This window comes from Rhipicephalus sanguineus, chromosome 9, assembly GCF_013339695.2.
Source record: "Rhipicephalus sanguineus isolate Rsan-2018 chromosome 9, BIME_Rsan_1.4, whole genome shotgun sequence".
Lineage (NCBI taxonomy): Eukaryota > Metazoa > Arthropoda > Arachnida > Ixodida > Ixodidae > Rhipicephalus > Rhipicephalus sanguineus.
In genome coordinates, this window is record NC_051184.2 from 123,629,267 (window position 1) to 123,701,355 (window position 72,089).

The 72,089-nt window shown below is 49.2% G+C and overlaps 1 protein-coding gene across 1 annotated transcript; it reads left to right on the forward strand.

The window, feature by feature from the left end:
- Nucleotides 1-16,671: 16,671 nt before the first annotated feature.
- On the forward strand, nucleotides 16,672-17,694 carry LOC119405834 (uncharacterized). Its single transcript, XM_037672665.1, has one exon. It carries the CDS (start codon nucleotides 16,672-16,674, stop codon nucleotides 17,692-17,694), a length of 1,023 nt encoding a protein of 340 aa, XP_037528593.1.
- Nucleotides 17,695-72,089: the final 54,395 nt, after the last annotated feature.

Here is a 72,089-nt window from a genome sequence, read left to right on the forward strand (position 1 = left end):
CTTATTGAAATGCGCAGATGTAAATACACTGCAAACGCAAACAAGCCGCATTGGGCGTTTTAAGGGCTACAATCCTCTTGAATACTACCTTCCTCTGGACAATACTCCCTTAGGGTGTAATGAGATGAGTGAAACAAACTTCTGCGTCCACAATTTTACTTCGTTAAGAAGTTATGTGGAAGAAAGGAGGTAAATTCACTATATGACGCCATTCATCGAATGGAGTTCCAAGAACAAAAAACTCCCATCTCATTTCCTCTGACATGTTTTCTCTATTTTTCCCGAAAATTTCCATAATGCCTTCAGTGCTGGCGGGCATATATGCAGCTGTGCGGGCGAGAGAAGTAAAAGAAAGAGGCTGCATGCTTCAGCGCACTAAAAATCCCTTCCACAGATAGCCCAGAGAAAGAGATATACGCGACACTCTGAACGGCTGCTGCATATGTTCGAGAGGAAGCGAGGGAGCACCTTTGACCTTGGCGGCTGCGGCCTACTGCGGCCCGCCCCCGCCAGCTCAAAAGCAAGCCAGACGAGGCGCTACCGAATTAAAATGGAACAAAGCTTCGCGAAGCATGCGCGCAATGCGCGCGCGAAGAAAAAAAAACACAGAAAAAAAAGAAAGAAAAGCGAGGAGAGAGTCGTTCCCGCGGCGGCGCGATCGTCGTAGCTTGGCCTTGTGAACGCCACTTCTCAAGTGATCAGCCGTGTTGGTCGTGTGTGCGCGTTTTGTCCCTCCCGCCTCACTGTCTTCTCGCCGCTGGATGTGAAATGCGTGGTTTGACGACATTGCAACATGCTGCGCTGCGAGTGCGATAATCGCGACGCCCTGTCGACTCAAGCGAGTGTGCCGCTGTGCATTACCAAGCAGTTGATGGGCACCCTGCGTGCTCGGCACAGTCAGGAACAAAAATGGTAAGTAATACTGGCGTTCTCTCTCTTCACGAGCCCTTATCGTCGCTTATGCACCTGTAGATGACCTTCTGCACATTGCATCGCTTGAAAAGTGCAATGAAAAGCAAACAGAGAAAAGAAAATCGGCATGCCAAGCTTGCGAAATGCCCGCCAGCGCACCATGAGCGTGGCTTGTAACCCGTGCCGTACATTACACGCATGTAATTCTTTGTTTCCATGTTACCAGCTGTCACTTATGTACGTCATACAGTCACGTCACGCTATACCAATTTTGATATGATATCAAGTTAGAGAACCGGACGCGAGCGCACCAGGCACTATGCCGTAAATAACATACATGTCGTTATTTTCATGTTAATATATGTCATTTCTGTTCGTCGCACAATCACGTCACGCTGTATCAATTTTGGTGTATGTCAAGCTAGCGAACCGGCCGCGAGCACACCATAAGCGTAACGTGTGTACATGACATGCATGTCATTATTTTCACGTTGCCAGCCGTCATTTATGTTGGTCGTACAGTCACACTGCAGGCGAAACGGCCACTAGCGCCCCCGAGACCATGTTGTCAAAATAACGCCATACATGACAAGCGTGTCATGATTTGCACGTCAGAAACTGTCGTTTATGTGCGCCATACACTCTTGTGACGCCATACCTATTTTGGTAAATATCAAGTTAACGAAACAGTCGCAAGAGAACCAAGGGAGTGACATGTAAATCATGTCTTTAATGAAATGCATATCATTATTTTCAAGTTAAGACCCATCATTCATGTTCTTCATGCAGTCGTGTCATGCCACACGAATTTTGGCATACATCCCATTAACGAAACAACCACACGAGCTATGAGTCGTAGGCGGCTAGACGTATAGGTAGATAGATCTATTCAAAGTCGCAGAAGTGTTTAAGAAATGCTTCGCTATTTAAGTCGTTAAACTCAGATAACAATGATGTGTGATGCATGTTTTGGAACTCCTGTGAATATCACTCATGCTTCACACGACCAGTCAATCGACCCAGGAGTGCGCCCTGATAAAGTTGTTTGCACGATATAATTTTCTTGCCTGCGATAAGCATGAATGAGGCATGATGCTTTCATGGAATATACACTAGAGCAAAAGGCCACGGTTATCACATTGTCACATGATGGAATGTGCATAAAGGACAACTTTGTTTTCGATTTATTCTTTTCTCCAACTTCATTTGTTTGTTTTAATCCTTCGTCGTCGTGTCAATTTGCGCACATTGACATGTGACAAGACCGTGCGCTCTCGTTTTGCAGCATCTACCTTGGATGCAGTCAACTACCCTGGACATCTTTCTCCCGCCATGCAATTGTGAGAACCCACCGAAGCACAGATTGTCAGGAAGTGAAAAGACTTTTCGGCAACCATATTGCATTGCGCACTCTGCCAGTCTCCTGAAATAGCATATTAAGGTACATAAGCACTGTACCTTCATACATATGCATCAAGGAACAGTGAAATAGTATATCAAGGTACATTAACATCATTAGCTTGGATTCATTTAGCTAGAACGGATAAACCATGTTAAAGCTATACAATGATGGCCATCTCATGTGACAGACATCTGCTAAGTGCAGTGTGTATTGTGAAGCACATGCGTTTTATGGTATTGAATGAATGGATAAATGTTTATTCCAGCAAAATACAGGAAATGGGCCTCAAGTGAAAAGCGACAATGGTAGCTTGAGAAGTGCACAAGGCCCAGTAGAGCAAAAAAAGAGACAGAGCAGCAGAAACGTGTGCACGTTCAAAGGCAAAACATATACGCATACAAAAAGAAACAGGAAAGACAAAGCAGAAGAAACGCGCACATTCGAAGGCAAAACACCTACACCATCTGCAAAGTGACAAAATCAAAAAGGGTGAACATTTACGCTAGTGGAAACAATGAAAATCAGAAAACAGTGAAAGCAGGAAAGAAGGAACGGCCATTCAACGGCATGTAAGGATAACTCGTTAATGCATTAAGCTGGGCTAGTTGGTATTGATTGTATGCTTCCATATTGCTAGCGAACACGCACAAAGGACGACATTGTCCTGTCTCTTTCTATGTCGTCCTTTGTGCGTAATCGCTAGCAATATGGAAGCATGGAAGGAATGCGACTTCATTGGGTCACGTATCAGCAGTGTAATTTGCCAAGGTTACATGTGCATATTCTTAGCCATTAGGAGATGTGCAAGGCTAATTAAATCATATTGATATAAGTCAGCTGCTGAGTCTATTGAACCAGATTGTTGAATCATCTTGTTTAGTCCCTCTCATTAATTTGCTGTTTTGCATTATGTTGCCATAGTTTTCAAGGTCAGTACGTAGTATCATGACTGTTGTCACAATTTGAGAAGGTGAAAGCACTGTCATTGTGCCCAGGCCTTAGTTTATCCTCATTAGAAGCGCACTGTTTATTTTTGCCATGGTTCAGTGCCACGTTGCCCAATCTTCACTCCTAAACAGAGTAGGTGCGGTTAATCAAGACCTTGCTAACATTCACAACCCTTTTAAAGTGTGCTTACAATGATAACTTTAATGACATCAAAAACTACCCACATAATGGTAAACATGGCAAGAGTACACTTCTGGTGGTGTTTCGCATTTTTTTTACATCCGTTTGTTTTTCGCCCTGTGCACACGAAGTGAAAAGCTCACAAGGAAATACTTAGCAGCATCTGAATTTTGTATTTATTTCGTGTTTTGACAAAATGTCTGCAATAAGGATAGTCAAGTGCGAATCTTCGGTAATACCAGGGGCGTAGCCAGAAATTTTTTTCGGGGGGGGGGGGGGGTTGTTCAACCATACTTTGTGTATGCTTGTGCGTGCGTTTGTATGTGTTCGTGTATATATACGCAGGCAAAACTGAAAAATTTCGCTTGGCTATGCCCCTGGGTAAGATATTCATTTTTATGTATACAGAAATCTTAGTGGACTTTTTTTTTGTGTAATTTTCAGGAATACACTTCTGGCAAAGCAGCAAGTATTGCTTGCCCACCATTCTGTGTTCAAGACAAGTGTATTGTGGGCATGAGTGTCGGCAGGATTTTAACGCGATAGCGTTAGAGGGCTCGTATCGCAGAAATTCCGCTGTCGGCGTCGGGGCCGTTGGTTGTGAGCGACAAATCATCTTGTCCGTGACCGAAAAATCGGAACAGCTGCAAATAAAATAAATAATAAAAATGTTGGGTCTGAGTGAGAATCGAACCCAGGCCGTCTGCGTGGCAAGCAGGTGTTCTACCACACAGCCACGCCACTGCTTGGAGCTGCACTGAAAGTAACTTTCATGCTTCCCAAAAATACGCGTCCTGTATACAGGTGTCAAAGTACGAGATGTAATAGCGGAGTAATATTGCGCGGTACAAGCGTACATTGTCATCGGGCGTCACACCATGTCAATATCATAACGACTTGGTGGTTTAAAGACAGCCACCCATTACAAAAGGCACACACATCACTGCGCGTATTCCCTTAAGACCACGTAGTGGGTGCATCGCAACTTCGAAAAAGTTTCTCGCGCATAATTACTCCTCTGGTTTAAAGCATGCTACCCATTACATAAGGCACACACCTTAGTGCGCGCATTCTGTTAAACACTCGTGGTGTTGGAACTGCGCACTAGGAACAGAATATCGCTATCGCGTTCAACTCTTAAAGGCGAAGCTTAAGCGTCCCCCAATTTTTGTCTTGGGGGTGCAAGGCGGCGTAACGTGTCGGGCTGGTGAGCAGGAGAGCATTCGTGTAGCTTGGGTGGGGGTCAAGTGCTGGTGTGTCTTGAGGGCGGTAGGTGCCCTTTGTGCAAACCCCTGCCGACACCCATGATTGTGGGAACGCCCTGATGTGCCTCACTTTACACTATGTCGAACAGCTCGTACATCTTAGCACATTTAGGCCAACACTGGTATTGATGCAGAGTGTTATGCGCAATACTGCGTGCGACCTTTCTGATATCGTGTGCATTTGAAAATTTCGCATTGTTTAAAAAGACGCTGAGTGGACCCAGTGTTATTCATACATTCATAGTTCAAGAGGGTGCAAAAAAATCACATCACAGAGAAATGAAGGGGACAGGATGACGCGCTACTAGCAACTGAACTTTAATCGAAACCACAGAAAATGTAAACACAGAGTACGAAAAAATTACAAGACTAAACAATCACACATCCACAGAGGAATGAAGGGGGCAGACAGGACAATGAGCTACTAGCAACTGAAGTGTATCAAAACCACAGAAAGATACAAACACACATGACTAAAAAAGCCAAGCACATGTTCAACTTCAGTTGTTAGTAGTGTGTCGTTCCCTTTGTTGCTATGTGTTGTGATTTCGTTTTCACGTTTTCCTTACCTATGAACTGAACTCCTGACTGTTTTACAGCCTCTATATATGTGTGGTCAATTTTTATTCATCCTCATGGCATATCAAGTCCTAGGATCCAGTGTGCAAAGCAACCGGCCACTATTTACAGGAATTTCTTTATTTAGTGCCTGTGATTGCCTAATTGCAAGTTGACGTTGCAACCATGGTGCTTGTATTATTTTCAATGTGGTAATTATGCGTAAGCCATCAAGCGAGGAATGAAGGATGCACTTTTGAGTTACAGGTGGCACTAGCTGGCAAAAATCAATGAAGCATGTCTGTACTTGTTATGCATATTAGAAGTATTGGTACATTGCAGTCATGTGATTATGCCGACAAGTTCCCAAGCACATTTCCAGAAGTTTGCGATGGCTTCCAGGTATCTGTGAGTAAATATGTACAGCAACATATGAAGGCAACCTTGTCATTTTGTGGGCATTGCTGAATGCTTTTATGCACCTCGGTAAGTGGACCTACAGTCAACACCACAGGTCTATTTTGGGCTTTTTTTGCAGGAAACTCAACTACAAAATCATGTGCGACATGTTTTGATGCTATAGGGCAAACTAATGCAATAAAAAACTGTACAACTTCCGGTCTACACGGTTTCATATTTCCCAAAAGTCATGCTAGCCTTATTGTACTAATTTAGTTGCCTTCGTGTGTAGGCTGACACCAAGTCCCTTGGGTAGGTTATTTTTTTGTATTGTACTTACATACTGGCGCGGTGAAGTGCACACGTTAGTGCGCATCATGATGAGATTTTACACCCTACTTTCGTACTGCTTTACTGATGTGAATTATGTATAGGGCTTAGCCTGTACTGTATATGTTGTTCCACGTGTTCAGTTTTGGGAGTAGGTTCTGTGCACGACGATCGAAATATATACCTATATCCTTACATTGACATGAGAACTGCTGCTGTTTTGATTGCAATAAAATGTTGCAAACACTGGTTCTTGTATCAATGGAAGTATGACTACTTGTCGTGCATGCAAATTGAAGAAATGAATTTGTGCTTGCAAAAGAAATTGCTGAAACACTGCCTGCTCAGTGTAACTGCTTGTGTTTTATTACGAAACACATTGAACAGATGATTCACAGATTATGACACATTGTAGAAGATAGGCAACAGAAAGTTAGACAGAAAGTCATCACTGTGTTCTAACGTAGATTGGGTGATTTTTTATCAATTGTAGCATAATTGATGGTTGCTGTTGTATAAATAAAGTTTCACGTAGTGTGCAGGTGGACGAGGGAGTGCACATATGATAGTTTTTCCAGTTTTCTGCATATTTTCTACAGTCCTCCTGTTTCTGTGTTACGATTGTGAAATTCTGAATTGCAAACAAGCCAACCTCTCTGCTGCTGTGGTGAAGTAATTCAACAGAACCATATTTTCTCAAGAACAGCTGTTCCATTGACGAAGAGGGTAGTGCTTTTTTTAATGGGTACTGCATCATCTGTCTGAGGGGAGGGCCAAGTACACATGGACGTTCACAAGAGAGAAGTGCAAGTACATTAACTTTTTTGTGTTGTGGGAGACCTGTCACTGGTAAACTGGGGAGGTTGTCTTTGACCTTGGGGCACGCGTCAGGCATTCGCTTTAACGCGGTGGCGTGATGCTTACCAATAAAAGCTAATTAGTAAGAAATGGAGGTGGTATCCGAGTATGAAAGCAAATAAATACTGAATATGCGGTATAGAGAATCACTGAATGCCGTGCTAAAACGTGCATTGCGAATAAGCGCTAATTGTGGAAATAGATAAGCGTTCAGCTGCTCAGAAGGCGCTGCTGCCCCTAGCTGCCTGCAGCTCGCAGCTGTGCGCGCGCATTCAACGCAAAATATGTAGGCGCGTTACAATGTCCTTGTAACTCTGGAATTTTCTGCGCGTGTAATTGTCATATGCGAACGCAGGCGGTCTTCGAACAGCTCAGAACACGCTGCTGCCTCTAGACGCGTTCAGCTCGCGGCGGCAGTAATAACGAGAATTGCTCCACAGCATACGCTCATAGAATGCACATACGTTTGGTCATCTGAAGATACCTTTGTCGCGCTGGTATTCGCGAATTTCGGGCGAGCGAAGCATTGTCGGTATATGGAGAAGCACTCGAGAGGGCACACGTTTATCATTTTTCTAAAGGCAGGACACGACGAACCGACGAATTCGGAGCCGAAGGTGCTTACGTCGGCCTGTATGACGGCCCACAAATTAGGTATCGAGCGTACTCAAGCGCAAACACACGCCGATTGTACAAGTTTCGCCGACGGAAGACTAGCCGCTGTGTGCATATATTCGTACATATATAAGCCCATGAAAAATACACGCGAGCAAGCGGTGGCGCTGTAGTGTAATGGTTATGGTGTTTGCTTGCAGTGCGTGTGGTCGCGATTTCGATTCATGTGTTGTGCGTACTTGTATGCGAATGTCATGGCTGTGCATAAATACTTTGATGTCCATTTTCTATTATGTCCTAGTGATGAAGAGTAGCGGCAATTGGCCGGTAAACGTAATATATTGTCTAAAATATACTTTTTTTTTCATTTCGCGACCGCTCTAGGGCCTCGTATAAAAGGAGGCTTTAAGAGCTCTCAAAAGAAGCAGAAAAACTTTCAATGCGCTCTGTTCAAGCCCCCAAAATGGGTTACATAAAAACACCAACTTTACCTCCAAAAGGAGGCTTTAAAAGCTCTCAAAAGAACCAGAAAAGCTTCCAATGCACTCCGTTCAAGCCCTCAAAATGAGTTCAATAAAAAGACAAGTTTACCTCTTTAGTTCCGTATAATCACTCCCTCCTTTTGAACCTCCCTTTGAACCTCCTTTTGAAGGGGGTTTTGCGTAGTACCTTTAGGATGCACGCTGCGCAATGAGCCCAAAACTCCCTAAAAGGCTCAAACCCGTTTGCAGTGTATAGCCCGTCGGCTATTCTGCCTAAATTCACTACAACCAGAGCTCCTTTTCAATGGACAAAATATATTGCAGTTTTCCTCATCTTCTATCGATGCCACAGTAAACACTTGTTTATGACAATGCTTTTACAGCGAAAGCTGTTATGAGATCATTTCACCGGCTGTTTTTGGCGCCGTAGTTGTCCGCCGCCGCCGCCGCCGGTGTCCGTAACCAGTATCGCTCGAAATAAGAAAAAAACGAAATAAGAAAAAAACTCCAGCATGGAACGAGGTTCGAACCTGGGCCCTCTGCGTGGGAGCCCAGTATTCAACCTCTGAGCCATGCCGGTGCTTGTAACTGCTTTGCAAAAAGGTCCTTTACAGGCTTCATGTCGGGAAGGAACCACATTAGCAAATGCAATATAGCGTGGTAGAAGAGTAAAATAAGCACCAAGCGTCGCACAACGCGAATACTGTAACCAGGCGTCACACAATGCGAATTGCACAACGAGTAGGTTGTTGAATGCTTCCAACCCATTACAACGGGCTCTGCCATAATTCTTCATCGTCATCCGGCACAGCATCAATAAAGTGCGCATAATGCCTTACATGCGTTTAGCAGGTACCAACGCTCTCCGTAGAATGACGAAAAATGGCACAGTGCCTGCTGCCCTACTTCTCAAAAAACAATGATTTATAGCGTAGTGGGTTCTTCGCAAGTGCACTTGTATTGGCTGCCAAGGAAGCCCATAAGCGCATGATCCATTTCCTCGTGGTCTCAGTAAAATTACAATGATTTATAGCGTAGTGGGTTCCTCGCAAGTTCACTTGAATTGGTTGCCAAGGAAGCCCATAAGCGCATGATCCATTTCCTCGGGGTCTCAGTAAAGTTCTTCATCCTCCCCTGTCTCTCTCCCACGTCAACGTATGTTATACAGCATGACGGGAGAGGGAACTAGCGACTGGGCGTCAGCCAACGCAAATTACATAACTGGTGGGCCGTTTAAAGCTTCCAACCCATTACAAAGAGATGAGCCATAATTCTTCATCGTCATTAGTCGTCGCGTCAACAAAGTTCACATAATGCCTTACAGATGTGTAGCTGGTGCCTCGCTTCTCCGCAGAATGACAAATAATGGCTTAGAAGGTGCTTCCCAACTTCACGAAAATTGCGATTTATGGCGTAGTGGGTACCTTTCTAGTGTACTTGTACTGTAGCCCCGAGATAGCTTACAGCGGGCTATAGAAACGCCACTCTTCCAGCTTTCGCTGTGACTGTGCTGCGGTTTCAGCGCAGGCCTGGCGTTTTTTTAAAAAAAATTAAATGTTTTGCCTGTAAAGTGTCAAAAGTGAAGCCAGGAGGGGCGGTGGTGCTCTACGCTTCGCGAGAATATGCTTTATATATGCATGTATATATATGCATGTTTACATATATATGTATATATATATATATATATATATATATATATATATATATATATATATATATATATATATATATATATATATATATATATATAAGAGGTAGTCAAAGTGAAAACATAACATTTATTCGGAGCTATCGGCCGGGGACCGGTCTTTATCAAAGATGACAGTATTACATTACAAACGCAATGTAATCCCATCATCTTTGATAAAGGCCGGTCCCCGGCCGAGAGCTCCGAATAAATGTTATGTTTTTCACTGTGACTGAAGAAACAATTGAACATTATTTCTTATCATGCAACCGCTTCAGTTTACCGAGAAAAAACATTCTCAAAGCAGCGTTTAATCGTATTAGATTGGATTTCATTGCTTCTAATATTCTATCCTTGGGAGCCTCCTCATTATGGCATTATCACCGGGATGTCTGTTCAGCTGTACAAAATTTCTGAATTGAATCAGGGCTATTTTGAATCTGAATTTCTAAATTAGCAGTAATAATATATTCTTACCTTCTATAATTCATTTTCACATGTGAGCACTTTTACCAATAAATTATCCGTTTGTTGGCCAATACCCCCGAGTGGGTGTGAGCCATTTATAGAGGTTATCATCGTCATTATCAAAACAGCCGGCCCAGGAACGGGTGCTGTGTCTGTGTCTCGTTCATTAGAATGGCGCTGCCTACGAACAACGAACCGTGAGTTCGGCCTCGTAGCTCATCGGCGCTGCAGACCTTACATCGAAGCACTGCCGACAATCATGGGGCCCGTGTCCTTACTGCTGCCGGAAGCACCTGTGCCACAATTCGTAGACGGCGTCCAGGCCTCCTCGGTGGCCAAATGGCAAGCTTACCCCGGCGCCGCGAAGACAGAGCACGGCTTCGTGTTCCCTGGGAACGCTGTTCACGCTACCCGGGGCGACAACCTCTCACTCAGGATTCCATCGGCACCTGAGCTGTTTAGGGATGCTGTCCAAGCTCCCTCTGATCCGGATCCCGCCACAGTGAGCACAACCACCATCACCTACTGGTCCGACATTACTGGCTCCGCACGTGAACCATCGTAGAGCGCTGCGCACCTGCGGCCTACCATTGCGCGACTTCGCGTCACGGCCAACGCCTTGACAGCGTCGAGCTCTGCGCTGTTTCCTCCCATCATTCCGACACTGACAGCCCTCAAGTATTGGATGCAGCCACCTCGCTAGACCTCGAGGCCAGCTCACCTGAGCAACTTAGAGCTCCGGTCTACCCGCAGCCAGGTCTCTATCCAACTCGGTGACTTCGCGCACACACCTACCGTTTCGCGTCTGCCATATCACCAACCCAGGCTACCTTCGTACTACTGGTGTTCCGCAGCTTCCAGGAGAACGCTGAAAAATGGGTGGCGGCCGTCAACGCCCTAGGAGCTCGCGAAGCCTGGACGGAGGCGCAGAAATGGTCCATGGCGGTAGACCGCCTTCGAGAAGGTGCCGCGGCGTGGCACAGGTACGAAGGCGTGACGCAGCAGTCCTGGGCAGGATGGAGTGCAACCCTGATTGCCGCTTTCGGTCTCATGCCCGGTACCTTCAATGCGTCCAAGACTTCCACCGATGACGGAGTTCTGGAGGGCCACAACCTTGAGGCTGCAATGTTGCCTTGCAGTCCATCGGCGGTGTGCGTCGAAGATTTTGACGCTTAACGGAGCAGCCCTGCTCCTCCTCTGCAGGTCAAGGACTCTGCCTCGGTATCCGACGCCAGAACATCCCTGCCAATGGCCGAGAGCATTTCGCATCCCTATCGATCAGAAAAGCTGCCCCCACGCTCGTCATCACCTGAGTGCTTGGAGGCACCGGCCCGCATCGTTCTGGACGTATCACCACCTGATAAGATATACCTGTCCGCAGATTCTGCCAACGTCCTCTCTGACCAGACGGAAGCGGATCTCCGTGCGACAAATTCATTGTCCGAACGTGAGAGCGTTCCCACCTTTTCAAGACACGTTTCTCCAGACAACACCAAGCTCTCTGACACGTCTCAGATGATTCTCACCGAGGATCTGCCCACGCAGCACAAGACTCTTAGAACGGCTACTGACGAGGACGTCCCCAGTGCACCGAACGTGGCTTCAAGACTGGCAAGTTTGAGAACGTCAGGGAGCTCCAAAGTGACAACGCTGCAAAAGCACAAGCCACGTCGCAGGTCACCGCAGAAACCTGACCCCACGTTGATACAATCGTCTTGTAGGACACCCAAACGTCCCTCGACCAAAAATGCGCAGACGGCCGCGTTGGTGCTGCATATTGCGTCAACAGATACGCTATTTCCTACCCTGTTGTGCGAAATGCGGCGCAAAGGCCAGCGTTGCGCGACGGACGTGCGATCATGCCGATACATTCAGAACCGCCCGACAGAACCGTCGCCGAGAAAACTCCTCGCCAAGCCGCATCATGTCAGAAAACTTCAACCACCGCGAAACTGCCAACTAGGTCCACCAGTGGAGAATGAGACAGCTTTCCCTGCAAGATCGCAGCGTGGCCAAGGTCGTACACAGCCGCGACACAGTCTATGTCGTTCCGCAAAGGTTCAAGCCAAGCCACAGCTTCTACAGCGGCATAGCGAACGACTACAGCGATATAGCCAGTGTCGGCCACCGAAATTATCTTTGGCAAATTTACTGGTGAAGTTCCAGCGTGGCCGAGTCCTGCCACTCCGAAACAGTCAGTGCCGCCCACCAGAGACACTGTCGGCAGCCCACTGCGCTCGCAGTCATAGCCGAATGTGATGACCAAGAACGACGCTGGGCACCGGGCGCGCTGGCAGCATGCGGAGGCAGAGGAAGAAGGTCTGAGAATAGAACAGCCGGCCCAGGAACGGGTGCTGTCTCTGTGTCTCGTTAATTACAATATATATGTTGGCGAGGGCTGGCCCACCAGATGAAACATTAATAAAACTACCTTTGGTACGTGAGTCCTTCTTTTCACTTATATATATATATATATATATATATATATATATATATATATATATATATATATATATATATATATACATATATATATATATATATATATATATATATATATATATATATATATATATATATATATATATATATATATATATATATATATATATATTGTATTTCTGTATTGTGTGTTCCCTGATGAAGGCCGGTCCCCGGCTCAAACGTCGGATTAATAAAACGTTTTCGTGTTGCACGTCCTCTACTTTGCACAGCATTAATTCGACTGGATCCAAGGACACTTCCTTCCTCATATATATATATATATATATATATATATATATATATATATATATATATATATATATATATATATATTCTCACGGCTTCATGACATCTACGGTAGCAGCAGTAGGCGTGTCCAAGACGAAACCCTTTATTTGGCCAACCTTGTGGTCGGGAGACTGAAAGCCAAACTACAACAATACACAGTGTACTCTGATAGGGGCGAGCAGAGCGTCGGCCGTTGATAGACTGAATCGCGGCAAGGCGCGCCGGCATTTTACACATGCAGCATCCAACATTGAAGCCTTAACGCTGGTGGCCGCGTAAGTACCAGAATAATCTTGACTATTCGCATCAAGGGCGCAGCCTTGACAAAATGATGTACTACAATCTGGAATGTTCCCAGATATTCGGTTCGGCCCGCGCGAGACAGTGATCACACGTTGAACGGACCAGTTACACAGACTTAACAATGAAGCGCTCGTGGCAATATACACGCCCAAATAAGGACAGTAAAGCCACAACAACCCACCCGGCCCCATTAACAATATCGTGCAACGCCCCTGAGGACGACCATTAGTTATTTGCACCCACTCGAGTTATTTTCCTCTTCCGATACCTTTGAGCCCTTCTAATATCGAAAAAGTCAGATTCACACAGCGCATTTGTAAATGTACGCACCGTACCCACAGCTTCGCCAACGCGCGGTAAATGTTTGGCGTGCTTTCACAGGAAATGAGCACACAGCTTTCTTAGAACAGCTAAATTCCAATAGAGCAGCTCTGTTAATGAGAACTAACAGACAATAATGCCAAAGGAAGTATAGGGAATGTTATTTGTAATAATTAGATATAAATGCGAAGAAAGAATAGTGAACGAAAACATAACCTGCCGCCGGCGAGGACCGAACCTGCGACCTTCGTATGACGCGTCCGATGCTCTACCACTGAGCTACGGCGGCGGTCATCCCTCCGTCCACTTTATAGGTTATATATGTGCAATTAAACATAGGAGTGTGTTAGCGCCGATCGCAACTAACACATGACTAACACACTCCTAGGTTTCAATGCACATATATACCATATAATGTGGACGAGGCTCAATGGTAGCTCAGTGGTAGAGCATCGGACGCGTTATTCGAAATTCGCAGACTGTGCCCCGCCGGCGGCAGGTTATGTTTTCGTCCACTTTTCATTCTTCACATTTATACCCAATTATTATAAATAAGATCCCCTATACTTTGGTATTATTGTCTGTTAGTTCTCATTATTATTGTTCTAACAAAGAAAACTAGCCCTTAAAAAGCCATCTTGTGTCCTTCAATATTACATCAGCTCAGTTACTCTGAATAGACTAGACGCCGAATCACCGCCAGAAGAAAGGATTAAGACAGAAGAAACCGGAATAAGGCACGCCCCTTCTGTTTCCTCTGTCTCTAAGTTTCTTCTGGCGGTCGTTCGGCGTCTAGTTAATTAGACGCCGAACGTTAGGTAATTAGAGAGTTATGTACTGACTAGCCCAGCACTAAGTTCGGCTCAATTACACCGAGATCGTGAATCTTCGCGGTTGGCATCAGCCCGTTTTCATTTTTGTAATTTCCGTACCTTCTAGCAGTCGCTTCGGCTACAAGAACCAATTCGCAATATCTCTCAAAAGGCATATATGAAGCAAACACCCAATAAAGGCTTTGAAGTTTTGTCCATCAAGGCTTACGACGACAAGTACTGCGCTTAATAGTGGCAGACACGCAACGAAAGCCACATCAGTAATAGTACCGGGACAGCCGGGTGCCGCCGATGCGCCCAGCACTTCTTGCGCGCTGCCCAGCGCGCCTTCAGTACTGAGCGACTGCAGCGCCACCGCGTGGTCGACGTGGAAGGCATCAGGCGGCGAGGCGCGTTCACGCCGCTCGACAGTTCTAGTGCACTCTAACCGTAGCAGGGCGTTGAAATGCGTCAACGAACGCAATCAATTCCAAGGTTGCGCGACCATCATGTTTTTGTCTGCCGCAACAGATGAAAGTTAAGTAAATGGAAAAGGCTGTGCACCTAGCAGCGTACACGTTATTCTTCATCGTCATGCACAAAAAATATTCCCTATTCTTTCTTGAAAACGGACGGTTAGACAGTACTTCACACGTGCTCTTGATGCCAGACTTGTGAAACACGCGCCTTACCTTACTGAGGCGGACCTTAGGAAAGGAAGGTTTAAGGAAGCTTTTTGAATACGCTGGCTCCCTCAAGGAGCTCCTTAAGATAAGGATGCATGAAGGTCTCTATACGTAACGTAAGGAAATGGTCTGAGGTGAGGAGCGTTTCTGAATATGGCCTCTTGAAAAAGAAAAGGAATAAACGCGTGCAGGCAAGCACTGCAGTAGAAGAAGAAGTTGGAACGATGAACGGCGGTCTGTGTGGTTCCTTGGCTGATCGATAGTTTCTTTACATTGTGGTAAAGTTTCTTTACATTGCACGACGATAGTTTCTTTACATTGCACGACTCAAGGGGACTGTGTACTCGACCGCGTCGCTCTGCGGGCGGCGAGGACTCGCAACGGATCGCTCGTGATCAGCGTGTGCCCGGCACTTCGACATCTGCACGGATGGATCGCCTAAAAACCAAGCGCGCATCTCGACGAGCCCAGAATACCAAGCTTATACAGGAAGCACGGTACCTGCTGACGGATCCTACCGCGGACAATCCCAAGCTAACAGGTATTTATGACCGTTTGTCGGCTAGCAACTGCGAGCTCTCGAAGATTAATGATGCACTAGAAGAGCACCTAGCTGACGGGGAGCTCGAAGCGGAGTACGTAGCGGCGGCGGAGTACAGCGACCAAGCCATTAGCATGCTCGCCGAGATTCGATGCAGAGTAGCCGATTTGGGACGCGGAGACAGTACAGCGGCGACTGCTCCTCAGAACGCAACCCCATCAGCTCCTGATGCTCCGACCAGAATTGGCCCAAGACTGCCGAACCTTGGCATGCCAACATTTGGAGGCGACATTCACGAGTGGTCAGCTTTCTGGGAGCAGTTCGCGCAGACTGTTCATCTCAACAACGCTCTATCAACTACAACGAATTTTTTCTATCTACGGCATTACCTTGCGGGTGAAGCGGCAGCGGCGATATCTCGTTTTCCGACTTCCGAATTCTGTTACGCGGACGCCATAGAGTTGCTAAAAGAACTCTTCGGAGATCGGAAACGGATAGAGCAACGCCACCTGTCAGCGCTTCGCAGTCTCCCTCACGTGAAATCAGGAAGCGACGTTCGAGGCCTCAGGCGACTTTACGATGCCGCGCAGCTCAACATCAGGTGTCTAACTGCGCTAAACGTTCCCACGCTCAGTTTCTCAGCGATGCTGATCGACATTTTACAGCAAGCATTGCCGTATGACATCGTTTTGGTCTATACACGTGGAAAGCGCAGTCAAGCGTTAAAGGAAAGCGGTTCTTCTGCAAACGTCTTCGAGCCAGCCGCTGCACCTGCGTCATCGGATGCAGAGTTAAAGGAGCTGCTTACCTTTACACGCGTCGAACTAGAAAGCCGGGAGCAGTGTAAGCCATTTGCAGAGAGACCGGTTGATCACCGTGCACAGCGAACTCGAAGCAGCAGCACGAGCACCGCTTCTGTACTACACAGCGCATCGTGCAACTGGAACGAGTGTTCTTTCTGCAAATGGAAGAAGCACGGCACACGCGCCTGCGACGCCGACCTCTCTGTCACTTCTAAGAAAGAGATGCTGACTAAGGACAACCGCTGCTATCGATGCACGTCACGAGGTCATCAGGCACGGTCCTGCAAAGTCAAACTCGCTCGAGTTGTCATGGGAGGCACGCATCAAGCATGTGCGATCCTAACTACAGGAAGAACATGACAGTGACACCTCGACCAGTGGACGCCTCCGGGAGCACAGTAGGAATGGTGTCATCACAGTCAGTTATGCTGTGCGACAAGGATTCACTGAGCGGGAGCGAGATAAATGACAGAGAAGTATACTTGCAGACCTTTCGCGCCTTTGTCGTGAAAGATGACAGCTCAAGATATGTCCGAGGGATTCTCGTCGGAGGCAGCCGGCGACCCTTTGTCACAGAAGAGCTCGTCAGGAAGTTACAGCTGCAGGTACTGGGAGAAACACGGATTGCACTCAACACGTTCGGCTGCGCATCTCCAAGTACTGCGGAAAGACAGAAGGTTGTAGAAGATCCCCTGCGCAGCCAGCACTCTTCCGACACCCGCATAGTGCGTGCAATTGTTGTCCCAGTTATTTGTCACGACATTGCTTCCCCGAAAGCTGACAGCGACTTCCTTCATAACCTGCGGCTCGAAGGGAAATTCATCGTGGACGAAAAGAAGTTCGACGCGGAGACGGAGAATGGCCTCAGCTTGTTGATAGGAGCTGACCATCCTTGGCAAGTAATATCTGGAGAAATTGTAAAGAGCGCAGAAGTTCCAGGACTGGTAGCGATCGACACAGCGTTTGGACGGACGCTACAAGGACCCAGTCAGCAAAAAGCCTTTCTGGACTGCGACTCCAGCCTCATGGTCTGCATTCTAAAAGTACAAGCAATTGGTGATGACGAAACAACGTCACAGATCTTGCAATCGTTTTGGCAACTAGAAGCCATGGGCCTTACAGATTCGGGAGAATCTCCGTCCCATGAGTCTGTTGCAGGATTCCGTGGATCTATTAGCAAGAAAAACATCAGATACACCGTGACGTTCCCTTGGAAAGAAGATAAGAAACCGCTCTTAGGAAACAACTGGGAAATCGCGCAGTCACGTCTACAAAGACTAACACGGAGGCTATCGACGAAGGAAGGACTGTTGCAGCGATACGACATAGTCATCCGGCAATATGTGGAGTAGGGTCACGCTGAAGTGGTGCCTAAGGATAGTCCTCTGGATCGGGACTGGGCCATGTATTATATGCCACATCGCGAAGTCATAAGGGAGGAATCGTTAACTACCAAACGGCGGGTAGTGTTTGACGCATCGTCACACACTCAAGGCGTACCATCCCTTAACGGTTGTTTGGACAAAGGAGTGAACCTCAATCCAGAATTGTTGCGAATCCTCCTTCGCTTTCGGTGGTTCCCGGTCGCCATAAACTCGGACATCGATAAGGCATTCCTACAAATTGAGATACAGGAGACTGACCGAGATGCCTTCCGGTTTCTGTGGTTTGATACTTGTCGATTGGCGCATGACACGGGTGCCATTTGGATCAACATCAAGCCCCTTCTTGCTCATGGCAACTATACACTACCACTTGGATAACGCGTGCGATGATAAAGCACTCGCTTCTACATTGAGGAAGGCATTTTATGTCGACGATTTATTGGTGGGCGCGGAGACATTCCATGAAGGTCTGCGCATCTATGTACAGCCAAAGGCAATCATGAGAGATGCAGGCATGAACCTCAGAAAGTGGAAGACCAATAACCATCAGCAGCAGGACATTTTCGTCAACCAGGAGGAGCAAGTAGAAGGAGCATCCAGAGAAGCAGCTGCGGTCTTGGGAATGCAGTGGGATATAGAAAAGGACTACTTCAAGTTTTCTTCCAAATCTGTGGCACAATATTTAGTCGCTGGCCGGCCCGACACCAAACGTACTCTACTAAAGGTTGCTTCTCGAATTTATGACCCGCTTGGCATTCTATCGTATTTCACGATTACAGCGAAGCTTTTGTTTTAAAGCCTCTGGGTTTTAGGCCGTTCCTGGGATGATCAAATACCCGAGGAGATCAAGAAGCCGTGGACGGCCTGGTGTGCGGACGTGGTTCAGCTTGGCCACATAAAGATTCCGCGCTGCGTGAGAGACGGGCTTCATGGACCAGTGGAAGAGGCGGAACTGCACATATTCGTCGACGCCAGCCTGAAGGCTTATGCAGCATATGCATATTTGAGAGCATTCGACGAAGCCGAGAACTCGGCTACTTCACTGATTTAGCGAAGTCAAGAGTGGCACCTATTAAGACATTAACACTACCAAAGCTCGAGCTTATGGCCGCGGTAGTGGGAGCCAGATTGCTAAAGTACATTTGTTCCTCATGGGATTCAAAAGATTTCCCCTGCGTCATGTGGACTGACTCTATGATTACATTGAGCCGGATCTGCGGTGACCATAGCAAGTTGAGTCAGTTTGTAAAACATAGAGTGACTGAAATAGCAAAAGCTACTGAACCAGTGCTATGGCGCTACTGCCCGAGTGAAGACAACTAGGGGCATACCTTTGACTAGGGGCATACCTTTGAAGAATCTACTTGCATGTCGCTGTTGGTGGTATGGACCTGAATGGTTCTCCCCGCCGAAATCAAACTGGCCTTCCGAACCGAACCAGTGCACACCGATCAACGAAGAGGCAGAGATTGACACGCAACATGTATTTCTTCAAGCATAATCTACGAACTTACACCCTGTGATTGATTTAAGCAAGCACAATAATCTGCAGAAGCTCCTACGCGTCACCGCCTGGGTCTTCCGCTTTGCGAATCGATGCCGTGGTATTCAAACATCGCTCAGCGAAACAATTTCGACACTAGAGCTATGCAAGGCTGAAAGGTTTTGGGTACGAGTTCAGCTAGAAGTATTCGCGAAGGACGTCGAACAGCTTGAACTTGGAGACACTCTCAAAACACTCGAAGCTGCTCGATCTTCACCCTTTCTTGGACCAAAGCGGTCAGCTTCGGCTTGGCGGACGACTTGAAAGAATCGACGCTACGTATGACGAAAAGCATCTGGTCATACTACCACAGAGGCATCCCTTCACGGCTTTGGTAGTGACAGAAGCTCACTGTAGAGCTTTGCATGGTGGTGTGGCAAGCACTATGATGCAAATACGACAGCGTTATTGGATTATCCGCGCTCGACAAGAAGTTAAACGAATCATTATTGCTTGCTTTCTCTGCCGAAGGTACAACATGAAACCTGGAAACGTACAATATACGCCGATGCCTGAGGACCGGCTTCTGTCGTCACGACCGTTTGATGTAGTGTGATTGGACTTTGCAGGTCCACTATATATAAAGCAACAGGAGCTACATGGTGATGCATCGAAAGCTTACATCCTGCTGTTCACCTGTGCGACGACGAGAGGAGTACACCTTGAACTGACGAGTGCGATCTCGACAAGCGCTTTCTTACTAGGTTCCACCGGTTTCTGGCTCGCAGAAGGGTACCATCAACACTATACTCCGACAACGCTCTTGCCTTTAAGAGACCATCACGGGACCTCAGGAACATGTGGAATGTCATGAAGAGCTCTCCGTTCGCGTCTTTCCTACTGGCCCATCGCATCGAATGGAAGTTTATCGTTCCGGGTGCACCTTGGTGGGGTGGTTGGTGGGAGAGGCTTGTCCGAACAGTTCACTCCGAACTGTTCACCTGTGCGAAGACGAGAGCAGTACACCTTGAACTGACGAGTGCAATCTCGACAAGCGCTTTCTTACTAGGTTCCACCGGTTTCTGGCTCGCAGAGGGGTACCAGCAACACTGTACTCCGACAACGCTTTTGCCTTTAAGAGAGCATCACGGGACCTCAGGAACATCTGGAATGTCATGAAGAGCTCTCCGTTCGCGTCTTTCCTACTGACCCATTCCATCGAATGGAAGTCTATCGTTCCGGGTGCACCTTGGTGGGGTGGTTGGTGGGAGAGGCTTGTCCGAACAGTGAAGTCATCGTTGCGCAAGGTGATGGGAAAGAGCAAACTCACCAGCGAACAAACCGAGACGATGCTACTGGAGGTTGAAGCAGTTGGTAAGTCAAGACCATTGACCTACACGTACACGGACGCCAAAGAGCCTTCTCCGATATGTCCGGCGCATTTTCTTGTTGGACGTTCCTTGTTAGCTTCTCCAGAGCGGCCCAACAATGACTACGATGCTATAAGTGCTCAGACTACTCGAAGTGACATCAGCAAGAAGTTGAGACACAGACAGAAGCTGATAGATCACCTGTGGATGCGATGGTAAAAAGAGTACCGGCGAGAACTGCGGGGACTTCACCTATACCGTGCACATCCCAGCAGCTGTCTCCGAGTAGATGATGTGGTAATCATCGAAGAGCCTGGCATTTCTCGAGGTGTTTGGCCCCTTGAGCGAGTCACAGACGTTTAACCTGGTCAAAATGGCATAATCAGTGCTTGCCGGGTGAAAGCCCAAGACGGAAAGTTTTTAAGAAAGCCAGTACAGAAATTGTACAAGATCGAATTGAGCGACACTACTGGGGGGCGGGAGTATGTTGAAAAAGAAAAGGAATAAACGCGTGCAGGCGAGCGCTGCAGTAGAAGAAGAAAAAGTTGGCACGATGAACGGCTCTCTGTGTGGTTCCTTGGCTGATCGATAGTTTCTTTACACGGCCCTTAGCTTTCGTTGTCTTTTTAATAAAGTATACTACCTACGTGCAATATTTATAATATGTACTATTTTTGCCTGCACTCTAGTTATTTAGAAATATTTCTGTATTTATTTTGCTTTTACACTGCACTAAGTGTTTCACAAACACTTAGTGCACGAGCGAGACATAAGCCATCAGCAACACGTGTTGCTCATTCTCCCTTTTCCCATAAAATCCAAAAGAATCTAATGTTAGATAAATATGCGCAACTTCCATCATAATACAAAAGAACTGTAAAGAGTGAACGATATTATAGTAACGTGGTCGTAAGCAGAGAAAATGTTTTCCTGCACAACAGAATCTAAGCATAACTTATAACACACACAAACATAGTTGCTTGCATGAACGAAAATGTAATAGGCGGTCGAAACAACACAAAAAATGAGAGGTGGCAAGCCTAACTTCGCAACAAACAATACGTTTGGAAGTTTATGATTTTTAATAGCTTCACACAGAAGAAAAGAAAAACAAAAATGTTTAGGCATGCATCAAACAGAAGGGAACTATGCAGCGCAAGACCTGTTTAATATTGAGCTGAATTTGCCATTATTCAATAGGGCAGTAAGCTGAGTCTTTTTTTCTTTTAGATGGGATAAGCTGCGTAAGAAGTTGTCTTTCCTAGCGGCACCAACATCATCGTCCATAGAGAGCGTAATTGTTGTAATAGTGGCAGCGGAACTAATTTCAATAGATGAAGATGGAAAAGACCCGTTCATTAAGCCAAATGTTGATGATTATACGAATCGCTTTCGCAGGATTACATGGATGTTATTGATAATCGCCTGCGTCGTGATACCTCATATTTAGTAGAAATAATTCGTACAAGATGTAAACATACTGGCTTGGTATAGACCCTATGCAAAATCTACTGCCACATAGCGGCCGCCATGCGCATTTCCGCCATGTTGAAGGCTAAGCGTCCTCCGCATGTACACACACGGAGCGTACGTATCAACGTATGGCGGCTGATAGGAACGGCAAAAGCGACATATTTTCGTGCGACGTGTTGCAAAGATTGAGGAAATGGGGTTCCTGACAAAAGGTTTGCACGAAGCTGACCTCAATATTATTAGATTTCCTCGCAGCCGACGAGAATCATCAGACAGTTCCGTTGCTCCGGCTTCTGCTTACCACTAACACCGTAATTACGTTCACCGTTGTTAATATATACAATAGCATCAGTACTCATCAGGGAACACTATTTCATGTCATGCCGGAACGAGACAGTTTCCGCGCCGTTTGCTTGCAGGCAAACGCAAATTCGCTGCGTATAAGAGTTTCAAAGCTGCATCGCGGCTCCTCGCGCATGCCTGCGCTGCTGTTGACAACCTTGTTTATTACATTGTGATAGCAAAAAAAAAATGTTAGATAGGTAGCACGCGCGCGTCATTGATGCTCAGCGAACGGGCCGATTGTGCAAGAACGTGTTGTTTGTCGTTTCTTTTCGATTGTGGAGTTAAATAATGTCACGGGATCCTGATGTCGACGAAGGCAGTAGTCGGCGTGTCCCAGATTAAACTCTTTATTTGGCCGAACTTGTGGCCGGTAAATGGAAAGTGAAACAACAGCAATAAACACCCTACACTGATAGCGGCGAACAGAGCGTCAGCCGCCGATAAACTGCTCAGCGCTAAGGCGCTTCGGCATTTTTACACGCGCCATCGAACATTCTAGCCTTATTGCTGCTGGCCGCGTTAGTTCCAGAAAAGACTGTTCGCGTTTCCGCGCTGAACTCTAACAGATCATCTCAAATAATCTGGAACGCTACCAGACATTCTGGGGCGGCTGCGCACGGCAGTAGTCACGCGTCTAAGGGGGCGGTAACATAAAGCATGCAAAGAAAGAAGCACGAGTGGCATTTCCCCCCTCTGAGAAAGGCATCTTCCCGATGCCTAAACAGGAAATGGAAGTGCATACACAAAGAAAGTGGAATATTAAAGCAAAAAGTACAGCCCTCACGTTCGCTAACGCGCAAAAAACGGCTTAAGGTGCACGACATGGACGACTTCGGGACGTGCGCGGCGCCCCTGAGAGTTCGAAATGCCGTCCGGGATAACCTAGTAGTCTTGGGCGCCGAGACGTCTGAGCACCTCTATGATGCTAAGTATCATCGAAGAAGCTTCTCGCTAATGGCCCGTCGGCGTATCGGCGTCCAGACCAACACTCGGTCACCGGGTTGGTACTCCATGTGGCGTCTTCGAAGATTATAGTAACGGCTGTCGGCCCTCTGCTGGTTCTAGTGCGCAGGCGGGCGAGCTCTCGAGCTTGTTCGGCGCGTTGCAAATAAGCGGCGACGTCGAGATCGTCTTCGTCGGTGGCGGTTGGCAGCATTGCGTTGAGCGTCGTTGCCGAGCTCCTTCCGTAGACAAGCTTCTACGGCGTCATTTGCGTCGTTTCTTGCATGGCCGTGTTGTATGCGAAGGTCACATACGGAAGGATGGTATCCCAGGTATTGTGTTGGACGTCGACGTACAAGGTCAGTATGTCAGTGATTTTCTTGTTTGGACGCTCAGTGAGGCCATTTGTCTGTGGGTAGTAGGCGGTTGTGCGGCAGTGACTTGCCTGGCTGTATCTCAGAATTACCTGAGTTAGGTCAGCAGTAAATGACGCACCTCTGTCGATGATGAGGACCTCTGGGGCACCATGATGCAGGAAGATGTTCTCAACGGAGAACTTCGCTACCTCGGCGGCACTGCGTCTGGGCAGGGCCCTACTCTCGGCGTAGCCGGTGAGGTAGTCGGTAGTTACGAGGATCCATTTGTTTCCGGAAGCCGGCGTCGGGAACGGCCCCAGCCAGTCCATCGCGATGTGCAGGGACGACCGTCGACGTGGCTCGATAGTACTTTTCCTACATTAGTACTTTTCCTACATTAATGCGAGCGTAGTACGATAGTACTTTTCCTACATTAATGCGAGCGTGCGAGAAACACCCAGGTACCCAGACGTCAGGTCGTCGTTCAGAGTCTGGACGACCTCTGGTCGCGATGTCCAGGGCATCACGAGAAGGCAATCGGCTAGAAGCGGCGAGAAGTTCTTTTTTGGGAGAACACCGTTGCGCAAAAAAAGCGACGTCTGTCCCCGCGTGAATACCTTCGGAACAACGGTGATCCTACCCTCGAGGTATTCCCAAGGCCCCTGAGTTCTGGGTCCGCTCGCTGTCGTTCGGCGAAGTCGTACGCACTTGTGGTTTCCAAGAAGCAGTCATCCTGAAGGACGTCTGCTGGGCATCCAGAAGGACGTCTTGCTGGTATAGCACACTGAAACGCGGTTCCGAAAACACAGCGCGGTTTATTATTGTATCTCCGCCATTGTTCCAACTACTTCTTCTTTCTCCACAGCAGACTACCCACTACTAGTTTATGTCCCAAGTGCGTCGTGCCAGAAGAAGAAAAGTATGCCACAGATAGGCCCCCCCTGCAGACAAGTGGCCGTGGGCACTTGAAGAAAAAAAATGGTCAGACTGAGCTTGTCAGAATGGGTGCCGGCTTGATCCTTTCAATGCTGACTGTGTCTTCATGCCCATTACGCAGGATTGTAAAATGATGTTCAGAACGCTTGATGACTGGGAAAGGACCGTCTTAGCGAGGCTGAAGAGCACGGCGAGACGCATCGACACGAACAAAAACGTGTGAAGATGTCTGTAGGTTTGCCGGCAGAAAAACGTCGTTCTTAGTATGAGCTGAAGTTGGTGATGGGCGCAAGTTTTGCATGAAGACCCGCAGACGCTGGACGAAAGAAGATGGATCCGAAACACTCTGCGTAGTAACGGGGCTGACGAGGTCACCAGGCAAACGGAGTGTGCAGCCATAAACCATCTCGGCTACAGAGCAGGCAAGTTCTGGCCGAAGTGTTGAACGCAGGCCGAGAAGCACGATAGGGAGGTGTGATACCCAATCTTCGGCGTGAGGCTGCGAGGCGAGTGCTGCTTTTAGATGACGGTGGAGTCTCTCCACTAAGCCATTTGATGCTGGATGATACGCAGTTGTGCGAATACGCGCACAACCCAGTAGAGATGTGACAGAGGTGAAAAGCGCTGACTCAAACTGTCTGCCTCGATCGGTAGTCACCGTTGATGGTACACCGAAACGGCTAATCCAGGTAGCAAGAAAGGTACGAGCAACTGTTTCTGCCGTGATGTCAGGCATTGGAGCTGCTTCAGGCCACCTAGTGTACCTGTCAATACACGTAAGCAAATACGTATTTCCCCGACATGGAGGTAAAGGCCCGACAATGTCCAAATGAATGGTGTCGAAACGTGCATCAGGGAGAGGGAATTTTCCCCATGGAGGCTTGGTGTGCCGTTGTACCTTGATACGCTGACACGCTGTGCAAGTGCGAACCCAGTCACGAATGTTAGCGCGTATGCGCGGCCAGACATAGCGTTCAGTGACCAGGTGTTGCGTAGCTCTTACGCCTGGATGGCAGATGGAGTGGAGGGTGTCAAAAACAGCACGACGCAGCTGTGAAGGAACATAGATACGAGTGCAGTTGTGTGAAACATCGCACCAGAGCGTAACGTCGTCGTCGGGAAAGTTGACTTGTTCCAGTCGGAGGGAAGTAGAGTATCGGACTCGTGGAAGCTCATCGTCTAATGCCTGTGCCTCCGCGAGCGAAGACAATGAAAGGTCGGTGGTGCCTGTCGTGGCATTGATGGTAATACGACTGAGAGCGTCCGCTGCACTGTTAAAACTGCCTTTTACATAACGTATGTCTGTGGTGAATTCGGCAATGAAAGCAAGGTGCCGAAGTTCTCTAGGAGTGTGCGTGGCACTGCAGGAACGTAAAGCCGAAACAAGTGGCTTGTGGTCGGTAAGAATGGCAAATTGTCGCCCTTCAAGGAAGTACCTGAAATGCTTCACCGCAAGGTAGGCTGCGAGGAGCTCCCGTCCGAAAGTACTGTATCGGCGCTCAGTGTCGCGTAACTTGCGGGAGAAGAAGGAAATTGGAGCCCATGCACCATTGATCCATTGATGAAGAGCGGCTCCAACTGCTTCTGAAGAAGCGTCCACCATGAGGCTAGTGGGAGCAGTTGGTGAAGGGTGATGCAGGAGGGTGGCCTGGGCGAGTTTGGTCTTAACGGCGGAAAAAGCTTGATCCGCGACCGTGTCCCAGGGAAGTGCGGCTGACTCGGCTTGCGAAGTCGAGAGTAGTGCTTCCAGAGGCTGCAGCAGTGTAGAGCATGAAGGGATGAAGCGGCGATAAAAATTGACGAGTCCGAGAAAACGTCGCAGACTACGTATGGACGTGGGAGGCGGGTACTCGAGGATAGCTTGAACCTTGTCAGGTAGAGGAGTGATGCCATCTTTAGTGATCTGATGTCCGAGGAATGCTATCTCCGAGACTCCAAACTGACACTTTTCTACATTGATGACAAGGTCGTAATCACGCAGTCGAGTGAAAAGCTCACGTAGATGTGCCTTGTGCGTTTCAGCGTCCTTGCTGGCAACGAGAAGATCGTCGATATAGGCGAAACAAAACGGCAAGCCTCTTGTGACTTCGTCTATAAAACGCTGAAATGTCTGAGCTGCGTTTCTCAAACCGAAGGGCATTGGTAAATACTCATAGAGCCCAAATGGGGTAATTATTGCAGTTTTGGGAATGTCAGAAGGCTCAACGGGGATCTGGTGATAAGCTTTCACGAGATCAATCTTCGAGTATACTGTTGTGCCGGTTAAAAAGGCAGTACAGTCCTGAATATTGGGTAACGGGTATCGATCTGGAACGGTGACTGCATTGAGAGCCCGATAATCACCACAGGGCCGCCAGTCATTGTTCTTCTTGGGAACCATGTGTAGCGCCGACGACCACGAGCTTGATGACGGACGAATGATCTGCAGCTGTAACATATGCTCAAACTCGTTGCGAGCAATGCGAAGTTTATCAGGGCCAAGTCGGCGAGGGCGGCAGTGAACCGGTGGGCCTGTGGTTACGATGCAGTGGGTCACAGTGTGCTTGGGGGTCTTATCCATTGGAGACTGCGTTGTAATCTCCGGAAACTCGTTGAGCAGAGCTGTATATGGTGACGTAGGCGGTTTCACGAAAGTGGGGTTTAGGGCCGTAGCGCGTGACAGAAAACCATTGACCGATAAGCCGGTATAGCTATCCACCAGGCGACAGCGGTTCATATCCACGAGCAGATGAAAATGCCTTAAGAAATCGGCGCCTAAGATTGCGTAGCGTACGTCTGCTATCCAAAATAACCACTGCAGTTTCCTTTTGAGACCGAGATCAAGGGTCAGAGACTTCTGTCCGTATGTTGCGATGACCGAAGAATTGATCGCTTGTAAAGGAGTAGACTTCTCGCGGAGACGCCGGTCAGTTTTGGACGCTGGAATTATGCTGACTTCTGCTCCAGTGTCCACCAGCAAGCGAAGACCTGTGGTTCTGTCGGTGATGTGGAAGAGGCGGCTTGATGCTTGGCCTTGATCGCCCGCCGCTGTTACTGACGATCGGCCGGAGCGTTTCCCATGCGCCATGAGCAGGGTGGCACACATCTGCGAGCCGCGGCACGAAAACGCCGGTGATAGTAGCATGTGTTCTGCGGTGAAAAGCGGTGCTCGGGCTGGTGGAGGGGCCGTTGCGGAGCAGGCGACGTGAGAGATGGTCGGTGTGGACGAGGATGGTCATTTAAGTTATGAATGCTCAGCAATTGCAGACGCAAGTTAGCGACTTCAGCTGCGAGATCTTTTACCGTTTCTCGAAGGGAATCTGCTTCAGAAATCGGAGAGGTGTGGGCAGCGTTTATGACTGCCGGAGCAACGTCCATCATGTCATCGGCCATTTCTGCCAGCTCCGACAGCGTCTTATCCTGAGCTGGGACAAGAGCCATTCGCACGGTAGGTGGAAGACGCTGTAGAAACAACTCACGTAGTATGGATGTTTCTAAGCCGTCCGGCTGGTCCCCAAGCAGGTGCTGCAGGTGACGTAGAAACTGTGTGGGACGGCGGTCCCCGAGCTCTTCGTTGCACAGAAGTTGCTGAATGCGCCGATGCTTAGGCGGAACGAGTCGGTGAAGAAGAGCCTGTTTGACTGTCGTATATGGAGCGTCACCAGGCGGGCCCACGAGGATGTCGCGTATTTCGGCCATTGCCTGTGGCGGCAACGCTTCAACGAGGAGCTCATGCTTGCGAACTTCTGACGTGATGCGATGAATGCGGAACTTGTTCTCGACTTGAATGAACCATAAGGAGGGATCGGCAAGCCACAGCTGTGGTAGCGTTATGGTAGTAGTACCTCCAACAACGCCGGAAGAGGGTACATGGCCAGGTGCAGTGGCAGCGGTACCAGGGCTGAGGCCGTCGAGATGCTCACGCTGCTCCATGGAAGGTCGCGTTCGTAGTCCGGGTCACCAATAAATATAGCACACTGAAACGCGGTTCCGAAAACACAGCGCGGTTTATTATTGTATCTCCGCCATTGTTCCAACTACTTCTTCTTTCTCCACAGCAGACTACCCACTACTAGTTTATGTCCCAAGTGCGTCGTGCCAGAAGAAGAAGAAAAGTATGCCACACTGGCATAGTTGCTAATATACCAAATAATAAACGTAGCGCGAAAAACACGGACACGGTAAATGAGCAACACACTTCCTGCGGCGGTGGGCCGACTGGGGCGCGGGACAGGCAGTCAGCGTCGCAGTGTTTTCTTCCGAACTTGTAAACGACGGTAATGTCGAATTCTTGAAGTCTGAGGCTCCACCATTTGTGGCGACCTGAAGGGTCCTTGAAGTTAGCTAGCCAACACAAGGGGTGGTGGTCCCTCACATCTTTGAAGGGCCGGCCGTAGAGTTGGGGGCGAAACTTAGCCCACATAATGGCCAGGCACTCCTTTTCTGTTGTTGAATAGTTGATTTCTGCCATTGATAGCGACCTGCTCGCATAACTTGCGTCGGTGTGGATTTCCGCATCGGCGTATTCGTCGAAATGCGGGAGCATCGGAGGCATCTGAAGTCGTCGTTTCAGTTCTTAAAATGCTTCAATTTTCGATGTTTCCCACTTGAATGGCACGACCTCGCGTGCTCGCGTTCAAACTTGGTACGTGCTCTGAAGAATTGGTCGGCCACCTTGCCCTGTTATGCTGCGATGTTTCGCGACTTGGGTCTGTGGAATTCTTGACGACGACGAGAAGCAGTCTTTGAATTGAAGGAGCAGAGCATTAAGCTGGTCTTGCTTGTGCTTCGGGATGCTGTGGTTTACGTCGAAGTCTGTTTGGGGACCTCGATCCTTCAAAGCAGGTTCGGTAGCATCGATGATGGCGAAAGCATTGCTGGCGTCCACGAATTCGTTGATGTAGGCGACCGTCGTACCAGTGTTGCGGCGCCTATATTCGTGGCAGAAGTTTGCCAGCACCACATTTGCTTTGCCATCGCGTAGCTCGGCTATGCGTCTTGCGACACAAATCTGACGATTCAGAAGCAGGTGTTGATCGACCTCGATGCCGTCATCATGGTCGGCGGGTTCTTTGCTGCGGACGGAATTGATGACGCTGGAAGGAGGCGGAATGGTGACGTGTTCTATCGCATGTAATGCGTTGTTCCCTGGCGTCGTGTGCGGCGGAAGCGCTTTTTGTGAGGTTAGTGTTGTTGCCTCAGACCCCAGATCGATGACGGCGCCGTGGTGACCTAGGAAGTCCGTTCCAAGTATCACATCCCTGGAGCAATGCTGTAAGATTACAAAGCTGGCAGGATGCCCGGTTATCGATGGTGACTTTTGCGGTGCAGACTCCTTCCGGCGTAAGGATGTGGCCTCCAGCGGTCCGGATTTCGGGGCCTTGCCAAGCAGTCATAATTTTCTTCAACGTTGTGGCGAATGGTTCGCTGACGACGGAATAATCGGCTCCACTGTCGACGAGAACGGTGACGTTGTGGCCGTCGAATAGTACGTCGAGGTCGCGAGTTCGTCGCCTTGCGTTGCTGTTGGGTCGCAGCGTCGGGTCACGGATATGTCGGTTTGCTCCGCGGCTTTCACGTTGCGTCGTCAGGTCTTCTTCTGGCCGCGAAGTTCGGACGTCAGGGCTCCGCTCAGCTTGCGGCGAGTTCTTTAAATGCCGTCGCGGTGTCGTTGTCGGCGGCGGAGGATCTTTGATTTTTCGGCGTACATCAACCGCACCTCCTTTGCTTGCTGCCCTTAGATTTGCGGATACAGGCTAGGTGACCGGCCCCGGGTTGGGCCAGTGTACTGGCGGTGCTGCGGTGAGACAGCGGCGAGGCGACGGCGAACGGAAAGGTTATCGGGGTGACCACTGCGCACCTCCGAGGTAGTCGGCGATGTCGCGTCGTCGTTCACCGCGCTGTGGACGCGGCGCGTCAATGGCGAACCCACGTAGTCTCATCTGCCGATACTGGTAGTGGTGGTAGATGTGGCAAGCTTCTCCGCATTGGTAGCAGATGGGGCAGTGGCAGGGGGCGCACCAAACGTCGGTCTTCTTCGGCGTGTGTAGCTGGCCGTCTGGCGAGCGGCATGCCGTCGGTGGTGGCGGCGGTGGTGCCTGGCGGCGGAACTGCTGTGGTGGCGCGGCGTCTTGGCGTGGGCGAGAAGGGGTGGCGTTGCTTGCGGCTGCAGCAGCATAGGTTATTGCTTGCAGTTGCGGCTGCGCGGACTCGGGGATGCACATCGTGTGCTGGATTTCCTCTCGGACGATGTGTGCGATCGAGGCATCTTGAGGCTGGCACGACGGGAACATTCGACTAAGTTCTTCGCGCACTACGACCCTTACGGTCTCGCGCAGATCGTCGGAGCCGATAGCTTGAACCGCTGCGCTCTCTTGAATCAAGCTGCCGTTGTATTGCCGGGTGCGCATTTGCAACGTGCTCTCGATTGTTGTGGCCTCGGAGACAAATTCCTGGACTGCCTTGGGTGGGTTCCGCATGAGCCCAGGGAAGAGCTCTTGCCTTACACCTCGCCTGATGAAACGGACATTCTTCTCCTCGGTAGTGTTAAGGTCAGTGTGGAGGAAGAGTCTGTTCATTTCTTCCGCGAAGATGGTCACCTTTTCGCTTGGGAGCTGGATCCGTGTTTCCAGTAATACGGAAGACCTTTCCTTTCGCACGACGCTTGTGAACGCTGCGAGTAAACTGGTCCCGAAGATGTCCCATGTTGTCAGGATAGACTCCCTGTTCTCAAACCAGGTCATGGGGCTGTCTTCCAACGCAAAATACACATAGCACATCTTGTTGATGTTCCAGTTGATGAAGGCGGCAGTCCTCTCGCACGACTCGAGCCACGTTTATGGGTCCTCACATGATGATACCCGAAAGATCGGCGGCTCCTTTGGCTGCTGCATCACGGTCGCGGGCGGCGGCGCAGTGGCTGTCATCGTTGCCACAGTCGTAGTCCTGGCCTTGGTCTTCCGAGTCTTGTCAAGCAGACGCCCGTACTCCGGTGGTAGAACTTGTTGCCTATGGCTAGCTCGCTGGTCGTGCTTGGCGTCGATGTCTTCTCCGCGCTGTGGGTTTGGTTCACGGCTTGATGGGGGCGTCCGGAGCATGAACGTACAGCACCTCCAACAGATGACCCGGGGTCGTGACGTCGACGAAGGAATCAGTCGGCGTGTTCGAGATGAAACTCTTTATTTTGCCGAACTTGTGGTCGGGAAATGGAAAGTCAAACAACAGCAATACACGCCGTACACCGGCGAAGAGAGCGTCTGCCGTCAATAAACTGCTCAGCGCTAAGGCGCGTCGGCATTCATGAATGCGACATCGAACATTCCAGTCTTATTGCTGGTGGCCGCGTTAATTCCAGAAAAGACTCGGCTGTTCGCGTTCCCGCGCTCAAATCGAACAGATCATCCCAAAGTAATCTGGAACGTTCCCAGACATTCTAGCGCGGTTTGCGCAAAGCAGCAGTAACGGTGTGTAAGGGGGCGATAACATAAAGCATAGAAAGAAAGGAGCGCCTGTGGCAATAAGGTAGCGTTTGGTGGGATGCTTTGCGCGCGTATTACCTCACTATGCGTATTTTTCAAACATTTCATGTGCTTTCACTGCCAGATTCAGAAGGGCGGCGGCCCGGATGGCCTGGCCAGCCCCCACATCTTACATTTTTTGTTTAATTTATGCCAAGAATTTATGCCCCTCAACTGGACAAGGCCTCTGGCAATGCAGATACCTTTCTCGACTATGAGCCCGATTGCTGTCTGCGAGCGCTTTATAATCACTGAACGCATTGCTCCTTACTGTGACAGCTATGCTGGACCTTGGAGGTACCACCACGTCGTCGTCCGCGCTACACAGGTCGTTGACGTTTTCTCAGTGTTGTACGTTGCGATGGCGTGCCTCGTTGAAAATGAGGCGCATGCTTCCGGGAAGGTAATCACAGCGACGTTAGCCTGCAGGAATTTCATACAAATGATCAAGCCTCTGGAGCATTCAAGGAGCACAATGAAATTTGCGACGTATGCGAAACCCCTTATGCCAATTCTAGCAGTGCACATTCCGTCTGGGACGATGAGGTGTCCCCCTGCGGTGCGAAATTGCGGTCTATTCCAAGGAGTTAGTACCTTGTTCTGTGTTCTGGAATGGTCGCAACTGATTACTGAGTAATCTGCACCTGTACCCACTAGGCCATTCACTTCGTAGCCGTCAACAAATACACCCATGTTAAAAGTGACATCATGGTTACTTTAGCGGCTTTTTAGTTCATCGTCGTCGTTCGGGGTCAGCGATGAAGGCCCTTCTGCTCTAGCCTCGCCAGCGGCCTTACCTCCAGAGGTCACTGAATATAGTTTTCCCGACGCGGGCTTTGTGAACGGCGCCTTGGAGTGGGAGAGACTGATGACCGACGGGGGCTCGGCGTCCGATATCTCAAAGGCGCTGTGGAACGAGGCTGATGTTGCTGAGGTTCCTGCGGGCTTTGACGAGTTGACAAATACTGTTCAATTCCGAAGGGACGCTCACCGTTCCGAGGACAAGGTGCATTTCCCGCGAAACCACGAAGCCCTGCTTGGCAATATTTGCACATTCGATAGAGGTGACCAGCCTCTCCGAAGTGGTAGCAAAGAGGTACTCTTTCAGGAGTGCGCCATATATCAGTCTTCCTAGGTCTCCTATCGGGTGGCGGGAGCATGCTCGGAGGCGTAGTACTCTACAGAGAAGTGGCTGCGATGTCCATACGCACCGGGGGTCCTTGCAGTAGTGCATCGGCATATCAGACTCTCTGCGGTTGCTCTGGAGGCGTTTCTGTGTGGGCGCAGTGCTGAGGTTCCCGAATGGGCTGGGGATCTCTTACCACCAGTCTTACTTCCTCGCGGACCACGTCGGTCAGTGACGATACAGCTGGAGCGCCATGGTCGAGCCCCTGTCTCTGGAACTTCTCTCGCACCACAGGTCGCACCAGTTCACGTAGGACCTCAATGCTGTTTCTGAATAGTCAGCACTGCGTCTACGGAGGCAATGCCCAGATTCCGGTTGTACATCCTCGCTCGTTGTTGAAGCGTTTTTTTTATTGTGGCCGCCTAAGAACGGAACTCAGCGACGGCGGACGGTGGACTCCGAGCCAAAACGACGAAGTTCCTGTTTCGCGCTTCATATCAGATGACGAAGCTCTTGTCCTCACTCATGCTGAAGCTCAGCAAGCTGGGGGAAAGAAACGGGACACGGCCACACTTTCATTACCCCGCTGGTTTCTTTCTGGAAGAGTGGTTTCGGCTCTCTCCCTGTGACCCGTACTCGGGTACGTAGCAAGCAGCTCCCGTCGGAAGTCATCCCAGGACAAGATGGTCGTCTCGTGATTTTCGAACCACGTTCTGGCGGAATCTTCCAACGCGAAGAAAAAACACGTCGTAGCTTGCAATCATCAACCCAGCCGTTGACCCTCGCGACCCGCTCGAAGCGTCCGAGCCAGTCCTCTACGTCTTCGTATGCGTCACCGTGGAAAGGCTCAGGCGTCATAGGCGGATCCACTACAATCTGTGCTGGCATCACATTAGAAGCGTCTGAGTAGCGTCTCCGTGAACAGCTGCTGCTGTTCTAGAATCCAAAGGAGAAAACTCGGCAACCTCACCACGTAGGCGATGACTGTTGCGCTGCTGAACAGGAGTCAGCTCGGTCGATCCGAGTCTCCTTGGCTCCGGGTTGCTTCCTCCAACTTCAGAAGAGCTTGGGTTCATGCCCCGCACCTCCACGAGATTTGCACGCACAGTTTAAGAAAACACTTTTATTTAGCGCATAGTCAGGGCGAACTTGTGTCCTACGTACATATAGCTGCAACGGCAATGTCTCTAGGTATCGAAAGAACACTATCTTCCACCAGTTTCTCACACCTCTTCTACTTCTGGAGTCCCGTGCCGTTAGAACGCGCCTGTGTTGTCAGAACCCACGGCATCCAGCGCTAATTGTCTCTCTTAATTTCTTCCCGTGGAATGCTAGAAGGGTTTTGGAAACGTCTGATGCGCCTACTTTGAATGTAGGTTGCGTCAATATTGTCGAGGTTTTACATCTGAAAACGGCATGATTATGAGAGTCGCCATAGTGGAAGGTTCTGGAAATTGCGACCACCTGGGGCTCATTGACACGCGCCTAAACTAAGCAAACTGGCATCTTTAGCATTTTGATTTAATGGAAATGCGACAACGTGGCCTGGGTTATTCCCGCAAGCTTCGGGTCAGCATTCAAGCACCATAACCAGGAGGCACCGAGGGTGAGAGGTAGGTAAAGAATAAATCCCTTTGTGGCGAAGTTGATCCAGGCAACACATACGTCACGCAGAGGAGTAGCGGTAAGCACAAGCGGCTAAATTTGATATTGGACAAAACGCGGGAGATATTTATTCTCGACCATAGCAGGATGTATGATTCATCATTCTTTACAGCGTAGCCACTGTGTATTGGGTATGTTATACACCGTCACTACCTGCCTTGCGCCTGCAATCTGATTAAAAACATGATGAACCTCAAGGAAATCGGCGAAATTCCAGGAGGTACCGATGCAGAAAGCGCGTCTACTACCTACACAAAAACACATCCAACCCCTTGGCTGCCAGTTTGAAATATCGGCCCGACATCACGAGGTTCATATGCTAGTAGTTACAAGGTATGCCTTGCGGACAGGCGGAATGGTGTTCCGCTGTCGCCGTGAAGGAAATTTCACCGACGTTTACAATACTGCCTAATGTGAATGTCATAAACAAGCGCTTATTTAAGCGCGCTTCGCCGATTTCGAATGACTCCATGAAGTGCCTGCGCCGACGGAAATCCTCGAAAGAGTGCGCGCATCAAAAGTACAAGTATCAAGAGGCGCCAAAAGCGCGCAGAAGACGCCACCGAGACAGCCAAGCGGCGGCGCAAGATCGGGAGAATTCGAGAGATCAAAGCGGCGCGACTGACTCCACAGACGAGCCTGCGAGCAGTGTTGCCAGATGGCGCAGAGTAACATAGCCAAAACAGACTGATGTTATAGCACAAATGTAGTGGCACCATGTAGAGGCACCTCGTTATCTTGTAGCCAAAACGTAACCATCATTTCTGCTAGTGTAAAATGGTTAAAAAAAAGAAGTCATGGAGAAAACTAGTGACTTTTTTAAAGTTTGCGAATAAATCTGCTTACTCAAAAACAAGCAACACATGGCCAAACGATGTGTTTGAGTAAACTAGAACAAGGCAAAAAAGGTCACATATGCAAGCATCAAGCATACGCCCAGGTAAAAAGATTGACGAGAAGTGGTAAAGCAGACGAAGAAAAAATGTCTACTACAAATCATTCCCCGTCGTTTTCCAGTGGATAAGGTATACAATTGTCTTAAGCTGTACAATGCAGTGTCCCTCATATCACGTTTTTAAGGTTAGGCATCGTAAACCCCATTCCCTATGTAAACATCATATTTATGACCGAATATCACAGAAAAATTGACATAATTCAGTTCTGGCTAAGTCAGTTGAGTTATCAGAGATTAGCAGAAACAATATTTGGTTCAGTGCATAGAAGCACTATTAAAGTAATCCAAGGAGCGCAGGCTTAGTTTGAAGCCAACCAAAGTGCTCTTCTAAGCCACATCGCAGATGCAATGTAGTTTCCAAAGTTCTCTTGCTTACCGTTCCTGGTCCACATAAAAATCTAGCCCGAAAATAGCCACATTGGCAAGTCATTTAAAATTCAGGCAAACGAAAATTTAGGTAGGGCAATTTGGCTACAAATAGCCCAATCTTAACACACTGCCTGCGGGAACAATCTAGCCATTTCCTCAAGCTTTCGCTGTGCTACGCACACATGAATCACCTAAAAGCTTCGCGAAACCGGGTGCGACACGATATAAGTGCTCGGCGAAGGAGAGTGAAGTCAGTGCGTGAGTGAGTGAGTGAGTGAGTGAGTGAGTGAGTGAGTGAGTGAGTGAGTGAGTGAGTGACCAGAGTGAAGATGTTGTTTAAGTGAGAGTGTGGTTCGGTCGCCCACAGACGTGTTTTTATAAAGGTATTCGTCAAGCCGGTGAATACGAAAGAACTTCAAAAGGACAGACTGATGGGCTAGTTTGTAGTGCATAATTCTGAACAGTAGCACAGCACATGGACGGCGACAGATCAAAACGGAAGAAAACACTATTTTTCTCACAACTCAGTGTTTATTGCACGTGGTCGCATATATATACACATGACACAACGCGAAGGAAACGGAGAGGGGGAAAAGGGCACACAAGGTAATCGACCTAGCTAATCAAACAGGAGGCTGACTTGACAAGTGTGCCATTTCCTTTTCCGATAAACTGATTGAATGGCAACTTGCCGCGTCTCTATATTTAATATGTGCTGTTTAAATAATTCATGTGGTTAGCTGGTCACAATTTGTGGCTAGCGAATGTGCGCGGTTGCACAGGGGCTTGCAACCGCAACGTGCACAATGCGCAGTGAGGGGGCCTGACGAGGCGAGATCATCGACATTATACCAGCGCTGTGTCCCGTCTTGATCTGTCGCCGATTGTTCTCAATTCCTGTTAGATCCATGCGAGTTGTATTGCGATTGTTTAGTTGAAGTGTACTTGTTTATGTGATGTTTTTACTGGTATGACCGATGATATCTTGTGTTTTCATTATCAACACTTGGCTCTGACTCGGGTCTTTGGACCGCAACCGGCGTTCGCTGGCGCACTAAAAGGACCTACATTCCCATTGTCCGTGGTTTCGTGGTGCTTTTCGGAAGGCCGATTCGTCAGCGCTTGATTTCTACACGGCGATTGCCTCCCCATTAAAGGGATTCCTGACAGCTATTACTTTGCGCAGCTGTTTAGTACATATGGCGTAGCGCACCACGACAGGGAAAGAGAACAAGGACGCGCCACACTTTGTTTTTGTCGTGGAGCGCTACGCCATATGAATTATGATTCCCCACCAACTAGCTTGGCAGCGTGCCTTAGCAAACTTCACAGTTGTTTAGGTTGCATTTAGGTTGTTTAGGCTGCGGCAGTGTTGAGTCCTTCCTCCAGCAGCTCGTTTAGCAGCAGCGGCAGACGACGCACTCCCACCACTTCCGTCGCTGATTGTTCAGAAAGATCTGGCTAAGGCTGTTTTGCATATAGCTACGCGGTTTACATTAACAAGAGAAGACCGTGAATCGCGTGACTGGCGTGGACAATTTCGTGCAGCCAATTTCACATTGACCGCCGCATATAGGGCGTGGCGCGCGCGATCGGCCTGAGCAAAACATGTAGGCATTGCCGGCGCCGGACAATTCTATTGAAGTCGACCATTCATTGAAGTTATGGCGCCAGTGACTCTCTTTCATTTTACATTTTCTGTCTTTTTTGTGAGTTTGCGGTGTCTAATGCCACCAGAATTCTTCGAACAGTCAAAGAATGAGCCTTGTGTGTGCATTAGATGCTCAAGAGGCTCTAACATAATTTATTTCTGCGACAAGGGAGCTTCTTCATGAACACACTCCTGCCGATAGCCGAACTGTGTGTCTTTTATGGTTTGATGCCATCAAAAAAAATAATCGCAGTTTCGCACTGGTGGTGCTAGTCATGAAGGAAGAGCGCAGCTGTGTGGGCTCCCTCGTTTTTCGTTATTTTTTCTTTCCTTCATCTCTTTCTTTCTATGTCTTATATCTGTTTTGTATCTGTTTCTTTCTATTACTCCCTTTCTTTCGCTATCCATTTCTTTCTTTTTCGCTCTTTTTATTTTTATTTCTCTGATGTTTTTTTTCACTGCCTCACTGCTTCTTTCTCTCTTTTTCTTTGTTTCTCTTTATTTCTCTCGTTCTTTTTCTTCCCCTCTTGTTCTCTGCTTTTTGTGTCTTTTTCGTGTCTGCTTCTTTTCCTTCCCGTGGCTGCTTCCTTCCTTCCCGTTTGCGCGCTTCCCTTGTGTGCAAATGGACGGTCACGTTTTCGCGGACCTCCGCCGTCGTGGGACCAGCTACTCGTAGCAGCGTAAATATCTCTCCTTCCCCCAGTCGTTTTTGTTTATACAGAGTTATTTAACGCGCGCCTGCGCATTTTTTATTTAATTTTTTCTCGAACCGCGCCCAGTGCGCAGCCCTTTTTACGGCTTCAAGACCATCAAATGTAGATCCCCCACCAGAGCTTATCTTCTAGCCATCTTTCATGATGGCAGACGATCTTCCACCGGGATTTCCCCCGTGCTACTCACTGAGTGGTGATTTAAACCACTCGAAAACGTACGAGCTCCTCATGAAAGAGGCTGCCAACCTCGTACGCGAGAAAGCAAATCAGGAGCCATGGCGTCTCAGCCCTCCCCGCATCTCTCCAGTCCGCACCAACCGCACTCGCGTGCGGCAATTAAAATATGCGGCGAGCTTCCTTCGCAAGGACACCATGCCTGTGTCTCGCACACGCACCCGAAAAGCCTCCAGGGCTCTGGCCGCCCCGAAGAACGCACCACAGCCAGGCAAAGCCAGGGAGGGTGAGGCGAGCGCCATGACAGCACCCCCAATAACCCTTCTTCATCCCTGTCAGGAAAGTCGGCCCAGCAGACAACCGCGGCCATCTTCTCGCCACCAGCCTCGTCGCAAACGCACCGAGAGAGTCAGCGACGCTCTCCCCAAAACCCGCTTCTGGAGCCAACACGCAGCAGCAACCGGGAGGAATGCTGTACACAGAAGGACAGGATCACGTTCGCACCCGCAGAGCAGGAGAGCGAGACAAACAGCCGCGGGTCAGCCCCGCCACAGCGTCCCCTCCCTGGAAGCATACCGCGCCCCCTTCGTGCTACCCCGCCGATCCTCCCGCGGACAGCAGCCCAGAGGAAACCCGCCTGGCCGGTTCGCCTCTTCCCTCCTTTCCCGCAGCCGCTGATGTCACCAGGTCCCCTCAGAAAAACGCAGCCTCCTCTCTCGGCACAGCCAAGACAGCGGCGGCCACCCTCGGACACACCTCAGCCACCTCTGACACCATGGAATGAACTGGAGCAGGCGAACAGGTGATCCCTCCTGACGCGGCGGCCAGACAACAGGCGACCGAGACCGCTGGGAAAGGGAAACAGCCCCCCCTCCCAGCACGCCACTGGAGGAGGCAGCATTCCGAGTTGCGTCATGGGCACACTGGCTGTAAACAACGAGGATAATGCGTTCCCCTCGCTTCCCTCCACCGGCGCCCCTCTTGGCCCGCTTGCAACCCCTCTGTGCTTCGCTTGCACCCGCACCACCACGCGACCCACCACAAGCGAAAGCGAAACCAAATGGTCCCCCACAGCCTCCGGCCACCAACCCGGCTGTGCCACGCCCGTCGCCGAAGGGGGCCCGTCCCATGTCCAGCACCAAAGGCCCTGTGGAGACGGCTCTATTCCGCCCAAGGAGCAGAAGGATAAACTTTCGAACCTCCTCGTAGGAGGCCATCTCTTCGCTCCTTGCCGCGGTGGACGGTGTCGTACGCGTTCGCGTAAACTTTCGCCGGAACGTTGTGGCCGCTCATGTCCCCATCAGGAGCCCGCTCGAGCCCCTCCTCGCGATCTCAGACATCTGTGGCATTAGTGTCCGCGCCAGGAGGGCCTCTAACAACAACACCTGTAGCGGCATCATTTTCGGCGTCGACACAGCTCTCGGGGAGGACGATATATGCAAAAACATTGCGTCCGATCTCCCTGTAACAGCGTGTTCCTACTCAGGAGAGAACCTCATCGTTCGCTTTGAGGGCACCAAACCGCCCGCGGACGTCTCGCCGTACAAACAGCGCCGAACCGTGAAAGCAGGACGCCCGCGACCTGTTCAGTGCGATTCCTGCGGTCGGTACAGACACGTCCAGACCACCTGCACGTTCGACCGGCGCTGTCTTCGCTGTGGGGCAGGCCACGAACAGTCGGACTGCACAGCACCGGTGGCCAAATGCCTCTTTTGGGGTGGCAGGCACATTGCCACGGAACTGCGCTGCCCTCGCTGGCAAAACGAGCGGCAGCTCGCAGAGGCTCGCGCTCAGGCCAGGAGAGATACCACTAGCCAGGCGGCGCAGACACACGGCGCCGCGAAGAGCTCCTCCGAACAGGCCCGTATTTTCCAGCCAACTAGGCAGGGGCTGCTGTACTCTGCCATCGCTGGAGGCAGCTCAAACAACCAGCTACCAGCATCCACTCCCACCGACCCCTTTGCGAGCGCTCGGCGCGACTCGGCGATCGCCGTGCTCACAGCAGCAGTCAGAACAGCGCTGGAGTTTCTCCCGCGGAACTCTCCTGCCCACTCGCTGTGAGCAGCGGCTCTCGCCACACAACAAGCCCTAAACCAACATGGCTAGGGACCTCAGCAATCACCCCAGGCCGCGCATCCTGCAATGGAATTGTACGCCGAACTTGCGGAGCACAAATCTCTGCATGAATTCGACATTCTCGCCCTGCAGGAGACGCACGCGCGTGCTGAGGACCTGACGCTTAACAACTTCATCCGCTACAGCGGACCGATGACGTGCGCGCTGAGCAACTGCTCTGATGCGCCCTGCACCGACCCCGGTCATCCCCCTGGCTCCCCCCGAACTGCCCTGTATGTGCGCGCATCCCTCGCGCACACCTGCACTCCCTGTGAACGTTGCTGTGATGACGCAGTGAAGTGCCTCGCAGTGACAGTGCGTGTGGGTGGTGTGGACACTTTGGTTGCGTTTGTCTACGTTCGCCCGAGCCTCCGTTGTGATTACGCATTTGTCCCCCGCCTCGCCGCGGCGCTGACAGCTGACTGCGTCGTGTGTGGGGACTTCAACGCTCATCACAACAGCTGGGGTTGCGGGCTGACTGACCTTCGCGGCCGGTGCCTGTCAGACGCGATCGCCACCACAGGCCTCTCCATTCTCAACACTGGTGAGCCAACGTTTGTGCGCCGCAACACACGCCCCTCCACGATCGATCTGGCACTAGTGTCTCAGTCCTGCTCGTACATCTGGACACGAGCCCCAGACACTGCCGGATCGGAGCATTACCCCATCGCCCTCTCGCCCTGCCACCCGAGTCACGGGGCGAAGCGCGTGTGCAGTGTCGTGAGGTGGCGTGTTTTTCGTGTACTTTGCCCCGGAACCAACGCTCGCCAGTGATTTTTTCACCTACATAGCGGAGTGCGCGCGTTCAGCCACAACGCGCTGTGTTGTGCCTGCCGGCTCCCCGTGCGCTGACGTGAAGCTGTTGAATTTGCGCGCCGCACGCCGACGTGCACAGCGCATTGCGACCCGCACGGACCGTGTCGAAAATTGGAGGGTGCACAATCGCATAGATGCGTCTGCAGACGACAGGCATGGCGACTCAGGCGCAACAGCTGGTTCGGCGTCTGCTCGTCTCTCAGCGATCCATATCGCCGTAATCGTGCCTGGCCCATCATGAGAGGACTTCTCAACCCAAGGGCCCTTTGCCACCCTGTGCTCGCGATTGAGGTGTCTCGCGGCATCACGGAGCTCGGACTTTCAGAGCTATTAGCAGACGCTTTTACCCCAGCCCTCCCTGCGCCTCAGAGCGTGAGTGCCGGCACTATCGGAGGCCACCGTCCGACCTTATCGCCCTCTGCGCCGAGACACGCGGCCGTCTCGCAGCAACTCGCTTGCTTGTGCGACGCCGAGTTCACTGAGCACGAACTCGCTCGTGTACTCAATCGCAGACGTCACCACAGCGCGCCGGGGCCGGACTACATAACACACAGCATGCTGCGGAAGCTCAACGATGACCAGCGCCATCTCTTGCTCGTCGCCTTCAACGAGATCTTCAACAGCGTCTCCCTCCCAGATACCTGGCGTACAGCGTTGGTCGTGCCGGTTTTGAAGCGCGGGAAGCCACCGCGCAGCCTCGCCTCATACCGGCCGATATTCCTGACATCGGTGCCGGAAAAAACTATGGAGGCAATGGCGCTTCATCGCCTCCAATGGATAGCCACTGCGAGTGGCACCTTCCCTCCACAACAGTGCGGCTTTTCGCGTTCTACGCGCCACGGCTGACGCGATTGCCGCGGTTGTTGGCACCCTGGAACAAGCGCTACACGACCGGGAGACAGCCCTGCTACTTCTGCTCGATGTGCAGTCAGCTTTTGACTGTCTCCCCCACAGCAGGCGGTCTGTGCGCTTGGTGCGCAGGGCAAACTCCTGCGCTACATTGAAGCCTTCCTCACCGACCTCTCACTGATTGTCCGTGCGGGAAGGCGAACAGTACGCGCCGCCCTGTCACTACCGGAGTACCACAAGGAAGCGTGCTGAGCCCGTTTCTTTTTAACTTGGCTCTAGCACCGCTCACCGAGTGTTTTCCCAAACAAGACGCTTTCACTGTGCACGCGGTCATCTACGCGGACGACATCGCCCTGTATGTGCGCGGCCCCACGCGATGCCTTGCCAGGGTGCGTAAGTGCCTCCAGAACGCCCTAGACGCCGTTGCCGGGTTCCTGGACGGCAGAGGACTGCGCATCTCGGCCGCCAAAACAGAGGCGATACTCGTCCGCCCGCGTGCCAGTGAACGGCGTACAACCCGCCCCATCACACTGCCACACTGCATCCGATGCGGTCTGCGCCAAGCGTCGCTAACAGTGTTTGCGGGTGAAGCTCGAATAAATCAAAGGAAGCACGTCTGGCAACGCCCCCTCTGAGGAAGCGTCGGTGCGATGCTTAAAACAGAATATTCAAATGAAAACATGCATGTAATATGAAAGAACAACAATCAAACAAAAGATAGAGTCGTCAGGTTCCTTAACGTGCATGAATGGCTTACGCCACACGAAATGAACGACTGCAGTTCGTGCGTTTCGCCTATGACAGTTCGTAATGCCGTCCTGGACAACATTGTAGTCTAGAGTGCCGAGACGTGGAAGCACTTTGCATGCCCCGAAGTACCGCGAATGAAGTTTTCCTCTCAGTCCATGCCGGCGTATCGGTGTCCGCAGGATGACACGGTCGCCGGGCTAGTATTCTACGTGGTGTCGTCGAAGGTCGTAGTGACGGCTGTCGGACTTTTGCAGACGGGCGAGTTGTCGCGTTTCTCAGGCGGGCTGAAGCTATGCAGTGACGTCGATCTTTTTCTCGTCGGTGACGTTGGGTAGCATGGCGTTCGATTCTTCCGTAGACTTACTTGCGTGGCGTTATCTGCGTCTTTTTTTTGCACGGCCATGTTGTATGGGATGGTCACGAAAGAAGGATGACATCCCATATCTTGCGTTCGACATCGACGTACATGGCCTGCATGTCGTAGATGGTCTTAACGAGACGCTTGGTACGGTCATTGGTTTGAAGGGGGTACGCAATTTTTCGGCGGTGGCGGCTTGTCTAGCTGTATCCCGAGATCACCTGAGTTAAATCAGCAGTAAAGCCGTACCTCTGTCAGTGATGAGAAACTCTAGGGCGATGCAGAAAATGATATATAAACGCTGCCAGCCAGAAAAGGCAATGAAGAAGAAGTAGAAAAACGTTCTATCATCGCAACACGATGGCTACTGTGTTTGTTTTTCTGTGCCCCCGAATATCGTAGCATCTACATTTTGGTGCCGAAAACCCACGTGCGAACGCGCCTTTCTTCTACGCACGGCGACCAAGAATCTACTCTCGCTTCGCGTCTCGGGTGATGAGGAATCCGATGGATCTTGGATGCGAAGATCGGCGTTGTAACAACGACTGCGGCCAGCAGCATTGTTCACCCAATGAATCAGCTCGAAGGCAAGCGATCTGCACGACGCGCGCGAAACACGAAGATATTTCAGGAAGCGCGACTCTTGCTTGACTCCGAAAACGTCGAAATCGCGAAGCTCGCACCTGTAAAGGTAAGACTCTCTGCTAGCAACGGCGAGCTCTCTGAGATCGACGAGCTATATGAGCAATATATTCCGACAGAAAATATCGAACAGGAGTATACAGCTATAGCAGAATACGAGGATGAAGCCGTTAGCATCCTTGCTCAGCTACAATGCTGGATATCCCAAAAGGAGAGAGATCGCAACGGCCGTGCTCAATCTCCCAGTGGTGAAAGCACAGAAGCAACGGCTTTCAAAAATGAGGCTCCCGCAAGGTTCATGGCGCACCGGTTACCTCAGCTGCATATCCCAACGTCCCGAGGTGACATATCACCGCGGACAGGCTTTTGGGAGCAATTTGAACAAGTTGTTGACCTCAACAACGACCTCACGCCTTCCACTAAATTTTATTACTTCAAGAGTTTCCTATTCGGCGACGCGGCAGCAGCAATCGCGGGCTCGCCCACGACCGATTCATGTTACGCCGATGCTGTTGCTATGTTGAAGGAACGATTCGGCGACAAAACAACGGTTATTCAGCGTCATCTGACGGCACTGAGAATCGTGACAACAACCAACGACCTTTCGCGGTTTTCGAACATTGTATGATGCCACGCAACTGAATATTCGCTGCCTTGGAGCCCTGAACGTGCCTACTCTGGCATATTCAGCTATGCTCGTCGACATCTTGCAGGAGGCTCTACCAAGGGACATCAGTCTTTCCTTCACTCGAGGAAAGCTACACCGCGCCTAGACCCAGTCATCTGACGTACGTGCTGCTCAAGTTTCTTCGTCGGGTGCACCAGCAGATGCGGCAACTGCCTCGGATGCGGAGCTGAACGACATTTTACTGTTCATGCGGGTGGAGCTCGATAGCAGAGAACAGCACGCACTACCATGTCAGAGACCTTCTTTAAGCGTTCGCTTGGACCGAAGGCATAGTGGCGTCCCGGCGGCATCAGTTTTGAACGCCTCGTCCAACGCAAGGATCAAATGCTTCTTCTGCCGTACTGATCAGCATGGGACGCGGAGTTGCAACGCGGATATCCTTCTGGCGGTCAAGAAGGAGCAGCTGGCAAAAGATAAGCGGTCCTTTCGCTGGACGTCAAAAGGTCACAGAGCGAAGCATTGCCGCGTCAAGCTCAACTGCAGTTCCTGCCGCAGAAGACACGCCTGAAGTATGTGCGACCCCAATTACCGGAGGTTTTCGATGACGACAGGCCCCCCAGGAAGCGTCACGGTGTGTGTTTCTTCGAACGCTGTTGGGTAACAGGTGTCCCAGCTTGTGACTGCTTCTGCGCAGAGCTGATAGACGGAGCGATTAAAACGATGGTGAGTTAAGGCAAATTTATATACATATATACAGAGGCGTTACATATTCGGCGCTGGGGCCGTCAGCTTAGTGGGCTCGCACAGAGGTGCGACGACGACCAGGGATTTCTTCGCTCGCTGTCCCTCTCTCTCCGCGCAGCTTGGTTCTTTTATAGCCCTGGGCGATCGTTTGCATCAGCCAGGAGCTCGAAGCCTCCAATCAGGAACCGCCGTTGGTCGCTGGCTCCAACGGGATCCGCGGATGAGAGGGCTTGCCGCACGTTGTGGGAGAGATTTCCTTCGGTTGCGTCAGACGCAGCGCCGGAGTTGCCGGGGATCGCGTAAGGCTCCCGCCTCGTTGCATCACCGGGTGTTGACGCTGGGTGCGTCAGACGTTCTACCAGCTTGAATGCCTTGTCGAAGCAAGGAAGTTTGGGTTGGGAGCCCTGGCATAACAACGCTCTTTCATCCTGCAATAACGAATCGTCCACTGGCCAACCACCTAAGGACAACGCGGTGTACCTACGGACATTCCGCACTGAATTGGCCAACAACGACAGGTGACAATGCGTTCGAGGGATTGTGGATGGAGCAAGCCAAAGAAGTTTCATTAAGGAAGATGTGGCTCGTAAGCTTAGCCTGAAGGTGGTCAGACAGACACAGTTGGCACTGAATACCTTCGGAAGCACTTGCTCTTCAGCCCCAGAAAAGCGGGACGTGGTTGAAATACAGCTTCAATACAGATACAACAAGGCTGATATTCACATAGAAGCTGTAGTCATCTCTGCCATTTGCCACGATGTGACTGTGCCGTCAGCCAACAACACATTCATTCAAGAATTAAGAGCACAAGGAAAGTTGCTCCGAACGACTACTGGCCTAAGGATGCAACAGACACCGCAATCGGTTTGCTAATAGGTTCGGACTATATCAATCAATCAATCGATCACTCATTCAAAGAACTTTACTTTCACTAAAAACAAAAAAAAACATGTATGGTGAAAAAAGGTGACCGGAAGAAAAGCTGTCCAATGACAGCTTGACAAAGCCCGAGCCACCCATCGGCGTTGAAACGAGAGGGTACAGCACTTGGTAAAAGTGAAAAAAGCATAATAATAGTTTCTCAACGGTTCCACATTGATACCGTAGTGCACTCACTACGGGTGCAGGCGCACTAGTTTTACAAGGTTAAATATAGCTAATTACACACTTGCTAAAAATAAATAGGAAGATATAGGAAAAATACCAGAGAGGACAAAACAAGAAAAAAAAGAATGCTAATAAATATACTAAGACCTTCAAGTACGTTACAATTTACGATTTGCAGTTATGTGCAGATATACATGCGCATATGAAACATATAGATATATGTATATACATACAGCATATGAATAATGAAGGAAAAAGGAAAACACAACTTGTCAAATACGTGTATACTCCAATATTGGAAAAGGCAAGTTTCACTTGTTACGTGAACAGACCTCTAATTTATTATTAAACTGCTCAGCGCAAAACTTTTACACGGTGCACATACAAACGACGAGGACAAGCGCAGTCTCAGTTGTGTGTCCGAACTAGTCCTGTAGGAAGTACTGCGACCCATTGCAAAATTAAGCACCGAAAAAAGTTTGTTGAGCGTGCAAGGGGAGTTGTGTTCAGTATACCCTCGTCTTGTGGACTAAGATACGTTGGTCAGACAGGCAGGTGCCTAAATTGAAGACTACAGGAACATGGCCAAAAAAGTAGGAAATGTTGGGAGGGACGGTTTTTTGGCTTCTCATTGTTATGAATGCGGATGCCAGCCTTTGTTCGAAAAAGCAAGTGTTCTCGTGACGCAGCCTAACGAAGGCACTAGAATCATAATTGAGGCCGCAACAATAGCTCAAGGAAGTTGCATCAGTAAACCGTCCATTTCCTTATCGGAAAAAGTATTGACGTATTTGAATTCTTCGGTATGTGGTGTCCCAAGGTGATATCTTGGTTTTTGGGGGGTTCTTTCTTGCCTTTTAGGTTTTTTTGTTTTTGTTTTTTTTTGTTTTTAAGTGCCTGGATAAGCATGTGATCTTATTGTGGGCTGTAGAATATATATGTGTGCGTTTTTGTAATAAAAATCAGTTGGAAGTCTGCGCTTGTCATCGTCTTTTGTATATGTACCGTGTAAAATGTTTGCGCTGAGCAGTTTAATAATGGAATACCAACTAGCCCAATCCCACACTTTACTTCAGTACATTTCTAGTTCTTCGGGCGCTGTTAATTGTTTTTCCATTCGCCCTTTTTTTGCTTGTGACCTTGAGTTCACTTTCCCTGTGCCGGGCACGGGCTCTAGCTTACTGCATTCGAGTAGGGCAGCTACCGCCGGATGTTCAGGCCACGTTAGGGTGCCTGCTTCCGTCTGTCGGACATGGAAGGCGGGTCTGTAAGATTCTGCGTTCGAAAACCCCGAGGCAAGCTCGCCTATATCGGGAGTCTCTTATGTCCAAGTGGACCATGGTCCTGGTGGCAGTTCGGCAAAGACAAAAAAACGGCATCAGTGGGCAGCGCTGATGGACCATGCAGTAGAGAGCAGATGGAAACAAGAACTGTTTCTTCTTCGACGCCTCAGCCGGCGTCCCCGGAACGCTCTGCGGGAAAGCTCCACGTTCAAGAGGGAATAAGCCTTGCAGACTACGTCAAGACAACGATCTCCCTTGGACCAAAGTTTGCCGTGGAATAGAAGAGCTCACCTGCGGAACTGCTGTCGTTTGTGCGGAACGTTTCAAGGGTAGTTCCGGACAGTTAATCTGAAAGGTGTGTTTCAGAAGGTGTTGATGTGCTCTGCCACCATGTACCTCAAGAAAAGACTATTCCAGTGAAAAAGGTCGTCTCCTACCTCAACAGCAACAGCCTTTGCCTGCTGTCTTCTGACAAAGAAGGTGGGTTTTGCGTCGTGAGAACTGGGGCGTTCATGACTAAAGCCCGCGCAGCTATTAGTTCTGTGTTTAACCCATGCCCGGAAGTTAATCTGAAGGACGCGAAGCGCAAATCTTGGAACATGTTTGAAAAGCTTAATCTCAGTAGTCTTGCAAAATCGGTTAACAAGCAAGAAAAATTGGCCCTGAATTTATTTTTCTCTGTGAAGACGCATAAGGTTGACAAGCCCTTTCGTGTCATTATCTCTGAACGGGACACATGGCAGAAGTGTGTTGCCTCCTGGCTTCAGAGTTTCCTAAAGTTGCTGCCAGTTGATGATTCTTTCTTAGTAAAAAAATTCTTCGCAGATTGTCAGTCACCTCAAACAACATGTGCCCAGTCGTTGTGTGGGCGTTTCCATTGACATAAAAGACCTTTATTATTCTATTCCACATAAACCACTTATAAATGCCATTGAAAAGGCAATTTTCGAATTTGGTCGTGTTGCCTTCCAAAACAAGTGTGGTATTTCCGTTTCTGGCTTCCTGGCAGTGCTGAAGCTTTACCTTGCTTCCACCTTTGCAGAGTGGAATGGTGAAGTCTTTCTGCAAAAAACAGGCGTGTGCATAGGCTCGTGCATCGCCCCAGCGTTAAGCGATTTGTATCTAGCTCATTTGGATAGAAAGCTTCATGAACGGTTGGCTGGGATGAATGTTAGTAAGTGCTTTCGCTTTGTCGATGATTACTTGATTCTGTTTGATTACGATTATGATGCAGTTGATGAGTCCTTTCAGCAAGCCTTGAAAATGTTCCAGGAATGCCTCGATCCGCTCTCTCTCATGCATGAGCTGCCGGAAAATGGTTCCCTGAGATTTTTAGATTTAATACTAACATTTTCAGCTGAACACGTCTGTTGGACATATGAGCCACGGGGGAAGAAACCTCTGTTGCCGTACTCGTTCTCTCACAGCAAACTGGTAAAGCGTGGTATTGTAAAAGCATGCTTGCATAACGCTTTAACCAAACCTTGCTTCCACTCAGTACAGGAAAATTTTGGCAAGCAGATTCTCCGTCTTGAGGCAGCTGGCTTTCCCAGTTCCTTGCTAGTTTCTGTTTCTGAGAAGCTGCGCAGACAGTCAAGGGGAGGTAACACGGAGGGCGCTTCACAGGAAACAAATCCCAAGAGGGTTGCAGTGATACCGTATCTACACGGCATCTCACATAAACTCAAAATATAGGCCAAAGAGCGGGTGCGTCGGTAGTTTTTTCCGCGCCGAATAAACTGTCTCAGTTGTGTGTCCGAACTAGTCCTGTAGGAAGTACAGCGACCCATTGCAAAATTAAGCACCGAAAAAAGTTTGTTGAGTGTGCAAAGGGAGTTGTGTACAGTATACCCTTGTCTTGTGGACTGAGGTGCGTTGGTCAGACAGGCAAGTGCCTAAATGTAAGACCACAGGAACATGGCCAAAAAGTAGGAAATGTTGGGAGGGACGGTTTTTTGGCTTCTCATTGTTCTGAATGCGTATGCAGGCCTTTGTTCGAAAAAGCAACTGTTCTCGCGACGCAGCCTAACGAAGGCACTAGAATCATAATTGAGGCCGCAACAATAGCTCAGGGAAGTTGCATCAGTAAACCATCCATTTCCTGATCGGAAAATGACGTATTTGAATTCTTCGGCTCGTGGTGTCCCAAGGTGATACCTTGGTTTTTTGGCGGTCCTTTCTTGCCTTTTAGGTTTTTTTGGGGTTATTTCTTGCCTTTCAGGTTTTTTTGGTTTTTGTTTCTTTGTTTTGTTTGTTTTTGTTTTTAAGTGCCTGGATAAGCATGTGATCTCATTCTGGTCTGTAGCCCATATATGTGTGCGTTTTTGTAATAAAAATCACTTGGAAATCTGCGCTTGTCCTCGCCGTTTGTATGTGTACCGTGTAAAATTTTTCCGCTCAGCAGTTTAATAATGGAATACCAACCAGCGCGATCCCACACTTTACTCTAATTTATTTTTTTGTGCGGTATAAAACATCTGTTCCTTGCGTATCGAAATGGTTTGATGTTGTTGGGACGATGTGTCGGATGCGTTGCGTTCCATAGCGTGTGCGTGAGAAAGGAAAGTGCCAAGGCGGTTGATATCGGACATGATAGGAAATTACGTTTTGTTTAAGTTTCGCGAGTTTAAGAAATATGTCCGATTTCCCGAGTGCTGTCTTTTTGTAGTAGGTAAGTATATAGATATGATATTTTCACGATTTGATGCTGTTTGAAAAGATGGACGGTATGTTCTATAAATGGAGCATTTGAAATAAGTCGAACCGTTTTCTTTTGCAACAGACTCAGTTTTTAACATATTAGGGGCTGTAGTTTTACCCCATACCAGGAAGCAGTAACATAGGTGGGAGTTAAAAAGCGCGTCGTAAAGTAATCTCATTATTGTAGGTGGTGGTGTGTGCTGATGAAGGCTAATTAGTCCTACACACTTAGCCAATTTCAACGTAACCACGTTTACTTGGTCATTCCATGACACGTGCTCGTTGAAGGTGATGCCAAGAATTTTAACGCAATTTTCAATGCGAACAGAGAACGGACCTAGGACAAGCTCCACAGGTACTACAGCCAGCGCTCCGCGACCGCGATATATAACGCACTGAGTTTTGGCTTCATTCAATATACGGCTGTTCGTTTTGCACCAGTCATTCAGCTTGGAGGAGAACGTCCCAGGTCTAGTAGCAATGGAGACAATATTTGGTTGGACAGTAGAGGGACCTATGAGCCACAAACCCTTTTGGACTGTGGAACTCATCCCCTTGTCAGCGTGTTGTGTGATGATGCAGCGGAAATGGAATCGACAGCACAAATTCTACAGTCCTTCTGGCGACTGGAGTCTATGGGCATTACTGACTCCAGCGAATGTCTATGCGACCGGAACCTTCTACACTTTAGGGAAACCGTTAGGAAGTCTGGCGGCCGGTACTCGGTGGCACTACCATGGACAAAAGATCGCAAGCATCTTCTAGGCGACAATCGTGACACAGCAATCAACCGTCTTAACAAGATCGGCAAAAGACTCTCTCAGCATGGTGGCTTAACAGAGAAATATGACACGACAATACGTAAATACTTGCAAATGAGACATGCTGAAGTGGTGCCGGACCGAAACACTGATAATACCGTGTACTATATGCCACATCGCGAGGTTGTACGAGAATACTCGCTGAGCGCAAAATTGCGAGTAGTGTTCGACGCGTCATCACATGTCAAACGATACATGTCCCTCAACGACTGTTTGGACAAAGGAACCCGCCTGAATACGGGTCTGCTTCAAGTGTTGCTTCGTTTTCTATGCTACCCGATAGCCATCAACGCCGACATCGAGAAAGCTTTCCTGCAGATAAAAATACAGGAACCGGATCGAGATTCCTTTCGGTTTCTGTTGTTTGAGAACGTGCCACGTGCTGAAAACGACAGCATAATCGAATGGCTAATGACAAGTGTGCCATTCGGATCGAGATCAAGCCATTTCCTGCTGATGGCAACAATACATCACCACCTGGACAACGTAGGCGAAGAGCAAAGAACATTTGCGTTAACACTGAAGCAGAGTTTCTACCTGGACGACTTGCTGATAGGAGCCGAGAGTTTTGACGAAGGCTTAGACGTGTACAACAACGCAAGGTCGATCTTGGAAGACGGTGCGATGAACCTGCGGAAGTGAAAGCCAAATCAATCAATCAATCAATCGTTTTATTTTCCACTTCAGGAAGTAGAGTGCATGGGAAGAAAAAGCTCTTGTGAGCTTGACTAGGCTTCCCAGCCGATTACAGTTCAGCATACAGTGACGGTATACAAAAAACTGGCGTACATAAGTATAAACACGCAAAGAGCATACATTATTCATGCACATATAAACAAAAATGAACGCAACAGGTGCACGCAATAAAAACATACATCAAAGATAAGTTCAAAGCTGACATTTTAGGTATCAGCTCACGAAAAAAGCATGAAGCGCAGGCCTGCAACAAGAAATATCAAAATCATTTTGCGATAAAAGATTTAACACAGAGGGAAAAGTTACTCTTAGCATGTGGGCCCCGTAATTTGTGCGTGGTGTTCTTGTTTCGTACTTTCTCATGAGCCGTAAGGGATACGAAGAAGAGTATTCAGCTAACTCTGCCAAATCTGCAAGCATTGGAATATTGTTCTTTATTTCATATTTATATCTAAGAACAAGGCGTAAGTTATACGTATTAAAAACCGTTGGGATATCGGCAGCTCGGAAGAGCTGTGCAGAAGGGTGATCTCTGGCCAAGTTATAAATGATGCGTAAAGCTTTCTTTTGTAGGACGTAGAGCTTCCTTAAGGTTGTGTGCGTGCCAGTGCCCCATACAAGTTCAAAATGAAACGTGCCAGTGCCCCATACAAAATGAAACTCAACTCCAGGAAGTTTCCTCGAATAACGAAGAGTGTCTGGAAGGATTTGGCAGTACTTCAGCAACGGCTCTAGGTATGCTCTGGAACACCGAAGATGATTATTTGGCATGTTCTTCAAAGTCTGTCACACAGTTACTGCTTTTGTTGAAGGAGAACACAAAGCGGACCATCTTAAGAACAGCTTCCAGGGTATTCGACCCTCTCGGTATTCTTTCGCCTTTCACGGTAACTGCGAAAATACTATTAAAGAAGCTATTGTTGTTACGGACACGATGGGATTTCAAGTTACCTAGGGAAATCGAGAAGGCATGGAAGGAATGGTGTTTTGAAGTTGCTGAGCTACCCTTAATAAGATACCACGCTACGTCTTGAGTCATCCGAAAGCAGAAATCACCATGACGCAAGTCCATATCTTAGTTGACGCTAGTCCAGGGGCTTATCGAGCATGCGCAAACCTTAGAACAGTGGACATCAATGGCCGTTCTGGTACGAATATCATCGTGGCAAAGTCCCGAGCGGCACCCATAAAATCATTGACAATGCCAAAATTGGAACTAATAGGTGCAATTTTAGGAGTGAGACTACTAAAACACCTCAGGGGGAAGTCATGGGACAGTTCTCAAATATCATGTGGTCAGACTACAATTGTGCTGAGCTGGATTCGTGCACAGCAAGATAAACGCAACCCTTTTGTGAAAAACAGAGTGGCTGAGATAGCTGACTGTACCGACAGACATCAATGGCGTTATTGTCCTGGAGGAGAACCCACCTGATTATCTTACACGGGTATTATCAGCAGCAGCCCTTCGGGAATGCCTCAACTGGTGGAACGGCCCAGAATGGTTGATTCAGCCCGAAACCACTTGGCCGGTCGAACTCCATCCGGTTGGCGTTCCAGAAAATGACAACGAACAAGAAATTCTACAGACAGAACTACTTCTATACACACGAGAACCACTTGAAGATGTCATAAAAGTCAAGAAGTACAGCAGCTTGACCAGGCTTCTTCGTGTTACGGGGTTAGTTAGCGGATTTGTCGAATGAACATGGCGAGTACCAGGGCCACATACGGGGCCTATTGCCACAGAAGAACTGAATTTGGCCGAGAAGTTCTGGATAATAAGAGCTCAGCGAGAAGCTTTCTCTCAAGAAATGGGGCAACTGTCGAACGGACTCGATATCTCAAGACGGTCTATTCTTCATGACCTGCATTCATTTTTGGATACAGAAGGACAACTTCATCTTCGTGGACGCCTACAGAGAGCGCAACTCTTAGTTCAAGAAAAACATCCACTGATTTTCCCTCAGAACCATTACTTCACGAGACTAGTGAATATGGAAGCGCATCGCCGTGTTTTACACGGCGGTGTATCAGCTAAACTGACGATACTTCGTGAGCGGTTCTGGGTTATTCATGCATGCCATGGGACAAAGAAATTGGTCCACAATTGTTACCTCTGCAAACGATTCCGAACTAAGCCCATGAATGTGGAACATGCCCCACTGCCAGAAGACCGAGCAACTATGTCTCACCCGTTTGAAGTAGTCGCAATCGATTTAGTAGGCCCGTTGTATGTGAAATCCATCACGAGAGATGCCCAGTGTACCAAGGTTTACATTTTGCTATTTACCTGCGCGCAACAAGAGCGGTACACCTCGAACTGGCAGACAACGCGTTGGCTTTCAAGAAGGCAAGCAAAGAGCTGCGTGACATAGGAAAACTTATAAGTGGATCCCCATTTGCAATATTTCTCGCCAACCATCAAATATCGTGAAAATCCCTTGTGCCCAAGGCCCCGTGGTGGGGTGGCTGGTGGGAATGGCTCATCCGACCGATCAAGTCAGCTCTTCGAAAAGTTCTCAGGAAAAGTAGTCTAGGAAGCAAGGAGTTGATGACATTATTTCAAGAAGTCGAACCTGTGATCAACTCTCGTACTCTGACTATACGTATACGCAGGCTGGGGCACCGTCACCGGTATGCGCGGCTCAATTTCTCATCGGGAGTTCAATCCTGGCTTATCCGGACCCTCGCCCATGTGAAACTTCCACCTGGCCGCAGGGTACTAGGAATGGTGTTATTCGGAAGGTGGAGTATCGTCAGAGGCTACTGAGCCATGTGTGCAAAACATTGAGAAAGGAGTACCTCCTGGAATTGTGGTCTCTGCATAGGTATCCGCAAGAGTCTAACCGAAGTTTAACTGTAAACGATATCGTAGCGAGAGTGAGAGACGTCAAGGCGCTTAGGTGATAAAACGAAGATGATGATGACGCTACAGATTACTCCCCCCCCCCCGCAGAAATGAGCCCGGAATGAAAACTATGGGGGCGTATATACAAGAATGTTCATGTCGCCAAACGATATGGTCCGTGGGCAGTCCAGGTCGTTAACGTGAAGGTAGCCGTCACAAGTGACAAGGTCTCTGGGGGCGACCCTGGGAGCAGCCCAGCGGGCGAGGGTCGCGACGAAGCGACGCTGTTGGAAGGAGCGAGCGACACCGATAACGTGGAAAGCGGTTGTGGGCCGAGAAATTCTGCAGTGCAGCCCAATGAAATATGAACACACGCGAGCTCTTGTCATGCTGGCGGTTCGTGCGCACACTCGGGTAAAGGTGACTTAAATATCGAGTGGAGCGTAGGCGTGGTACATCTTGGCCAGCTGATTTAGACGTTCGTCGGTACGAACTTCGCCTGGTTGGGCGGGCGACGCAGTTGGCGTGGCGACGGTACCGGTAACGGCGTTGGTGGTGGCACATTACTGGCTGCGGCTGCTCCATAGTCTGCCGTGTAGAGTGCAGACGAGCTGCGAGTCGTGCGCTGCTGCTAAACGTGGCGCGACTAATCTCGGTGTGATGAGCCGTGTTGGAGAGACTGGACGACGGCGCAGCTGTAGTCGCAGACTGAAGTTGTTTAGTAGGTGCAGCAGAGCGCGTGTGCGGGGCGGCAGGCGGGTTGTCTGCCTGCGTGGCCGGTAGGGCATATGCAGTCTGGTCTACCTGTGGCAAGCCCGGCGGGTGGTCCTCGGAATTTTCTGTCATCGTCGCAGCGTCACGCACGTTCGGCCGTAGCTGGTTATGGGCTTCAACGTCTGCTGCGGGAGATTGTGAGGACGATGGCAGTTCCTGCTGGCAAGATGCGCACAGTGTCGAGGTCGAAAAGGCGGGTTCGTTGGACATCGCTGGCGATGCCTCCGCAATTGGGGGTCGTACAGCGGAAGTCACGATGTCCGTGTCTATGGCAGGCTCCAGGGCGTGCGGCGAGGTAGCCGTCGTGGAGCCTGACATGTCAGAAGTGTCGTGGGCCGTGGAGGTCGGGGAAGACGTGCAGATGGCCGACAAGTCTGAAGGACCGTGGGCCGAGGCTGTCGAAATAACAGACCTCTCAGTGGAGTGGCCGATGGCAGCAGGAACCTCCTGTACGTCGTCGGGCGGGTGGCGGGTGGCCGGACGTGAGGTCGGAGGAGTCGTAGCCGTGGAAGTCAAGTCTTGGTCAAGCGAAGGCTGCGGGCTGGGTGGTACCGCTCGCGTTGACGGAGGGGAAACCCGGAACTCACGGGTCCCCGGTAGCGGGCGGTACGTCTCGCCGTAGCGGGCCAGCACCGCAGCGCAGAGGTCGTCATATGGCTGCGGGCTGGATGACGACGCGGCGGACAGATGACGCAGCTCAGCCGGGAGGGCGTCAAGCAGGATGTCGTGCATGAGCGGCTGCGCTGTGACGCCATTCACCGCGAGGCAGGCGTCGAGCTGCATAAACCACGCTCGGGGGTAGGCCGGGTGAAACGGCGGAACTGGAGGGCAGAGTCGCGGAAGCATGGCAGCGGGCCGCTCGGCGAAGGGCGTGTTCTCCGGGTCACCAATTGTAGCGAGAGAGGTAGACGTGACGGCGGCCAACGTGGCCGTGTCGTTGTCTCGCCACTTTATTCGCAGGCCCTAGTACAAGCAGAGCGGCAGCGGCTGCCGGCGTCCAGCTTCCAGGAGCGTGAGCTCGTTCTACTCTGCTCGCGCCTCGAGCGCTAGGCATGAGCTGCGCGAGAGACGCGGCGCTTAGGTGGTAAAACGAAGATTATGATGAATAACGATGATGATGACGCTACAGTGGTCTCTGCATAGGCATCCCCAAGAGTCTAACCGAAGTTTAACTGTAAACGATATCGTGCTACTACAAAACAACAAGAAGAATCGGGCTTTTTGGCTGCTAGGTCGAATATTGCAAGTGCACCACGATCGTGATGGACTGGTGCGGGCTTACACCATCAAGGCACAAAACGGAAAAGTGTTCAAAAGACCCACTGAAGCTCTGCATCACCTGGAAAGGCCTACTACATCTGGGGTGGGGCAGGATTTAGAAAATGATAAATAAGCGCAGCCAGCCAGAAAAGGCAAAAACAGAAGTAGAAAAACGTTCTATCATGGCGAAGCGATGGCTACTGTCACAGTTTTTCTGTACCCGCTAATATCGTTCTCAACGAAGCACTTGGCTACCTCAGTGGCGGTGCTTTTGGGGAGTGCCCCCGCTTCGGCGTAGCGGTTGAGGTAGTCGGTAGCTAAGACGATTCATTTATTTCGGCAAGTCGACGTTGAGAACAGGCCCAGTAGGTCCATCCCGATTTGCTGGAACAGTCAGCGGCGTGGTTCGATCTGCTGAAGGAAGACTGCTGCTCTTGTTGGCAGTATCTTGCGTGGCTGACAGTCTCGACATGTCTTTACGTAGCGAGCGACGTCCGCGACATGGCGCAGCGCCCAGTACTTTAGCTGTATTCTTGCGAGCATGCGGCAGATACCGAGGTGTCCAGCCATCGGTTCGCGAGCAGGGCCTGGATGACTCTGGTCGCACTGCTCAAGGCACCACGAGGCCAAAAAGTCGAGCGCCATTTCGTTAGAAAGACGATGCCAGTCCTGGCCTGAATACATTCTGAACAACGGTTTTACGTACGCCTAAGGTACTTCACAACGCCCCTGAGTTCCGGTTCGTTTCGCTGGGCTCAGCGAAGTCGTCGGCACTTATGGCTCCCAAGAGGCAGTCATTGCCCTGGTCGTCCTGCCGCGGGCGGTCGATGGGGGAGCGAGACAAGCAGACGGCGTGAGAGTGCTTTCGTTTGGACATGTAAACGGCGATGTTTTCGAATGCTTGAAGTCTCAGACTCCATCGTGCGAGGTGACCTGAAGGGTCCTTAAAGCTAGGTAGCCAACAAAGACGTGGTGGTCGCTCACAACTTTGATGGGCCTGCCGAGAGGCAGGGTGAAACTTTGACGTAGCCCAAATGATGGCAAGTTGGCTTCCGCTTTGTATAGTTGGAATAGTTGGAATAGTTGGCTTCCGCTTTGTATAGCCAGAGGCAAACATAACTGATGATCCTTTCCAATTTTTAAGTACTCTGTACAAGGACGGCGCCCAGTCCTACGCTGCTTGCGTCGGTGTGAATTTGGGTGTCGGATTCGGTGTATTCTTCGAAATGCGCAAGTATAGGAGGCGTGGTTCCAGTTGTTGAAATGCATCGACTTGCGCCGTTCCCCACTCGCATTCCACGTCGGTCTTCGTGAAGTGCGTTAGTAGCTCAGCGATCATTAAAATTTCTTGATGAACTGTCTATGATGAATTAGCAGGGACAGTTGGGCGAGTTGGTTGAAGTTCGTCTTTAAAAGGCGCGAAAAAAAACCACAACGGACAGGTACGAAGGACGCGCTTCTAGCAACTGAAGCTTTAATCAAAAAGCGAAAGAAGATATACACACACATTACAAAAACAAGAAAAAGAACCAGACCAGGCAAAAAGCAGCAGGGTTCCCTGATAACCTGTTGGGCTCTACCTGCGAGAAGCTTGTCAGATGGGTTAAATCGGGGTGCACTTCAGTGCCTCACAGTAACAAGGCGGAAAAGGCGAAGGTCGCAGTTGTGCCTTATATGCACAAGACCGCGCACCGGTTAAAAAAGGTTGCGAAGCGTTATGATGTTGACGTTGTTTTCAGTGCGCCTAACAAGCTCTCGGGTGTTTGCCCTGCTGTGGAGAGGATAGTTGAAGGAGATGCTCTGAATACGGTCGTTGTCGTGTAAAACATGTGAATACCTATGTGCCCTGCCGCGTTGGCGTAGTATATAACATACCTACAACTTGCAAACGGACATACATAGGATAAACTGGACGGTGTGTAAACATACGCTTGCGTGAACATGAAAGGTTGTTGAAGACCGACAAGCTTTCACACTTATCTGCGCATTGTCATGCTTGTGGGTGTCTTCCTTTGTTTAAAGAAGCAGCTATTTGGTTTTCGAACCGAGTTCAAAGGACTCGTGAAATTGTGGAAGCCGCCTATATTTCTAAATCGGGTGTTTCTTGCATAAGCTGTCCGTCCGTAGCGCTATCAAGCCGAGAGGTAGATTACCTTGATATAAATTAAGCTGGTGACAAAAAACGTGCCCGGTGTTTTATCTTTTATATGCATATTCATTCTGCGGTGGTCTGGTTCTTTTTCTTGTTTTTGTAATGTGTGTGTATATCTTCTTTCGCTTTTTGATTAAAGCTTCAGTTGCTAGAAGTGCGTCGTCCTGTCTCCTTCCTACCTGTCCGTTGTGTTTTTTTTCGCGCCTTTTAAAGATGAACTTCAACCAACTCGCCCAACTGTCCCTGCTAATTCAGTATATTTCTTGTACATCGGGCTCTTCCTTTCAGAATAACTTCGAACTTTCCAATCCTTCCGTCTTAAGCTCCTTAATCGCCGTGTCAGTATGCAAGGCCAGAACAGCGTCGTGGCATGTGCGGTATGGTTTTTGCCCCCCTGAACTTCAATTGCTCGTCGGGCCCTTGCTGCCTTCAACGGGACACTCGCGACGGTTCTGTCGCCTACTTTCTTCGGAATGGTGGCGACAGGTACGCTACCTCTACGACTGCCTGCGTTGTGCCTGCGGAGTGGATCGCGGCAACCCAAGGAGTTTCCGTGACTTCCACTACTGGAGCGCCACTTCGCGCCAGCTTACCGATACACTGTGGAATTCGGTTCGCCCGCACCTGCCGAAGAAGAGAAAGACGGTTGTGGCGGAAGGGACTGTCCTCACCCTCGGCGATGCTCGACTTCCGGACGTTCACAGGCATGTGCTGCAGTTGGGTCCCAAGTATGCTTTTGAGCCGACCCTTAATAGGGCGGAAAAAGTGTCCCTGTGTTCGTCCATTTCCCGCTTAGTCTCGGAGGACGTGCGATCGCGATGCGTGGAGGAGTGCACGGACGTTCTCGCACAAACTGAGGGCAGGCCTCGCAACGCGGGGTGCTTGAAACCTGTTGTCAGCTACTTGGCATCAAATAACCTGCGTGTGTTAACTTCTGACAAGGAAGGTTTCATCGTTGTTTTACCGGAAGCCCTTTTTTAAAGAAGGGTTTAGACGCGCTGGATAAGAATTTTAAACGCGTGACGGTAAAAGAAGAGAAAGTTAAGGAACGCGCACGTGAGCTTTTAGACGAACTTAATCTTAGCCGCCTTTCGTCGGCTGTGAAGAGCTCAAAAGGCCTACACCTTGAAATTTTCTTCTCGGTTAAAACCCACAAAGCGGATAAGCCTTTTCGAGCCATTGTGTCTGAAAGGGGCACCTGGCAACACGCCGTCTCTGGTTATCTGCAGCGCCATCTTTCCTCGTTGGCCATTCAGGACCCGTTTCGTGTGCCTAATTCTGAAGCAGTTGTTGAGCACTTAAAAAACGACAACCCCGGCATGTGTTATGGCTTTAGCATTGATATTGAGGATGTTTTTTACTCGCTTCCGCATGACACGCTGATGGAAAGTGTCAAACTATGCATCACACAGGGAAACGATGAATTGACGTTTCGAACAAGTTGCGGTGTTTCATGGGAGGGTTCTTGGAGCTGTTGTCTTTTTACCTCAAAACAACCTTTGTAGGATGGCACAATGAGCTCTTTGTACAAAAGTCGGGAGTTTGTATTGGCTCCAGAGTAGCTCCCACTCTTTGTGAAATTTTTCTTAGCAGAGTGGACCGGTTGTTGGAAAAAAGTCTTCTTGGGCTCCACAAGCGTCCCTTTCGGTACGTGGACGATTATCTAATTTTACTTGATAGGCATGATCACCAAAGAGTGTGCATCGACATCCTGAAAGTTTTTAAGGAATGTGGTTCGGGACTGAAGTTCACTTTTGAGCTTCCCAAGGATAATGAATTGCAGTTTCTTGACCTGAAGCTGCAGTTCCTCTCCTCTCAAGTATGTTCGGGTTTTTTCCCTAGGTCTACTAAACCACTCCTCCAGTATGGATCAGCCCACTCGAGAATTGTAAAAAAATGGCATAGCGCTTTCGTGTATCAAGTCTGCCCTCTCAAAATGATGTCGTCATTCTGTTAGTGCTAGCTTTGCTCTACAGATCAGCAGGCTAAAAGCAGCAGGGTTCCCTGATAACCTCTTGGGCACCTGCGATAACCTGCGAGAAGCTTGTCAGATGGGTTAAATCGGGGTGCACTTCAGTGCCTCACAGTAACAAGGCGGAAAAGGCGAAGGTCGCAGTTGTGCCTTATATGCACAAGACCGCGCACCGGTTAAAAAAGGTTGCGAAGCGTTATGATGTTGACGTTGTTTTCAGTGTGCCTAACAAGCTCTCGCGTGTTTGCCCTGCTGTGGAGAGGATGGTTGATAGGAGATGCTCTGAATACGGTCGTTGTCGTGTAAAACATGTGAATACCTATGTGCCCTGCCGCGTTGGCGTAGTATACAACATACCTACAACTTGCAAACGGACATACATAGGACAAACTGGACGGTGTGTAAACATACGCTTGCGTGAACATGAAAGGTTGTTGAAGACCGACAAGCTTTCACACTTATCTGCGTATTGTCATGCTTGTGGGTGTCTTCCTTTGTTTAAAGACGCAGCTATTTGGTTTTCGAACCGAGTTCAAAGGACTCGTGAAATTGTGGAAGCCGCCTATATTTCTAAATCGGGTGTTTCTTGCATAAGCTGTCCGTCCGTAGCGCTATCAAGCCGAGAGGTATATTACCTTGATATAACTTAAGCTGGTGACAAAAAACGTGCCCGGTGTTTTATCTTTTATATGCATATTCATTCTGCGGTGGTCTGGTTCTTTTTCTTGTTTTTGTAATGTGTGTGTATATATTCTTTCGCTTTTTGATTAAAGCGGAAGTCTTCATTGCTTGAGGCAGAAGTCTTCATTCGGTCGCGCCATTGGGAATATTCTAGTATTCTCTAGTTTTGCAACGCGAGCAGTTCGATTGTTTTGTTTTGTTTTCTCATCAAGAAGCTCGCTAGCAGACGCTGCCTGTGTCGGCGTTGTCTCTCGCGGGCGAGGGCGCGTACACGTTTGTTGAGAGCTGGTAGTTCAGCATTCATCGCAGAAAGAGCGTTTGCATAGTCAACGTGCGCCGTTCGATCTATCTCGCCACACGCCGAGCGTTGAGGCGGTGGCGCCGCGTCTTGTGCACAAGCAAACGGACAGGACACAGTGATGCATGCCGCGACAGCAGACGACGATGCCCGCAGACACGCCGAGACCCTAAGGTCCTAAAAACATGGTTTATGCCTCCGTCATATGATTCGGTGAAACAGGAAAGTAAAGCGTGTCCTTACAGTAGTTGGATGTTCACTATCCATTGATCAAACGGAGCTTGCTCAATGTCAATTGGTGTTTGGCAGCTACAGCACCGTTTAACGCGGATGCACCCAAGTTGACGCTTGGTGGCGCATCTCCATCCCGACGAGTAACGTCCATTATCAACGATTAGACAAACATTTGTGCTAGTAATCATGTTTGTAGCGCAAAAAACCAGACGTAGACACAAGTAAGGAACACATACACAGGGCGGGCGCTAGACATCAACTGATTTATTACTACAGACAACATAAAAAGCCAAAAAGCCGTCGGACATGAGCGCATGCCCACCATCACACTACGAGGTGCTTCCTTATACCTGCATCACCACGTGTTACCATTTTACATGCGCAAGATTTCCTTTCAGATAGTCAAGCTCTTTACGAGACAAGGCTATCGACGCTACCGGTGTTATGTGCGTGGTAAGTGTCGCGCCAGAAAGGGAGGACAACCACGGGAAAAGTACAATACCTTGATGTAGAGCCACTCCCCCAGGATGTGGAATCTGTACTGAAACATGGTCCGCAATTCGCGAGTGAGACAAACGAATCTCCTGTAGAAGTGCTGTCGCTAGTCAGGAAGGTAGCCGTTAGTGCAAATGAGCAAGATAAGGGTAGGTGTATAGCTGAGGGTGTGGATTGTTTGATTTCTAGCCCTGAAGGCAAGAACAGAAAGCGGCTTCCGGTGCGTAGGTGTGTTGATTTTTTGCGAGAAAGTAATCTGGCGCTGTTGATAAGCGATAAAGAGGGAGCGTTCATTGTTACATCTATGTCAATGTACGGTAAAAAAGCACAAGAAGCGATCACAAAGAACTTCAAAGCTGCAAATGTTGTTCCAGCTAAAGCTAAGAGACAGGCGCTAGCACTATGCGAAAAGTTGAATTTGTGTCGCCTACGAAAGAGTGTACTTGCGGCTAAGAAAGTGTCACTTGAAATTTTTTTCACGGCAAAAACTCATAAAGATGGTGTTCCCTTTCGCGCAATAATCACAGAGAAGAGCACGTGGCAGGTTGAGATTTCGAAGTACCTGCAGCGAAATCTGTCGGGTCTGAAGGTCATAGATCCCTTTTTGGTAAAGAATTCTGATGAAGTGATATAATTTTTCCGGAAATTAGAAAGTCATTCGGAGGTAGTTTTAGGGGCGAAGCTCCTTAAGGCGGCACCCGTTTGTCCCTCGTAGTAGTCGTAGTAGTCGTAGTGCGTAACCAGTCTTACGCTTTGACCTCCAAGGTGGTGCCGGTGGGAGATTTTTCCTGTGCGTTGTTGAACAATAAAAAATTCGCAGCGTGCGCGTTAACTAAAAGCCGAATTCTTCTGTCTCTCATTCCCCATTAGCAGCGATTGGCATGTTCCAGTAGGAAACGTTACTAGAAGTAGAAGTGTAAGTGTTAGCTAAAGCCGACTTCTTCTGTCTCTCATTCCCATTAGCAACCATTGTTTACCTCCAAGGTAGTGCCTGGTGAGATTTCTTCTGTGCGTGAATAAACAATAAAAACTTCGTTCAAAACGCCGTTGATTGATGAAATAAACCAACGAAAGACGCCAGATGTTTTGTAAAAGCAAAACGAAAGAACGCCAGATGTTTCTAAAGCAAAACGAAAAGACGCCAGCTGCTTAACGAAAGACGCCAGATGTTTTCTAAAGCAATGGTTTTCTAAACAATGAAAATTCACAGCGTACATGTAAAATTAAAGTGAGCTGCAATTCGTCATAACTCATCGAACATTTAGTATAAACGCGCGCGATCTCACGTCGGTGATAATGTACTGGGCAAAATTCACGGAAGATTCACGCTTTACCGATGAACCTCCGCAGCTTCGCCCACTCATCATCATTCACTCCGTGGATATGCTGTGATTTTTTTTTGCTTTTTCCGTCGATGCCGAGGATCTTTTTTATTCTATTCCTCAGCAAGAAATTCTGAGGGTGGTAAGAGATGCCATCGAGGAGTCGGACCCTTTGAGCTTTCACAGCTCCTCCGGGCTATCGACTGAGAGTTTTTTTAGAATTACTATCATTTTATCTTGCGAACACATATGTCTCTTTTCATGACCGGGTTTTCATACAGAGGGAGGGTGTTTGTATTGGATCGAGCATAGCTCCGATCTTAAGCACTTTGTTTTTAGCCGATTGTGACAGACGCATTGCTGCGCACGTTGACCAGGCTCCCAGAGCAGTAATTTTTAGATATGTTGACGATTACCTGGTGGTGATAAGGGGGTAGAACCTATTGCACGAGAAAAATGTGTCCAAAGTATTCTAAATGTGTTTAGTGCATGTGCAAAAGGCCTCAAGCTTACGCATGAAATGCCGGAAGGGGGGAGTATCCAATTCCTCGATGTGTGGTTTGAGATGCCCGAGAAGCACGTGTGCTGGAGCTACAAACCACATTCAAAAAAGGAAATGCTCAGGTATGATTCGGCCCATTCGAAACTGATAAAAAGGGGAATTGCTGTCAGCTGCCTTAGGGCGGCCCTCGCAAAGTCATGTGACCACCTTGTTGGTCAAAGTTTGCAGCGCCAAGTAGAACGCCTCGAGAGGGCGCGTTTTCCCAAGGAACTCATCAGTTCTGTGGCAGAAGTCCTCCTAAATGAGGCGAAGACTGATGGGCGGGCTCGATCCAGATCCTCCGGCAAGCCAAGTGCGTGGCCTGTAGCCTTGCCATACATTCACCGCTTCTCCCATCGGCTAAAGAAGGTGGCAGCAAAATGCGGTGTGTCGGTGGTTGTCTCTGCTCCAGAGAAGCTGGCCCGTATGTGCCCTGTGGTGAATGGTCGCAAAGAAAAAAGTGCGTGCTCCAAAAAGCACGCGACACCGTTCGTACCTTGCGAGATGGGTGTCGTGTACAAAATACCCCTCACTTGTGGCAGATGCTACATAGGACAGACCGGGCGCTGTCTTAATGATAGATTGCGAGAGCACCGTGCGGCCGTTGATGCGCAGGCAGCGGGGGGACATTTGGTGGACCATTGCCGCCGGTGTGGTTGTGCTCCAGAACTCACCACTACACGTGTGCTTAAGAAAGGCAAGGACCAGGCAACGCGAGAAATTATGGAATCGTTTGCTATAGGTGAGAATGAAAGAAAATGTGTCAGTGTTGCGTCGATAGCCTTGTCTCGTAAAGAGCTTGACTATCTGAAAGGAAATCTTGCGCATATAAGATGGTAACACGTAGTGATGCACGTATAAGGAAGCACCTCGGAGTGTGATAGTGCGCATTCGCTCATGTCCGACGGTTTTTTGGCTTTTTATGTTGTCTGTAGTAATAAATCAGTCGATGTCTAGCGCCCGTCTTGTGTATGTGTTCCTTACATGTGTCTACGTCTTGTTTTTTTTTTGCGCTACAAATATGATTACTAGTGATTCAAAAGAGCTAGCCCGCATCACCGCATTGACTTCGTGCTAGCTGTAGTACTTAACGATGAGAGCGTAATCTTAAAAAGTGGTGTGGCAGCTAGAAGAGCGTCGACTAAGGTCGCCATTCCTCGGCATAATAAGAAGTCAACAGAACACCACGACCGGTCTAGAGGAAACGCAACGCACGTCATGTCTCGCTATTGGCCTCGAGATCTTGGAGTGGCGTCCTCTCGCATGTGACGCCAGAGCGGGGACTACGCTCTCAACCGCGCTGCAGCAGCCGCTGCTCCTGTATGCGGATTGTCTGCTTCAGGCGGGAACTGTGTCGAGCGAACAGCCTCGCGACGGTCAAGTAACGCCTGCAACGAATGTTTTCGAGTGTACTCTTGAACTTGTTTTAGTTGCGGCCCAATCGACAGGGCCAAGGAATCCCCCGGATGGCCGACGAGTGCGTCGATGCCGCCAACTGCATTGCTGGTAAGAAAGTGAAACTATGTGTGAGTGTTCTCGCTCGTTAACTTGTTTCCGCCGTACGATACTAATTAGTTTGGGTGTTTTGATATTTCAGTAAGCTTGCCGTTCTCCAGCATCTACAAGTATGTAAATAAAGCTTGTGAAAGTTCGCGGTGCCTCATCGAGGGCGAGGCGGTGTACGACGCAGGCCACGTTGTTGAATGCGCGGTCGAGGCCGTCAACGGAGATCGCATCACCGTCGCAGCTCTCGTCCTGCAAACAAGCGCGCAAGTGCCGCCTTCTTGCACAACGCCCTGCCGATGCCCATGAGCGCAGTTTGTCCCGTAATATTGGTTCAGTGAGAACCATATTACGTCGTAGTTCATATTAACCGTCGCGTGGGCCGTCGCATGGGTATTAGAATAGAACGAATAGTTAATCGCTGATTATACCACTCACAGGGCCACAGAGATTAACGTGGCAAAGGCAAGCTGGGTCGAGTTTCACGCCACGCAGCCTAACGAAAAGCTTGAATTTATGATAAGCAGTCCGCGTAAAATACGTATGTACACCATCCAAATGCAGCCGTAGTCTCAGATATCCTGCGCCGCTCAACTGAGCTCACGAGGCGCGCTTTCCTGTGAGGCGATTCGGAGGCCCCGTCGTCGGCTCCTTCTCTAGGGACCTTCGCGGCAGGTTGTGGGACGGCACCGCACCCTGGTGTGCGTCGCCTATGCTTATAGCCTGCGGGCAATAAACGGCTTAAGCATTGGCGAGGCGCTTAAACGCGGTCACAAGCTTACCTAAGAGTGGCGCGTACGGTGGGTAGCAGAAGTCACTGTCCGCGAAGTGCTTGCTGCACACTGTCGATGAAGGCGTGGGGCGCTTTCCCATTCTAAACTTGACTATCCACTTCTTCTTCAGCTTCGGGTCCTTAGGATAGTTGTGAAAGCTAACGCCTTTTTCACGAGCGGACGGAGCACACTGAGAGCAGTACTTCACCATTGCACAGCACTCGCCGTGGAGACAAGCGGCCGCAGTTCTACGAAACAAAGAGCTTTAGTTCTAAGTCAATCAATCAATCAATCAATCTTTTTATTTTCCACTTCAGGAAGTAGAGGGCATGGGAAGAAAAAGCTCTTGTGAGCTTGACTAGGCTTCCCAGCCAATTACAGTTCAGCATGCAGTGACGGTATACAAAAAACTGGCGTACATAAGTATAAACACGCAGAGAGCATACATTATTCATGCACATATAAACAAAAAAAGAACGCAACAGGTGCACGCAATAAAAACATACATCAAAGATAAGTTCAAAGCTGACATTTTAGGTATCAGCTCACGAAAAAAGCATGAAGCGCAGGCCTGCAACAAGAAATATCAAAATCATTTTGCGATTATTGCGCAAATGAACGTTAAAAGCAGACCAACCGTGTTTCGAACAGCGTCAGATAGCCACCATACGCAAGATAGCCTGCTGAACTGCTTTTTTGTTGAGATTTACCACAATGGTGGTTTCAACGCGGCGCTGGGCCTACGTAGCAGACGAAAGCACGCTAGTCCCGGCTCTGACATCATACAGGTGCCGTTCGCAGCGCCGCCATCGGTCGCACACAAGGCCAATAGCAAGGTCGTGATTTTTCTCGGAGCGAGATTAGGGGGGGAACCCGGCGTTACAGAGGCAGGCGCGCGTCGCAGAACTATTTTAAATTTGGATGGATGCTATGAGCGAGGCCGAGGCTTGGGCTATGGTCGCCACCTCCCGGTATGTTAAGGCATTGAAAAATTTCACTTCTGCTATTGGGAACGCGCCGAATGGGACGGACACATAGGAACGCAACCACGCATTGCAGGAGCTAATCGCGAAGGCCAGGTTCTTGATGCATTACTTCACTTTACCGCCCCGAGACTGCGACACCATGCCATTATGATATAAAACTGTATGAGCGCAAATAAGTGACGCCGGAACAAGAAGTTGATTTGCGCTAGAGTTTTGTATCATATTGTTATGCCAACTACGCCACCTAGCTATCCTGACACAACCCCGCCGACCAAGAGCACTGTGAGAGAAAAGTGTGAAATATAAAAAACGCGTTTGTTAAGCCTCGAGTGTGTGTGATGGTGGCGCAGGGCATATGATCGCCGGCATCTGATGTCACGGACCGAAAGGAAGTGGGTTCGACTTCCGTTCATGGATATCTTCTCTGATTGTTTACCTGCCGTCTTGGTGAAGCACGACATAAAACATTTTCATGTTAAAAATTACGCCACAGTGACCTTCCTGCCGCATGATTACCATTACAACGATTCTGATAGTACGTGGGATCAACCAAACTTGTTTTTATTACGCATGTAAAAGTGATCTCAGAGACTTCAGTCAGATGGCCATCTCCCTCAAAGGCAGTGTCCTGTTTTCTGTGTGTTAGTAATCTGCTTTTCAAGTACCTCGAACACATAGGGACGCTAAGAGTCCGCTACAAGGGGTTCGTATTGCCATTGTCTCTTTCTTCAGTTTCTTTGTTCCGCAGCGCTTGAGTGCAAATTGTACTATAGTTGACTCGTAATGCAGTCGCTGCAGTTCGGTTCCACGTCGCACATGCCGATGCCGCGCAAGGCAAATATATTCGCTAACGTACCAATCTCATACAGTTACAAGAAAACACTAGTGCCCATTGATGGGGTCACATCAAATAGCACTAATTATTTCGTTGACAAGTTATGCGCTGATCAGTCTATTTAAATGACCTGTCGGTAGTCGTCAATGGAAGCCGACAAAATATTCGGGCTCACCTTGTATATTAGATGATAGCCATGGTATTCACGGATTTGCAAAAACTGCGCCAATACAGGAATAGCCCAAGGAGTGTTTGGATCGTACTTCAAAGACATCTCGCCTCTAAACAGCCCCACCCTGGAGCTTTGTTTCCTGCGATGTAACACAAAGAACCACATCCAATGCAACCATTAGCCCTCTATCCATAATTATATTTGAAAATGGGAATAATGCCAACAATAATTGTCGGGAAATACAAGAACTTGTATTATTCCTGCTAATACTGTTATCACACTACCTAATTTCATGCAATATTGCGCAAACGTAGCTAGAACAATTTTTGGAAAACTCGTCTCTCATGCAGTGCCTTATTTCTACTTTGACACGGCACCAACACGATACGATGCGCCCTTGCATATGTTTACTGGACGTTCCCAGTTGCGTAGCATTACTACCAGCTGTAGGAACGTGGTGTCGGTGCAGTTGCAATGCACACAGAATGAAGAAATGGGCTTTGATCAAGGTGGCATGAGCTACGTCCCTGAATGTTCTTACAGGTGGCATATCCGGCCTGAGAAAACAATCGCGTAGGTATCCCTCGCAAACTTGCGAAGAAATAACATCACGTAAACAATGAGAAGACCATCGGGACTCCCATCCACTGCTGCTACTTTAGCACTGTGAGACTTAAGGGTTTTTGGCGACTGGGTTGGCCTAGCACACCCAGCAGAGCAGCCCGGCACGTCTCGACACGTATTTTGTCTATACTATGCGTGGAATCTCCCAGCATACGTAGTGGAGCTAGAAAATTGTTTGTTGGATGTTATATCCATAATCTGCATTGCTCATTCGTTACATTCACAAGCTTCGTTCCAGAACATCAAAAAAATATTATCATCGCGTCTTTATGTGACGCAGAATTCATAATAAAAAGCCTCGCCTGTTTTACACCCTGCAAGCCACCGGATCATTTCATTGGGTCCCTTCAAGGCTGTCCTTTGTTGTTTCTTTATACAAGCTAAGTCGGGTAATTAGTTGCAGCCAGCGGATCTGGTCGGCCTGGGATACTCTAGACTATTTTCTATTCCCGCCAGGCTTTTGCTGCCGCCCCTAATCTACCCTCTGCCATTTGATGTGCAACCGCTGCCCTTTCAATCCAGTCTTTGAACTAGCCGCCTTACGTGAGCTTCAGCACGTGACTACGTCTCAACACACTGTTTGGTTCATCCGCCTTACATAATCTTCACCGCGTGACCCCACTTTCAGCGCACTGCTTTATTCGTTCGCCTTACGTGAGCTTCATCACGGGACTCGTTTCCGTCCACTCTGAATGGCCCGCCTTACGAACGCGTCATCGCATGACCCCTTTGCCGCTTCTCCTCTCATCAGATCCCCGCCTCTCGACCCTGGTCACGCGACTTTTATGAGCGTAACCATGCAACGATGCCAGAGGCACAGTATCCCCATAAACAACTTCGCTGTACCTTTGCCCTTGACCACCGAGGCTGCTCAGCGTCAAATATTTCCCCTGCCATCCCAGTCGTACGGAACATAGTTTCACACTACAAAAACTGGAGGGAATCTGGCGCTAGTGTCCATCTGAATTTCCTTGAGCGGCCCTTCAACCACTGCAGGAATCATGGGAAGAACAGGCTTCGGATTTGCGTCGGATGGACCTCATCCTTCAGATTTGTGGCACTTGTTTACCGATTTTGAACAAAATGGTATGATGCTACTCTCAATTAAAATTTGCTTCTATTTTCTGCATGGAAATCTTATTTCAGAACGTTTGCGTGAACGCGGGATTTACGTAAAGGCTGGACATGGTATGCGCTATGTTATGCATTAATATGCCATTGTGTTCTAGATTTTGCACCAGGCCAAACGTTACACGCATACTTTTGGAAGTGTTTCACATGAAAATGGTGGGCGCAGACTGTTTGAGCCAGACGTCACCGTGTTTGAAGGAGAGCGAAATGCAGCTGCTTTGCTGGAATATCTAACAGATGTTTGGATAGATTGACTTCTTTGTTGAGCAGCCTTCCTATTGTCTAGCGATACGCGCTGTGCAAGGCGATGAACAAGACATTTCTTTTTGGTTATTGTTGCAGCGCCTGTCGCTCTACTGGCTCTAAGAACTGCCGTTTGAGACGCCACTCGTGTGGCATATCGGACTCCAGTAGCCTGCCCGCTGGCGCACATGACTTGTCGCTATCGTCGATTTGGTCTTGTGCCTTACATTGCCTACTGTTGCTAAATTTTCCTGCTTGTGTATTCTTGAGCATATTTGCCAGTCACCTCAACATAAATCTGGTATAATGATTGCGCTCCTTAATATAAACAGCCTGATCGTTGAGCCGGACGTGACACTAAGCAATAATGGCAATGATTACAGCACTACTATCGCAACAGTTCTGATTGAAATGTATGGTTCCTGTTTTCGGCCGGATTTTATATGCGAAGCATTTCTCAGTGAACTTTTTCTACCTTGAGCGTATCTATCTATCTATCTATCTATCTATCTATCTATCTATCTATCTATCTATCTATCTATCTATCTATCTATCTATCTGTCTATCTATCTATCTATCTATCTATCTATCTATCTATCTATCTATCTATCTATCTATCTATCTATCTATCTATCTATCTATCTAGCCTCCTACGACTTTGTGCTCTGCTGGCCGTTCCTTAATAGGACGTATACCAAAATTAGTATGGCACAGCATGACTGTATGAAGAACATAAATGATAGGTCATAGCATGAAAATCATGAAACGCTTGTCATTTGCCGATCATTGAATCACCAATAAACAGACCACCTATGACAGATGTCGAAATTTCTGAACAAGGAGTCCTTTGCTGAATTTGAACATAAAGAAAAGCCCTGGGCCTGATGGCATCCCTAATGAGTTTCAGTACCGATACGCTGAATGGAATTCGAAATACCTCGCATTAGTCTTT

Excerpts from the sequence above, each read along its gene's own strand:
- LOC119405834 (XM_037672665.1), top strand. The coding sequence starts at position 16,672 with ATGTGCGATCCTAACTACAGGAAGAACATGACAGTGACACCTCGACCA.